This window comes from Molothrus aeneus, chromosome 5 (genome assembly GCF_037042795.1).
Source record: "Molothrus aeneus isolate 106 chromosome 5, BPBGC_Maene_1.0, whole genome shotgun sequence".
In the NCBI taxonomy this organism is placed as follows: Eukaryota; Metazoa; Chordata; class Aves; order Passeriformes; family Icteridae; genus Molothrus; species Molothrus aeneus.
Genome location: NC_089650.1, coordinates 34,469,937 through 34,542,025, shown reverse-complemented (window position 1 = coordinate 34,542,025; position 72,089 = coordinate 34,469,937). Strand labels below are relative to the sequence as shown.

Here is a 72,089-nt window from a genome sequence, read left to right as displayed (position 1 = left end):
CACTGTGTTTCATTCCAGTGGTTCCTCCTGAGTGATGCCTTATATCTTGTGGAATACCCTGATTTGATCCAATTCCAAGGAATAAATAATTTGCCATTCTTATGCATGGAGGTATTTTGAAAGAGGTTTTTGTTTTTCTTTTAAATGCAGTCCTGCTGTTCCAGCTCATGTTTTATTTTCCCTATCTACCCTTTAACTAATTACTGTGTTGCACAGCCTGGTGATGCTTGACAAGGAGCTGAAGGGAGCTGACTATCATAAAGGAAAAAGGGCTGACAACAGTATACAGTGAAAAATGGTAATGCATGAGGGTGAGAGACAGAAAAAAGCCATGAGCAAACTTAATCACCAAAGTCCAGCACACTGGGTCCTCTGCCCTCTCCTTTCTAACCCAAAGTGCGTGCACTTTGCTCAGTGACTTTTAAGAAAGCCTTGCAATACTGTGGAGGAACAAAACCTGTCCCTTAAAACAGAAGCATGCCTTAGGCTCCTGAGTAGAGCTCTTGGACTCTGAATCCCACCTGCGCAAGCAGGATCCCTCTGCAGGGCCATGGTGTCCCCTGCTATCCCACTAGGACACCACATGGGCCGTGGCCATCCATGCCCTTACAGCCCTCATGCTCCACTCAGGGTACAGCTGACTGGGACCCCTGCCTTGGGTTTCTACAGTGCTCTTCACCCCAGACCCTGGCACAGCATGGTGATGCTCAGCCCTTTGGGGTACTTGTCCCAAAAGGAATTAGAGAACCTTTTCACAGGGGTGAGATTCAGAGGCAGATGTAGGAAGACCTGCCCAGTACTTACAAGCTTTATCAGGACTTGTGCTGTCTGTGGTGATCTCCATCCCAAAGGAAGAGCCTGCCAGCTGATTATGTAAAGATGTGCAGAGAGGCTTATCCTCCCCTGCTGAGGTTTTTCATCTCTCAGCATTCATTTTGTCACCATCCCAAGACTTCCGAAGGAAAGCCCTGAGCTCCTGCCTTGGTCATTAATGGGAAAAGACAGACACTTCTGCAGAGAGATTTGTCTTACCTGAGGTTGGGATGGATCTGAGCTGAGCTGTTGGCAAAGCTCCTAGAGCCATGGTTTCCTTCGGCCTTTGCTCCCAACAACTGGCAGGGAGCTGGCAGCAGGACCACAGGCCACAGGGTAATTGGCCCCTGCCAAATGAGTTGGAAGAAAGTGAGAGATTTTGTGATGGAAATTTTTCTGCTTCCCAGCCATTCCCCAAAAAATTCAGGCTATCCATGTGGAAAGTTTTGTCTGTGAGCAATCAGTGAAGAAATATGTAATTGAGTATGTTTTGATCTGTTTTTATTTGCAGCTGTTGTCCTGAAATGCAGCTTTTTTTGAAAATTAATGGGAATACAGACCTATAAGTCTGATGTGGCCAGTGGGAGTGAAGAACTTAACTGTCTGAGCTTGCCTTTATGACTTGTAGCTGTAACTCCGATAAAGTATTGTGACTCCCTTTTTTCTATTTGTCTGCTTCTACCATCTCCCATTTCCATCTGTGGACTAACAGATTTCTGGAAGTGGGAGATGCTCATCCTAAACAGAAAAAGAGACATCCGAAAGAAAGTGGATTAATAATGAGAAGGGGAGGTTTATTTTTTAGAAGATGCTTGTGCTTGTCACAGTGGAATTAAGAAATCTTATTCCTCTCACTTGATATATGGCACATTCCTACTCCTCCACATCTGTCCGGATACATGCCTAAGCAGCACACTTTCAAAGTGTCCTTAAGAGTGGCTCATCTTTTTTTCATGAGCTACAGGATGATAAAGTCTCTGTAATAATCATTTATTGTTTCCAATTTCCATCTGTATCCGGGTGTAATGTTCACAGATTCAAAAAGCTGGAACAGGCAGGTATTGGCTAAGTAGCCCACCTGGCTCCACTTATCCCCCTTTCAAATTAGAGGCAATGTAACCCAAAACCTCTATCTTCTGCTTTTTAACATTTCACACAAACTCATTTGGGAAATTTATTGTGACTTTAAAAAGATCTGACTTTTTTATTTGGTGCGTCACACTGCAGGAACAGTACAGTACCTGTTAGCCAGATGGTACAGGAATAACATGCCAAAAGGTACCAGATTTCTTATTTAGAGTCTGCTGTGAAACATGCATATCAGATTCAGGTGATATTAATGAAAAAAAAAATGTTGGAAAAGTTACGAGCCATTATTCCATACAGAAATGGCATTTTTTCCCTTTTACAAGCACTCTTGAGTTAAATAAGCTTTGAACTTTCAGAACTTTCTGTTTGCGGGGGCTTGCTTATAACAGTCATGTAGCCAATATGACGACAGGTTTGGAACAGGCCCAGGTATTTTTAATCAGTGAGACCCTGCTGCAATGTATGAAACAGATTTGAACTGCTTTTGCCTTTACATGAACAAAATTTTCTCTAACTTAATATAAAATCAATGTAACCAACTGACCAAATTCCCAGAAAATTTACTGCTCCTCAGCAGGTTTGGCTGCATTATAATTTTAATTGTCAATCTTAATATGATCTCGCAAGGGTTTTATGAAAACCAATTTAATTTTAGAGATTGTAAATGGTGTGGTGGCTCTGTCAGCGTGAGCACTATCAAACTGTTTTACTATCAAACTGTTTTACTATCATATCAAAATTAATATTCAGTTTTCTTTCTTGTTGGTATTAAACCAGACCAGATGTTTGCTCTGAGTTTGTAAGCCCCTGGTAACAGTGACAAACAGGATGAAAGTCATAGGGGAAAACAAGGCCAGCGCCGGCACTTGGAGCCAGTTGGTTCCCACCCCACTTTGCTCCCTGCTGTGCTCGAATAAGCCATCCCTCCCACGGGGTTGTTTGCTTGCTCGTTCAGTTGTTTGTTTGTTTGGAGGGAACTGGGTTAGAGTAGCTCAACTTCAAATGAAAAACACGTCCTAATCTAGCGGGACCTGCACTGGAAATTATGCATCAGAGCATCCTGGCCCTTTTGGAGTCCAGATCTGCACTAAAGCCTGGCTGCCGGACCTGTGCTTCAGTTAGGAGTTTCCAGACTTACTGACAAAGTCATGCCAGCAGAACCCTAGCTGTTTCCAAGGATCTGCATGGAAACAGCTTGTTTTGGTCATCTTGTGTAGTTCTTTTGAGGAACGCTCTCTACTTTTCTACTTTCTTTAGACGTGCCATCAGATCCTTCTAGGCCCAGGCAGCACCAGGACTCACCATGCCCTCACCCACTCTGACCTTTCTCCCCTTCACATTCATGGTGGCAATCCCAAGTGACATGATTGGATGTATGGAGTCATGTCTTCTGATTGCAGGGTCACACAGCTCAGGCTGTAAGGAGGCTTCCTGCCATGGCCACAGGAGCGATAGGAAAAGATGACAAAGGTGCAGGGAAATTTGAAACCAGGAGCTTCCTCTTTAGGTAGATCTGCTCTAAGTGGTTTGATCCTCTCTCATGTCCTTCTCTCTCAAGTAATTCAGCACAACACTTCATGCACCAGTATGTGAATATCTCCAAACTACTGGCACTATTTTTTGCTCCCTTTTTCCTATGGAAGATCTTTGGCATTCAGACCCCCAGTTCAGTATCACCAACAGGGACCTGACTCCCTGTTGGTGAGACTGAGACCCTCAAAGCCTCCTTCCATTGGAACTTAAGCCCTTCATGGGCAGGTCTTCCTCACCACAGGGGCTGACCAATCACTCTCAGGTCCTTTCCTTCTCTCACAAGCTCCACACAAATCTTGCTTGTTGGTCTTCAGCAACATTCACCTCCTGAGTGAATTCACCACTGAGGAAGCAGCCTGTTGTAAGGTGAAGCACACATGTGAAAGACTATGAGATTTTTAGGGCTACCATAACACATATGGAATGAAATGAATGCGTAAACCTACCCAATACCTCACTTAATAAGAAAGTTGACTCTAGGTATGAAAAATAACTGAAAAACTTATAGCAGGAGGAAGTTTGCCGGACTCCCGATCTCAGCTACCAATAAAGTCTGTGTAGGATGTTCCCACTATGAAACATGGAAAATTGTAATGATTTTCCTGTTAATTTCATTAAGGACAAAAGCATATCTCTAACTCTGAATTTATGGTGTTTTGCAAGTTTAAGAAAGGCCACTTTAAGCATGACCAAAGGAAAACAAAAATGAAAAAGGGTGCTTTTCTAACTTAAAATAATATTGACATAACTTTCTTGAATTTTTGCATTATTTTGAGTAGGCTTTCAAAGCAGAACTGTCAAAATGTTATTAATGAGATGTAAAATGTCTTATATGCTAATTGTCTTCACATTTCATTGCAAATTTAAAAACAAGGAAAAAAAAGAAACCATTTTAACAGCATAAATTTTGCCTAAGTGCATTTTTATTTTTTCAGCAAAATGGGTCATTGGCATAACCTGTGAACATTTTTCAGTTTGCCATGGTTTGATGAAAATTAGACATATTACATCAAATTCATGTGATGAATATGCAAAATCATTTGAAACAGAAAAGAAAAAAACACATCTGAGCAGGCTTTTTGCAACAAGATTTAAACTATACTCAACTTCAGTCAGAAAACTTGGAGGGCAGCTTAATTTCTTTGAGCTATGAGACACAAGGGCAAAGCCCTCAGCACAAGTAAATTGCTATTGCTCCACCAAACACATTGAATCCATGCTAATAGCAAAGGAATCATGCTGATTGACATCAGATGAGGATTTGGCCTTGTTTTGTCTCCTGGGTAAATGAGATTTTTGGTGTTAAAGAGAACATTATTACTCCACAAATGACACAGCACTGTTGCTCTAAACACTAACTTGCTTTTGTAATCCGTTGATTCCCAAAGATTCCTTAGTCTAAATCAGGGTAAACAGAACAAAACAGTTTTCTGTTTTCTAAGGTTTTGATGTGGTGCTCTTTGGTGCTACTCTGAGCTTGCACAAGTTCACTGTATCTGCTTGAACACTGACTCCTGTTTGTGAATGTTATCTGGTCACCAGCCTGATACTCTTCAATTTTTGTTAGAAAAAATAGATATATTTTTTAGAAGCTTGGTGGTTTAGCAATTTAAGTGTTTATAGCTAGCAAGTACCATCCTCTGCAGAATTCTTCAGTTTCAGCATAGAATAACCAGGTGGTTTAAAATAACAACATGGTTTAAAAATTTGTGAAAACATGCTGTTATCTTATTAGTTCACTGTTGTTCTACAAATCTACATCATCTGCTACCACCTCACCTGCCTCCCCCAGAGTCCCTTAGTTCTGCTCTCTAACATTTACAAAATCTTACAGAAAAGTAAAAATGATAAATTATAAACTGACTGTGAAAGCTTATTTTCCATGTACTGTGCTAATCCATACTCCAGTGGGGTGGATATTTCTTGGCTGCAGGCAAATGCTAAACTTCAAAGTGTGGCTCAGGTGCTGAGCTGTGTCTTGTGCTTGACAGCAGGTGCTGACATGGAGGCCACTGTAACCCATATCCCAGTCATGTCTTGCACGCTTTTCAGGCATCTGGGCCTTCATAACTGTACAAATTCTTGCTAGAATTTGTCACGTGCTAGGCCATGTGTGACCCCCAAGCTCTGCAAAATGTGTAGCCACACATTGGCCAGAGCAATAAGACACATGTGACATACAAAATAAACGCTAAACATACTCCCTGGAGAGGCAACTGAAAGTAGTATACTGGGGCCACAATTTTTGTGTGTTCTGCAGATCTAATGCCTGAGAAAGCTGTCCCTAGCATGTGGACAAGCCTCAGGACAACCCATGAACCATAATTCAGGTAGTGGTTGCTACCTTGCTTTCTCCTATCACCAGTGTTTCAGAGTGCCCAACATTTTCCATACCAATATTACTTTGCTCCCTGGTGCATGATGAAGTCTCGGAAGAGGAATTGTAACTGAACTGCATTTTGCAGCCTTTAGTTATTATTAAAAACATTTTAGTTACTCCCTTCTTTGCAGCTTTCTTTTCCTTTCTGCCACCTATGAAATTAATTTAATCATAATGCCTGTGGCTTTGCTGATTCCATGTCACTCCTTCATGTGAACAAAACACTAAGTCCACAAGGTTCACAAGGGCTTTTTTGTGACTTTGCCTCCTCGCAGTTGGATCAGCTACTTCAGAATGCAGGCATTATCCTCTGTCTTATTTCCAGCACACTATGAAGTCACTGTAGCCCCATTAGCATTCATAACAGTAGGCCACCTGGGTATCTGACCCACAGAAACATTTTGACACAATCATTTTCTTTCCAGCATAAATTCTAGAGTTCTGCTTTTTCCTTGTAGACAGCCTATTGCAACAACCCTCATAACTAGTAGTCAAGTGATAGAAAATATTTTCTAGGGAGAAAGAGATCGAATAAAGAATGTTAAAGTAAATTGTCTCATTTCAGTTCTGCTAAGGTGGGGTAGAAGCCCATGGAGGGCTGCCAGATGTAACACAGGACAGAGAATATACATGGTCCCATCATCAAGTGGCAGTGGAAGCCCAAGCACAAGTCTAGAATACACAAAATGCATTGCTAAGTGAGTGAATCCCCCTTAATTTTCCTATCTTAATTCAATAAACAGATCCACTGAAATTCAGAACAGATAACTTCTATATTTATTTTTTTGTGGAAACTTTAACATGTTTGTGATATGATAGTCAGGATCTGCAATATGCAGTATATGAAGTTTGCTACCCTTTGAAATACTCCCTAAATATTCAGGCTGGTGTCTTACATTTCTTGAGGAAAATGGCAATATTAATTGCTGTTTTCATCTCTTTGTGCACATTTTTAGTTTCTGCCTACATAGTTCCAGGCTTTCTAATACATTTATATTCCAATATAACTCAAAGTGATAGCCATCAGACAACAGGCATAAATTTATATCCTGAATTTACAAGAACAGAAGGCTTTTACTACCTTTCTCACCTATCATTTCAAGCCTCAGGAATGGCTGCCATATGACCAGAAATACCTCAAGTGTCCCTCTTGGAAAATATAAAATCCACTCCACCTGCAAACAAAATTCTGCACACCAGTAAGAAGTTCATGGCAGTTGCTCCTTTTACATAGTATCATTGTGGTTATTGCAGTTAAAGCCACACATTATTAGAATTGACTTGTATTATTAACATCAACTTATGGTCACTACCATCCAAAGAAAATTAGTCTTTCAAGAATATTTGAAGCAGAGCCAATTTGAGCTTGAAAAAACTGCTCTTGAAGTCTTTTGTCCACAGCTTTTCTCATCTGTAGAACATCTCTTGTGTTAAAGCCACAGGCAATTCTTTTTCTCAGATGGTTTGTGTATTTCCTTGTGTATATATTTTAAAAATTATGTTTAAACAAGTTCATCAAAATGTACTCTAGAATGGCCTCTTTATTCTATTGCTACAAATCCTTTTTCCCCTGGCTGAAAGACTGAGGAGTGAGAATATGAGGAATATGAGAAAGGTAATAGCAGGAAGTTCCGTGTGTCACTGTAACAGTCCATGTGTAGAATGAGAGTAGAATCTTAAATCACAGGCAGAAGGTAATTCACCATAATTGTGCTACAGGGTATTAAGCATATCAGAGATAGTGCATCTGGATATTTTATACCTTGTCCACAGTACCCAAACCCATATCTGACAGACAATTTCCTGTATCTAATGTGATGAAACCCTTATACAATCTGGAATGTATAGAGCAGGAGACCATTTTGTAATCCAACCATTATAAAACAAGTCTTTGTTTCTTTCCTTCCTCTTTCAGCACAGTCTGTTGTGTTCAGTAGTCTGTAATTTCTCATCTGTGCTGACAAACATCCCAGTCTGCAATCAGTTGGCGTGAGGCTGCAGGGATCCTTCGCACTTCAATCAGGTTGGGTTGTAAACTTGTCACTCCTATTGCACTCCAGCTCATGTAATACACATTCTGGCTCCCTGAATTCCTCTCCCAGTTGCAATTAAGTATGTTTTAAAATCATGGAATAAAAAAAATCATAAAATCATTTAGGTTGGAAAATATCTTCAAGATCATTGAGTGCAGTGGTAAACCCATACTGCCAATCCACCACTAAGCATTGTCCTTGAGGCTACTCATCTTTTAAATATCTTAAGGGATGATGACTTAGCCGTTTCCGTGGAAAGATTCTTGTCGCTTGACAACCCTTTCCATGAATTTTTCCTAAAATCCAATCTAAATGGCCCCTGGCACAACCTGAGGCCATTCCCTCTTCTCCCAAACTATTTCAGTTTGTGTGTCACCTGCCCCTTTCAGCTGCTGTTGTTTTCATTCAGTTTTGTTTCTGATGTTCTGAGCCTTGTTTCCACATGATCCTTACTCTGCCCACTCTGTTTGACTGTGTATAAACATGTACAGAAGTGCAATAGCCAGGATACCAAGGTACCGTGCTTCCAACTCCATTCCTACAGCAATGGAAGAAGCAATTGTAATTCCCTTCCTACACTTCAATGCAGTGCTGGTACTTTGCTTTGGTATATGCATTTCTATTCCTGTTCACACCATTACTATATACCTTCTAGTAAACATCTGCTTCAGTCACTGGCTTTTCTTGAGGGTGTCCATTTTTATCCTGCTCCAAAGGATCTCAACAGTCTTTACAGCAGACAATCACCCAGGCAGGAAACAGAAGTAAATACTGGAGGTCCCAATGAACATGACACATTCATTTCCATGGCTCCACTTCCTAATATTTGTTACTCTTAGTACACTTCTAATCAATGATAGAGGTACTTAGCTTTGACAAAGCTATGTTATCAGTGGTTTTGACAGAAAACCATTGATGAAACCATTTTTTGGACAAAAATAAGTACATTCTAAAGATATTTTTTTAACAGAGACAGTAGAAAGTACATTCAAATCATTTCTCTTCCCCAACAAATCAACTCTACAAAAGATCCTCCCTGGTCTGAATTAACTGTAATAGTAAAGAACTTAATGTCAGGTTGAATAATGATAGACTCAATGTTTCAGAGAGTTGCTGCTACTTTAACTTATTAGCAGAATGAAATAGGGTTTAGGAAACATTTGTATTAAAGCAAGGTGGTATATTCAGCTGAAACTTTAGCAAGAAAATGCAATACAGCAGTGAAATAGTCAATATTCATATATTAGCCTGAGTTTAGCTGATCTGACAAATCTTTTAGATAACAAACAACATAAAAACACAGTTTGAAATAGTTTAGAAACACATTATATTCACTTAATAGCAGATATGAAACAGTATACTGACACTTTCAACCTTTTACTGCAACCCCTTTAAACGACTAATTAATCTTATGTTAGCAAGATCACAGACTTTCAGTGTAAAGGGCTGGTGCACTGAAATGCCTTGAAATTGTTTTATGAAGTTGTCTGAGAGTGCCCTTGTGTTTGTCCATAGTTTTTGTATTGTTGTTTTAACCAGTTTCTTCCATAGCCTTGAGTGTGCAAGTCCATTAGCACAGTTTACTCTAATTTTCATGAAAAAATAGGGTAGTCTTTTCCAGTCTTTCACAGGTTAATGCAGATTAAGAAACTGGAGTCTTTCTAATGACTTAGCTGAATTTGAGCTTCTCACAGATTAGAAGAGTATTATATGTCTCTTATCCCTCTTAATGCACAAGGACCTCGTGTGCCTCTTATTCCTCCCTGCCTTTTCTATGTCTCTGTTTCCTGTCCTTTAAAGAATTCTGGACTGCTCAAGCAAATGTTATAAAGTCTAGGAGTAAGTGGAGACTTGTATTTCTCTACAAAGAGGAAAAAAATTGTAAGTGGATTTGAGACAGAAAGGAAGAGGAATGAATTTCCCATTCCTCCCCAGTGTCCAAGTTCAAACACATAAAGGATTCAGCCTTATCAAGTGGTGAATGACATCACCCTTTTATCTCCCCAAGAAACCCAAGCAGGTTGAGCATTTTGCAAAACACACCAAGGGGTCAGCTTTCAGTTCAAAAAAGAAGTACTTGAAAAGAACAAAAAGGGATTTAATCCAAACCACTGCACCAAAAAAAGAGTCTTTCAGTGAAAGGATGCGAATATTGCTATTGACAGAGGTGGGGAGAAAATGTACCCGTTTACTTGATATTAAGAATAATCAAATTGCCATGGATAAAGCCAAAAGAGATCCAAGCCTCCCTTTGGTTCCTGAATGTAATCCTAATGTAACATTCCCCCATATCAGCACATCCCAGTTCCCTCCTGGAGGAAAAATGTCCGGGGAGATTCTCCAGCCTGAATCTTTGCAGGGTAGGTTTTGATTCTGGCCTGGAATGTTATTAGGTGTTTGCTCTCTAACTGACCTCCCCAAACAACCCAAAGTCAAACATCCCCTCAGCTGAGGAGGGCTGAATACAGTCTAAATGAGCTGAGTTTCTCCCATGCCAGAAAACCTTGGTCTAAGCAGTTAAGACAGGTCTTACAGCAGAGCCAAATAACTGGCTTTTAGTTCTGTGGTTTCAATCCTATTTCAAAACTTAAACTGATAACCCTCCATCTTAATTTAAAAATAAACCCTGCTGCCTCACTTAATCGTGTCTCCAAAAATACTTTGGCCAGATCCATAGTTTCCTGGTGTCCTATCCAGAGGGAAAGTCAGCTGTTTCACCTCCTCGGTTTCATTGTCCAGGCATGCCAGAGGCCATACAACTACCACAGCTGTCTCTTGGCGTACCCTTTAGCTACCAGCTACGCTCTGATGAGCCCCAGCTTCTCAGAGGCCTGGATAGCCAGACAGATTTGGGGCAGATTTGACACTGATTTAAAGACAGGTTGAATTGGCTTTCAACATGGCATTCAGGACACAAAGGTGGACTGGGGCCAAATTCTCCTCATGCTGAATAGAGTGCAGCAAATTCTTGGATCTTGATAATATTTAATTTTTTCTTTCTTTCAAGTTGACCTGTCCTGTTTTGCTTCATTCTTCTTCCATTTTTTAAAAATCATTTTTCTTTTTGTCTATCTGCCTCTGTCTTTCTCCTCCTTATTTTTTGTTTCCAATAACAGGCTTAATAATGTTCCCTTCATTGTTTCTGACATTGCTTTACTGACTCATATTTTGCCATAGATTATGACGGTTTTCTTTTTCTATTTGGGCAGCATTTCCCTGCAAATAAAATCCTCTCTGAGAAAAATACGTTACCGCCCTCCAAATCCCTTAAATGATGTAACAAATTCTTCTTTGGAGAAATTTTGGCCCAGGTATGATATCTTATCTGTTGCCATTAATTAGATGTTTGGTTTTGACATGAAAAACCACCAGCATGTTTTAAATAGACTTGGTTTTAAGGTGGAAGTTAGCTCCACTGGCAAAGGCAGGGACACATTGTCTTTCTTCCTCCTTCTTCCTACCACTCTTTTTTTATTCCATTTGAGACTATAATGATAAATGCTTTTTCTCCCTTTGATATTTTAAAGAACTAAGGCCTTGGACATGTGTCTTTCCTCTGTATGTTCTATTTTATTGGCTAACACTGAGATGAACATAACCTTGCATGAGATGGTTGTGAAAGACCAAAAACAACCTACCCCAACACCCCACAAAAGAAAACCCTTATGGTTTTATTGTTCTGTCAAGGATTTATTGTCAAATTCCATTTCAGCAATTCCAGACATCAGGATTAAAAAGTGTTTGTGGGCTTGGAAAAGTGTCCCATTGATATTTTGAGTCAACAGCTAACTATAAATGTTCTTTGATAAGAATACAGAGGGGACTTCATGAAGGAATGGTGCTGGGATCTTGTTTACAACATTGTGCAGACCAGATGAATCTTATCCTACCAGCCTAGAGAGTAGGCAGGGCTCATTTCCTGGCAGGCTGGATTATGACTGAGCAAAAATGTCAATGAATCAATGAATAATCAATGCACCTTCATGGAATATTATACTAATGCTCTTTCCTGACTGATCAGTGCTTCTAAAGTTCTCAACAAGTGGGGTGGGGTTCATTCACTTCAATTCCACCTATTTGCAATGAAAATCACTCTCCTTACCTCTTTGGACATTTATTTTAGAATGAGATGGCTCAAATCCTAGATGTGTTTTTTCTCTTTGTTGATTATAGGAAGAGTTCAAACTCATAGCTCAGATATGGCAGTGGGGGTGGACTTGATGATCTTTAAAGGTATTTCCCAATCCAAACAATTTCACAATTCTATGATACAAATTTCTACTCTGTTGTTTGGAAAATGGCCAGATGAATCTTATCCAGACAGATTTCTTTTTGTTCCATGCTTAGCATTTTGCTACTACCATTGAAAAAATGAGGGAGAAAACTTCAGGAAGCTACAGAACATCAGAAGAAAGTAAATTTTGCAACATCAAAGGCAATGGGCATGTTTTAGTGGCAAACCCACTTCACCAGCAAGCTGATAATATTCTGAATTACTTCATTGGCTCAATCCCATTTTAACAGTCATGGTAGCATATAATCATAGTGCTTTACTTTTATTCCTTAGAACTTTACATAATAGAGACAGATTGCATAAATAAACAGAGTAACTGTTCACCTTAGCTCTAGATAAAACTCCTGTGTCAAAGTTCCTTCCTGAAGACAAAATTTTGATGCTGATTTTAACATCAACAGTTTTAACTGTTTTAACAAAAAGTCTAATGTATCATACATCATTATTTTGATGCAAGCCAAGATTATTTTGAGGATTATATCCAATACCAGGCAGTAGACAACCAATACTTAGATGTATTAGAGCTTTGTTTTACACATCTGGATCCCCAGAGCAGCATACAGGACCAGACTGGTGTCTGAGCCAGTGCACATTTTCAGTCTCATCTCAATGCTCATTACAAATTCATGCCAGTATTACTCAAGTTTACTGCTGCCTGAAGTTGACTCCTCCTGGCAGTAAGGATGAGCTGTAATTTCTCCATCATGTCCATCCATTAGCCTCAAGACCCCTTTCTATGGGAGTCCCTCTTGTCCTTCATTCAAATAGGAGAACAGTCCTTCTAATGGGAAGGAGGAGGAAAAAGAGGAAGATGCAATTCTTTCTTCATGTTGCCCTTATATTCCCAATATTTTTCTTTAGTGATAATCCAGGACTCCAGCTGCCATGCCATGATCTGGGTGATTCAGGATCAGCTCCCAGGACTTCAGATCATGGATAAGTTATGCACAGAAAAAAACACTCAGGGGAGGAGGAGGAACTAGAAGCCACTTCTTTTTCCAGTTAGTACAGCTGGGTTATGGAGTCATGGTTCTTCTCTGGTCCAACAAAGTTTGACTTCTTCTGGCACAGCTTCTGAGGTTCAGCAGGGGAAGGACAAGTGCCAGAACTGTCTTGTAGCTAGATGACTTTCCTGGGAGACACATGTATTACTGAAAGCAGCATCACTGCTTGGCCTAATGGTCTGAATGCTAGGGAAGGATGGTAGATGAGACAGAAATTTCCTCTGGTTGAGTTTAAAAAAACCTCACTGCTGCAGATGAATTTTACCTGAACACAATTCTGCTGGAGTAAGACATAGACAAAGGTCTCTGTTCAAGGGAAGCTTTTAATGCATTTGTAAGCAAATTGCATTGCTTTGTCAAGATGGGAACAGTTAGGGTGTGCTTTGAGACAGTCGAGGGCACCCAAAGGGTCTTTAACAAGAGGAGCATGATACATGGTTATCTCTTAAGAGTAACTGTGTGAGGTGTTTAAAGTTGCTTTTATGAAGTTGGGGGTCCAACGGAGCTGGGTAAGTCAGCTAATCCCAACACACAGCAGGGAAGCCATCAGCCTGCTGTCTAAAACCTCAGTAGGTCCCTGTGGGCATCATTAGGCATCCTCATACCTTAAAAATCTTGTCCCTGATGCCATTTCTGTTAGAGGAAAACCTAGGCCAGCAGGTTCCCAGGGCTTGGGACCACATGGGGTTCTGCTGGGGTGGCAAGGCAGAGCCTGGCCCATCCCTCCATTTGGGTCAGGAGCAGGGCAGTGCAGGGCACCAGGGCAGCCCCAGCCCCTGGCATCATGCACTTCCTGGGGATGGGCTGAGGCCACACCAGGACACATGGGCAGGCCCAGCTTGGTGGGACTCCATGACCAGGCAGGGAGCTGGAGACCAGTCCTACTGTGACACTGGTGGGGCAGGGACCAACTGGCCCAGGATGCTGATGTGGTGTCCTTGCCATGGGCAATGCGCAGGGAAACTGAGGTGGCTGGGCAAGGATCATCAGGGCTGTCAGTACCTCAGGGCCCAAACACTCACATGCACTGGTCAGTCCAAAGGCAGGCAGGCTTTCTATGGCTGCTGCTGTGTTTGTCCACCCACTTGCCTTAGCTGCTCTGGGCAAAGCCTTACCTGCATGACTTCTGTCCATGCCTTGCCTCCACATGGGCTTGGATTTCACCATTGATGTTTATTTGCAAAACACATGCCACTAAATCGAGCTCATTTATGCAGCCTAAGCATCATTTGGGCCTGAGAGCAACCACTTCAGCTGCCAAGATACTGATTTAAACCTCCCTGAAAGGAAGCGTGGCTTTTCCTATTTGGTTCCAAGTTAGTTGCCCTTTTCCACAGGTAAAACCCTAACTCTCAATGAAAACACCCTACTCCACAAGCAGAGGTTCCCAGGGACCTGAGTTCCCTGGAGCAATCAGCCGTTGCATGATGGTTTGCAGCTGTTTATGGAGACTCTGCTGTGGGTGGTTTAACACTCACAAGGGCACACCACATGGTGAACTCACTCTCAACATGACATAATTGCTGTCTTTGGACAAAATAAACACCTCAGAAACACAAACAAAGATGTTTATTGCAAATAAAAAATCATATTCACATCATTAAGTCTTATGAAATATAAAGAGGTCATTTTGTAAGTTGTTAAGCATCCATGAGCACAAGAACTGCCATTTTCATCAGAACAGCTGCCTGGGACATGCATATATTTATCTGAATGTGGCCAGCCAAATTTCTAGCCCTCTTTCTAGAAAGATGTTGATTGGACTGGTGACATCATCCTGACATTTTCACAGTTTCATTTGCCCCCGATCTGGCAGTAGAGGGTCATAGAAAACACCAAACCAAGAATCTGGAAAACAAAGATATTTCTGGTATTACTTGGCAATTCTGGAAATCAACTGATACACAATGGGAATATTTTGTTAGCAAATGTCTTGGATTTACATGCAGGCTAAATCTGCCGTGCAGAAGATTTTTTCCAATGTGCCTCTTACAGAATAGAGACATTTAATGAAGTCAGTATATACCACAGGTAAGACCGCAGATATAGTGGAGAAGTTTCATTTGTTTAAAAGATGGTTTGCCTCTGTGCATGAGGACCCCTGTATCTCTGTGTGTTCAAAATGCAGTTGTTAGCTGTGATGGAGCAGCAATTACAGGGAAGTTCAAGAAATTGGACAAAAAATGAGCATTGTATTTTCTGATAAAGTTAGAGGAATGTTCACTGTGTGTTCAAAGGATTGTCTCCCTTTGAAATCTCTCTTCCACTGTCATTCTCTTCTATGTAACCGTATGTGTGAAGTGTATGTATACAAGTGTATATATATACATGTGTATACTGTATACAGGTATCTATAAACCTACCTCACTGTTTTGAGTTGCAAATGATCATGCAACAAATATTTTATATTTATCAGTAATGCACTTGGGATAGAAACAATAGTGAGTTCACTGAAGAAGCTGTTACATGAAATAGAAAATTCAATAGAGTCACCATCTGTATTGGGAATTACTGGGTACAATCCCATGACATGTGGCAGACAGCTGGTGAGCTCAGATCAGAAAGCTTCCTTCTGAATTGAAAGTTAACCAGTCTGTGAAGGTGTTCCACAAAAGTGGAAAGTGCCCAGCTGACACCTTTGAAGCCACAAACACTGACATACTTTATTTACTTAAGGAAAAGACAGAGAAGAGCATATGTAGCACAGAGGTACAGCTAAGACAAAGGGATGGCCTCACACCTGGAATAAACTGACAAGGCTTCCTTGACATACTATGCCCACATTTGCACTTGCACCCAAATGAAACTGGGCCCTTCTTATCTATATAACTTTCACTAGTAGGGTGAGCTGAAAGCAGTAACAGCTCAGGCAGAAAGCAGTAACAAGTGGCATGATGAGGCAGGCAGAGAGGAGAAGAGCACCTCTTTTTATCTGGGATTTCCTAGAGCAGAGAGGTGGTCAAGCAAGTGGCTTTTGATTTGCAATTGCTTGAGTTAATATGGAAAGGCTAAATGTTTATCAAGTGTAAATTGCTATCTGACAATTTTTGCTGAGTCTCATATTGTTTATTCATGTTGTTTTCTAATCCTTTTATGACTGGGAAAGGCAGCCAGCACAGAAAATGCCAGCTGGAGAACAGGAAAGAATGATGGCCAATGAACTAAAGGCAACAACCCACATAACTGCAATAACTAGAGCAAAGTGGCTTATAATTTGTTTAGGGATACAGATGCAATTTTACACTTCAATTATATTTTAAGACTATTTAATATCAGTGTATTTCACCTATTTTTCCCTCAAAGTAATATGTGTGAGAGACCTGAATGCCTACATATAGGTTCCTAAATACCAGAAAGCCTGTGCTGAGTAAGAAGTTGGTGGCCTGTACACCTCCAGTGCTGCAGCGGCATAATTCTTCCCCACTTATTACTATTTTCCTGGAAACACAGTTTTGAACTGGGGCTCTTGCCCACTCTTCTGTCATGAGGAGCAATCCTCTGCCAATGATGTTAAGAAGTATTTTTGAATAACAGACTGAAATTTCCACAGCAATCTTTGTCATTTCTGTTTTTCCCTCAAACATCCACTGGTGGAGAGCAAAGGTGGAGGAAAACCAAGGAGAAAGAGTGAAAAGAAAAAAAAATGACTGAAAAAATGACTGATGAAATCCCCTGTTTCTTTATCATTTTCTTCTATTCAAATCAAAATCAACTAGCTGACTGGATAGCCGTACTTCTTCCTCTCTTCAGAGAAAATCTTGCATGTTATTCTTCAGTGTATGGTGAGGAAATAAAAAGAAACAGTTCACATATTCTGTGGTTTTTTTACACAGGAATATATGGAGCATCACACGTGTGCACTCAGGCACATTCATGTATCATCTTGATGCTTAAAGTTTTAATGCCTCCAAATTATAATTTTGTACCGAAACTTCTTAATGATAAAAATATGTACTCTAGGGGCTAAGTTTTATTAGGAGATTACTTTTTCCTCAAGAGAAGATGAGAAAGAGGAGGAAAAATCTGTCTATTCTTCCTCATGTCTTCTGGTGCTCCTCATTCACCCACATCTCTGAACACAGGGCTCAGTGTCAAGACACAGCCCAGCTTCAGGACTGGCAATTTTTTTGAAGAAAATCTTCCATGTGATACCCTTATACAGGCAGCAGGGTGGTCTGATCTCACCTGAAGTCTGCAGCTCAGCAGCTACATATTTTAATGAAATATGTTTATATGAATAACAGTAAGGTTATAGCTAAGGTGAGAGGTGGTTTTCCCTAGTCTATTAATTGAGCAAGCCATGTGTTTTAATCCCATTCCCAATGTATTTCCAAGTGGAACATATTGCTTGTCAGCTACTAAGTATTTTAACAGTGTACACTGGTACCTCAACAACAGCCAGTCCAAAGGCGATCCCCATAACTATGACCAGATTGTCTTTAACTTGTTTCATAATCACTTCTCCACAGGACTGAAAAAGAAAACAAAATTATTAATTATAGGTAAGCAATATTATCCTATAGGATATAGGAATAATAGGAATATCTAGGAAAATATAGGAATATATAGGAATGCATCTTCTAAAATAACTCTCAAACTCTCTCTCTCTTTCTCTTTAGCTCTGGGCTAAAAAAAGGCTATTTGAATTTACTCTGGTTTGTTGCTAATGAACACAAATCACACAGCTATGTGTACTTTATGCTCTGTGAAAGTCTTTGCCTTCCCAAATATGAAGATTTAGTAGCTGACCATAACAAGCTACTATTTTAAAGGAAGACATACAGCTGTAGTGCCTAATGTTTGCCTTATTTTCAGTCAATAAGGAAAGAAGTGTTTGTTCTTACTTCCATTTGATAATCATTTGCTGCTAGGAAAGAGTCAATGCAGCCAGCCGTGACCAGGTCTGAGAGGAAGCTTGTTTCCCACCAATGTTTGGATTTGAAACTTCAAGGTTTATTATTAGACTTGGGATTAACTAAAAGTATTTGGTTATAAAACCTATCTTCAAAATTAATTTTGTCTAATGTTTGGTGGTCTTAGGCTAGGGCTGGAAGGGAGTAACCAGCATGACTTCATGAGGGTAAAGTCCTGCCTGTTGAACTTGACTCCTTCGATGATGGAGTAGCCCACCTAACTGGTCCTGGAAAGCCAATAGATGTAAACTTTTTGAACTTCAGCAAAGATTTTGGTGCTGTCTCTCACAGTGTCCTTCTGAACAAAATGTCCAGCATACAGCCATGTTATGCCATAGGTGAGCATCTGGCTCGTGGGTCAGGCACAAGGAGTTATGGTAAGTGAGGTAACATCAATCTGGAGCCTGGTTGGTAGTGGGATTCTGCAGGGCTCCATCCTCAGTCCAATCCTCTTAAACATGTTCCTTAACAACTTGAATGTAGGACTCAAAGGAATACTAAGGAAGTTTGCCAGCAACACTAAACTAGGAGGAGCTGTTGACTTCCTTGAGGGAAAAGAGGCCCTAGAGAGAGAGCAAAACAGAGAGATGGGGAATCACCAATCATATAAAGTTTAACAAGGTCAGGTGCCAGATTTTGCCACCCTGGTTATGTTGGGGTTTGACTTGGAAACAAGATTCTGGAGAGCAGCCCTGCAAAAAGGGACCTGGGGGTCCTGGTCCATAGCAAGTTGAATGTAAGTCAACAGTGCCCTGGCAGCCAGGAGAGCCAACCCTGTCCTGGGGTCCATCAGGCACAGCATCACAGCTGGGCAAGGGAGGGGATTGTCCTGCTCTGCTCTGCACTGGGGCAGCCTCACCTTGAGTGCTGGGGGCAGGTTTGGGCACCGTAATATATGAAAGCTGTAAAGCTGCTAGAGATTGTCCAAAGTAGGGCCATGTGAAGGGCCTTTAGGGGAAGCCGTATGAGGAGTGGCTGAGGACACTTGCTCTATTCAACCTGGAGAAAAGGAGACTAGCGGAGACCTCATTTGGTCTTCAGCACCCTCATAAGGGGAAGCAGAGGGGCAGGTACAGATCTCTCCACTTTCATGAACACTGAAAGGACCGAAGGAAATGTCATGAAGCTGAGTCAGGGGAGACTTAGCTTGGATATCAGGAAAAGATTCTTCACCCAGAGTGTGGCTGGGCATAGGAACAGGCTCCCAGGGCAGTGATCACAGCACCAAACCCTACAGAGTTCAAGAAGCATTTGGACAATGCTCTCATGAACATGATGTGATTCTTGGGGCTGTTGTGTGCAGGGCCAGGAATTGGACTCAGTGATCCTGATGGGTCCCTTCCGACTCAGCCTATTCTATGATTCTACAGCTGAAGTTCTGTGCAGAGCTACATTCCTTTTGAATATTTGCATATGTCTGTTCTTACAGTGACTACATCTTCTCTAGGCACTGACAATCTTCCTTCTGCAAACAGGAGGGAAAGCCAAGTACAGCTTAAATACATCCAAATTACATTACTGTTACAAGACTACAACTGTCTTCCCCCCCAGATATAGCTGTATTTTTTCACCATATATCCTCTCTCACAATAAACACATGGGTCTTCTCCTTCTAGTTCTTCTAAAAATCTCTCTGTTAAGCTGACTCATAACTGCACTGGATTTCAAATATTTTTCCCATATCAGAAGAGTTGGATGTCTCAACTAGCATCTCACATCACCATGAAATCTGTGTGTTCATATGAGCAATATCTTGCACCTGCAGTAATTTCACAGATGGCTTCTCATGTGTCCTTTGAGGGCTTGCCTGAGGCCAAAAAGACATTAAAGTGTGGCCAAAACACCCTCTTTCTATACATCTTATTTCCAGATTGGGTTCTGGTATCCTCTACTTAACCAGATTGTTTCATTGCTTTAAAATAGTATTTGCTTCTGTGGGACTACATGGGGAGGAAATTACTGCTCAGGCAGGACCTGATTAAGGAGCTGTACAATTAAAGAATTATACAACCAGAATGGACATTTGCTAAATTCTGCTTGGTGCTAGGTGCATACTGGCAAAATTTGCACCACCAGCGTTCTAAAATTTCAATTACTTTGTGCTATTCAATTATTTTTTGCATTTCTTTTTAAATATTTTTTGCATATCCATAGAGTCCAGATTTCCTTATAATGAGACAAACAAACTATGAAATTTGTTATTTGAGATCTCTACTGTCTACAAGATGGTACTCTTCTAATTGTACTTCCTTTTTTGCCTGTCACCAGATATTTTGCCTTATTACATTAATTAAGATTTTCAGAAGGCTGTAGTTGTAAGAAATCACTCTTTGAATATTCTGCCATGAATCTCACAATATGTAAGGTTTCTTTCTATCAGATCCTGCAGAATGAGTGTGGTTTTTTTTAATTAAAGAATTATAAAACCCCAAGGGTATTGCATTTAATGTGTTTGATTTTCAATATACCTTAGCATTTTGAAAGTCTCAAAGTCAACATGTCAACTAGCACAATGAGCCTGGATGGGAGCATAGCCTTCAGAGAGAGGAATGAGAGCCAAAGGGTAGCTGGTGTGCAGCTCTGACCCAGGGTCATACCCTGGCCCCAAAGTCAATAATTTTCATCAACAGCCCATTCAGATTGCTAAGAGCCTAAACTGGAGAGATCTCAAGAAGAGGAAGGAGCAGAGTTATGAGCAGTCATTTCTTAACAGATGGCATGGGAGTAATTCTGGCTAAGAAAGAGAAAGCAAAACTTTGCCTTTTCAGAAAGATACAGAACTCCTGACTAGGCCAGTCACCAGAGATAACCTTGGGTTAAAACTTGGCTCTTTGGAAAGAGGAGTGAACATTTTTCTCACTTTTTTATAAATGTATCTGCCTCCATGGTTGGTGCAGAGGTCTGATGATGATGGCTTCTCTACTTCACATTTACAGATGTCTTTTTGTTTGTCAAAATTTTGTCCCCAGTCTTTAGGTCCATCCTTCAATCCACAACATTGGTACTGCAAGAAAGGAGTAAATGTGGAGAAGAATTAAAAAATATGTGATTTTCAGTTTAAAGAGAGTAGTTGAGGGAGCTGATAGGAACAACAAAAAACAAATTTTATTTCACCTTTTTCAACATGGAAGTTGTCCCAAATTGATATGTCTCAAATACCCTTTACATTTCTACACCATGTATGTAAGTGCATACAGTTGTTTGGTTTTTTTTTTTAAGAAGAGATAGGAGAAAAAAGACCAGATTTTCAGTATAAGATGCTCAAAAAACATTAACATACTATAAAGCTAGTAATTATCAGTGCCACAATGGAACTAGAACACTGGGTATACTATTTTTTAAAAATCAAGCCTTCTTCCGTAGGTTGTACTTGCAGAAGGTAAGTTGCCAGCTCCAGTAACATCCATATTTCACCTCTTGAGAAGCCAGGCTGGAAATGTAAAATTCAGGCACTTAAAACTCTGAAATCTATAAAAATAACCTCTTTGAATGATGGTTATCTCTTTAAATTGAAAATGGACTGAGGAGACCAGGCTCCATTTGGGGTTTGTGAAACCTAAACCAGGTGCAGTTTCACTTCATGTTCCGCTGTATTCAAACCACTAAAGCTCAGAGGTGCAAACTTGGGTTTTAGGTCCTCCCTCTATTAAAAAGCAGCTGGAAATGTTCACATAATTTTGTATAAAAGCAAAGGCTGTGGGACATAATACAGCAGTCCTGTTACATTTAAAAATTAATGCAGTAATTAGGGGATTTTTCATTTTGCTCCTCTCTCCAGAGGGCTTATTATATCAGAAGAAATAAGCTGCCTCAGAAGCAGAGGACGAGGCTGGAGATGGAATGGGGAAGAAGTGGAAGTAACATAAGACACCTAAATATTGTTCCTTGTTTGGTTTTCTTTCATACAGCAGTCTTTAAAAACATAAAAATTAACTTTATATCAATCCATAAAAGCAATCACCCATTAGGGACTAAAGAGACAGAGCAGCAGGCATTCTGTCAATGCACAGACCCAGGTGCCTGTGGGAGGGGAGGGTGTGTGATGTCAATGTCGTCAATGAGATTCCAGGGTGTTCTCTGTGAGATACCCAGGGGCAAGCTCTGACTAAGCATCCACCATCTGGGGTCTTGCAGGATGGAGGCACCAGGAGAAGTGCAAACACAATAAATAATAAACTTCTCATCCTATTTTCTTCCTTCTTCTAACACAGTAAAGCGTAGCATTTAATGGCTTCATAGCAGTAGGGTCTTCCAAATTAAATACACTCCTGATGTTTTCCTAATCCCTGGGGTAAACTCTTCTTAAAAGTACTGAAAAGTTCTTATTTGGGATATGGTGAAAGATCAATGTTCCTTCAGAAGGGAAAGCTGTAAGAAAGGGCCATGCAGTGCTCTCCTAAAAGAGTTTACCTAACTGTCAGTCTTACTTGCATGTGGTGTGTCCTTGCTTCATTGCTCTTATAGGCAGCACTATGGCACAAAGAAATCATGAAGGAAGACCCTGTCCTATCAAGAGAACAGAAGTCCCTTCTGTGGTGTTTCAACTTGCCTTTAAGTCAGACCCTTTCCCACCCCAGGGAACGAAATTCAAATCTGCAGCAGAGTAGTCATAAAATGAAGTGGAGACAGATACCAAAGATGAGGCAGATAGCAACGACCCCATTGGTTTTTTACTGCTTAATTACCATTTTCTCCAGCTTCTGGAACTCTTCCTGATACTCTTTATATTCTCCTGTAGTACTTTGCAGTGCACTCACACCTTCGTTCAGAGTAAGGTTAAAGGCTGCTTCAACCTGCAAGTTAAAATATATCACTATTTTTTTTGAGAAGAAATAAAACTATATGAAGACATCAATGAAAATATAGAATAATACTGTACCTGAGGTTTGTACACTGCTCCTAAAACACCTGCTGCCACCTGAAGAATCAGTATCAGAAGCAGTGCAATAAAAAACTGGGGAAAAACAAAAGGGGTAGAAAACTGTATCACTTTTGACCACGGTGATATAATTTCTTTTAAGTTAGTATTTATCTTTCATATGCTTGAATAACCATGTGGGAAGAATGATTTTCCAGTCAGAGCTGCTCCAACTATTTCTTCTTTGATGATAAGAAAAACTGGTGCTCAAGACAGAGTACCAGTGATCAAAACAGCTGGTAATCAAAACAAGGCCCACACCAGAACAGTGTCATGGTAACAGTGTGTAGGTGAGAGTTGGGCAGGAGGACAGGGAGGACATTCTAGGTGAACCAGCAAAGAGAAGGCTGGGAATTTAGAAAATTAAGTAGAATAGGTAATGGGTGAAAGCTGATGGAGGGAACTTTGATGATGGCTGGATGGAAAAAAAGCTAGTGAGTAATATGCTCAAGTCTCTCTGGACCCTGTTTTCTTGCTGATGAGACCAACCATAATTTTTACCACAACAGAATTTAGAAGGGGCCCAAACTCAAGGTGAGCAAAGAAAACACAGGATTATAATCATGCTTTTGGTTAAATTAAAAGATGCCCATCCTCATTTGATGCTACTTGCAAAGACTCCATCCATCATATGTAGCTGTGGCCTTTGAAAAGCAGACAGATGTTTTTCCTTCCTACCAGCATCAGCATGCACCGGCTCTCCTTGACAGCACCGCAGCACCCGAGGAACCCGAGGATCATGATGATGGCACCTACAGCTATCAGGAGATTAACTCCTCCAAGCATGCTGCTGTCTATCCCCTGGAAAAAGAGAGGAAAAACAATCTTTCAGCTACAAGAAGGTCCTCCTAAAAGCATCTGTATTCCGCAAAACAAGATCATTATTTTGTAACTGATAAATATGCTGAGTAGCAACTATGGAGAAATTGTGACCCATAAATAAACAAAGCTCTAGTGCTCCCTTCACAAATGTTGTGGTGGAGAACTTTATAATATCTGGTTTTTCACAACCTTTGTTTCTGCACAAGATGAAAATCAACTTTAAGGAGTAATTGAATAAATATAGATCTTCTGTCTTTAAAGTGGCTTTTTAGTTGGTTTTCAGTCAATGAATCTTTGCTTTTTACTGGAAGTAGGAGACTTGATTACCTCAAAACCTCTCCTACATTAACCCAATGTTAAAGAAAAAAATCTCTGTTTGTCGTTAGGAAACCAGGAACATACTCTATGACTGTTCCTGAGAGAACACTTCTCAGAGTGATGCTGCATATATTTGAGAAATAGTTAGATGTATTTTCCAAGGCAGATTTTTTTCCTTTTTTTTTTTTTTCTCCCAGGCTTGATCTCTAATATTACCTTCAGACATGAGAACTTTATTTTAATGTGTGGGGCATTCAACTAAACAATTCATATACCTCAATATTATTAAATATCAAATTATTCAGTTCCCACAGGAGTGACTAAGGCCAAAGGCCTAAAGAGAGAAAAATGTTCAAAGAATATTTTCCAGTGATACTGGTGCCAAGATTAGCAAAAATGTCTGGAAGTTGTCACATTTATCTTCTGATGGAAATTGCAAAGGTATATAGACAAGTATAATTTGAAGGATATGTTGTTCTTTCCCTTTCCAAGTTGGACTGAACCTGCTGTTATTTATTCTTAGAAAGCTCTATTCATTTTACAGCCAAATCCTTATGGTCTGCTCAGTTATTACTGAGGCGAAACATACATTGGTTTTGAATGGGAACTTTGCATGCCTGCAGGTAAAATGTGAGAAAATCCTTTCAATTTTGGTCCCCACTCTTAATTCATAGGTTTTTGGAGAGTACTAAGTGTTGCTTCAGGAAAGCAACTTGACATACATTTAAATATTCTTTTCTGAATAGGAATTCTCTTAAAAACTAAGATTTGGTAGTGATTTTGGTTTTCCAAGCTCCATTGCATCATTTGAGCCATCATATCAGAGACTGTCGAGTGTCAAGTATGGCAGTTTTAGCTTTTAGTAAAATGTTGATTGAGGAGTGAAAGTTGTGATTCTTCCCCTTCCAGAGAAGTGGATGGCAGAGCTCTCCACCATGACCTGTTTACCCAATGACACGGTGTCATCTTGAACCAAATTCTCTTGCAGCCATGCTCTGCCAGACATGAGACATCTGGGACTGGCTAAGGGTAAAGTGCCATCAGCCAAATGGCAGGGAATGTACAAAGCTATCTTTTACCTTCACCATATTTTTATTTCCAGGTGGGAAAATACTGGTTTAAAAGTTGTTTTCTTAACTGACAGGCTGTGCTAGAGCAACAGGGGAGTTATCTGAAGAATTGCAATGTAATCTATACTAAAGGCTCAATCTGAAAGCTGAAAAAAAATATGCTTCTGTGTGACACCTGGTTGTTTTTCACTTCTCTGGCCAAGAAGTCTTTTTTAGAAATAGAAGAAATGCAAATTAAGCTTTCAAATTAATTTGCATTTCTATGTCCCAAATTTATTTGAAAGAATATACTGCTTAAACCTTAGAGTCAGTGCCAATAGTTCTCACTGGGCAAAAGGGTCCACAGGACCACGGGGTCTTTGAAACAACAGGACCAACCTCTGCTGCATGTCTGCAGGATTGAGAGCTGCTCCTCAAAACTGTATTTTCCCTTGCTTTGCAGAAAATAAAAGTCATAATATCTGAAGTAATTTAATAACCCATACAAAAAATCCATGAGGGCAACTCAGGGTCTTTTTTCTACCCTCCAGGAGGAGTTTTAGGACATTGTAATCCTAGATTCTTGGGCGTTTAAAGCTCTTTATATGTAAATATGAGGAGAAAAGGATAAGGTGTTTTTAAAGAGCTATTGAAAATTGAACAGAAAACTCCGTTTTCCCTTTCAAAGTTTCAGTTACTGGGGAAATGAGAATTGTGTTATTGAACATAGTGAGAAAGATAAAAATATTCCCCACAAACATAAAGAGTAACCCTAGGAATAGATATGACTATACTATTCTAATAGGGAAAAACATGGAAAAGAATATGAGCTGCATATCTCCACATTATTCTAACACCAAAATCATTAACAAAAGCATAATTATTTTTCACTAGAGGTGAGAGACACATTTTCAAACAGAAATCTGTGTGCATCTGCATGAAACTACATTAACAACATTGGCAGCTACTTCTCATAGTCACATATCTCTGCTTGCATCGACTGCTTTGTCTGACTACCTGCACCATGATGTTTCATCTTAACGTCATAAAATGCATTCTTCTTCACCCACACAAACCACCTCAACAAAAACATAGAAAATTTGTGGAAATGAATATGGGAAATTAAAGTATATGCAGTAGCTTCCACATTTCACATGGTGCTGGTATGACTGCATGCATTTACCTGCTGAGCACTGCTAACACGTATCCATATAGAGAATCCCAAAATAATGCAACCACACACCTGTGGGAGAAAATAAAGACATGTTAGAAAGGTCAGCAACTTTTTTACTAACATTGAGTATCCAAATTGCACCATATGCTGTCCAAACTTCTGAAATCACTTGTTTGGCAAAGCAAAAGAAACATGAATTGCTGGAGCAGAGAATATTGATTCATTTCCAGGAAAATTCGTAAGTGCAGTTAAATCTTCAGGTATGCACCAAATCCCTGATGTTTCCACCCCAGAGGACTAAGCATTTACATGATGATTTATACATGTGTTTGGGAAGCACACAGAAATTCTGTCAGATGAGAGAGAAATATAAATTGCTATTGTATCTATAAAGCATGTCTGTAAAGAATGTTGTTTCTTGAATAATGGAAACATGAGATTTGATAAGGGATGTTTGCCTATCTGCTGTTTCTAGCCTTATTCAGGACACATATCTGGAGACATTCTCTTTGGTAAACCTAACAGGAAAAGTTCTAAATAAATTCTTTTTGCTGTTTCAAATGCAGCAATATCTGGCCATCTCCGATCCTTAGAACAGGTCTCAGTATATGTTCCCATTATAATTTTACAGAAAACAGACAAGTACAACTTGAGCTTGTACATGTGAATGTTTGACCAGCATGACTTTCCTTAAGATGCTGGAGTCAGGGAAGATGAATCACAGGTCCAGACACATTCCTTCATTTCTGGTTGTGCTCCTATTTCATCGATCGTTGAGGTACTGTTCCCCTGTGTGCCAGTCACTCTATTCCTAACCTTGTTGATGAATACCACACAGAATTTCTCTTTATTAACTGTTGGACATAGGTAACCAAGAGGCTACTCAGGTGTGAGGATTGTGCCTACTGGGATGACTGGTAAGAGAGAGACCTCACTGAGGACCAGGGACTAGTCAGATTTATAATTATCTCCATGTGCCACTAATACTCAAGTCATAAATGGCCCTGAAATGTTGTTATGAATTTCCCTTGAAGACTGGGACTATTGAAATTAAAATAGTTTTTTTTACATGGTTTAGATATTTTTTCTTTAAAAAAACTTTCCCCACAGCAGTTTTCATATAATATTCAGTATCAAAGACATTAATGACCTCAGCAGATCATTGAATACGGAATAGGGCCAGCACTCAGACATGAGTACCACACATTTTCCTGCTCTAAGTAAAGCTCCTATAAGTACATTTTAAACATGAAAAATAAAGTTGTACAATAAATGACTGCTATAACATGTTATCAAATTGAACTAGAACTTCCCACTGAAACCTTTTGAATCCTGCTGAATTTGCCTAGAAACTGATGGTATAACATATGACTGTACATTTCAGTCTTGTTCAGCAGCACTGTGTGAGTGATGTGGCTATTCACTACATAACATGGGCTTACTAATGTGAAAGTTTCCACTGAAGCATCTATTGCTACAAATCCAAAGAGATTTTTTTTGTTACATAGGACCTCCCATTAAAATACAGCAGAGTAGTAGAAGCAAATTTAGCTAAATGTACAGGAACACATCAATCAAATGGGAATGCTACAATATTTTCTTAATGTAAAAATAGAAACACTGTTTATAAATCAAAACATTAGTAAGATGTGTACATATTTTACTTTTTAAAATAGAGTTGGTTTAGGTTGATAAAAAAATGCTCCATTTCAGTAAAATCTTAAGGGTTTGTTTCTAGTTATTTTCATAATATGCAAAGTGTACAAAAACACATAAAGAAAACTTTTGAAATAGCAAATAAAAATGGTCTGTTCCGAAAGAGTCCAAGTTGAACATGTCAAGTTTGTTGCAATACTCCATCTTAAAGTATTCTTAAAATAAAGTTTCAATTAAATAAACTTTCATTCCAGGAAATTTCATTTTTAATGAACTGCTAGTGTTTTCTGATGGAATAAAATTAGCTTCTTTAAAAATGTCTTCCCCCATTTTCCCAAAATTAGATGGCTATCTTATTTTTGCCACAATCCTTGATAAAGAATCAGTGATCTTATCTCAGTCTCATAAATTGAACAGCAAGAGTACTGTTGTCCCTCACATTTGGTTGGTCCTTCTCAAGCTTCAAATTTGGTCTGAGAAAGAAGTACAGCTCAGTTGGTTAAATCAATACTACCTCAGATGAGCCTGACATAGTGCTGAACCAACAGTATATTAAGACTCTGCAATTCTCATACACACAAATACCAAACTTGTGGGGAATTTCCTCCACTGGCACACCCTTGTCAAACAGTAAGTTCAAGTATATCAGGAGGAACTTTTACAACCACAGAAGGTTGCTTCTGTTAAAGAACATATTTGACTGGCATATTTCCTTGAGACACCTGAAATGACAATTCTAGGCAGGTCCTACAGAGAATGTGGCCTCTGGCTCAGCAAACCTGCTAAGCTTGTCTTGCTACTTCAGGGACTGAGATGTTCACATTAAGGTTCAGGGAAGGGGCCACTTTGTAGATGGGGCTGCAAGTCTGGTATTAACAGCTGATAAAAGATCTCTATCACCAACCACATTGCTTCAAACAAGCATCAGACGTCAGTATTCAGTGAAAAAAATAGCTAATCCTCCAATTTTGCATGACGTGGAGGAGCAGGAGTTGGCACAATGCGGACAACAGGTGAGACTGGATATCCTGCAAACTCCAAAGAAAGGAAAGAAGAAAAATCTGACATGTGTTAGGTTTAATGCACAAAACTGACAAGGATTAACTTAAGGACTGTTAGAAACTCCATCTAGTTTCTAACAGTCCATATAGGCACCCAGTTCCAAAGCACAGATCTTCAAAAATCAGTCTGCTGTTCTTCACCTAACTGGGAAGATGAAAAGCTCTATTTGTGTGCTGGAATCCAGCATGGGGCTCATGGGCATGTAGATACCCAGGGGACACGCATCGTGTAGTGAAGCCATCCATAGTCAATTTCCAGAGCTATCTTAGACTATTCCAGGGCTTACACACTTAGTGTGATGCTGCATGACCTGCTTAGAAAACGTCATCAGAAGCCTAGAAAGCTCATTCCTGAGTCTTTTAAGAGAGGACACTCCCTGAGAGATTGCAAAGGGTGTAAAATAAGAACACCAGGTAAATACACAACAGTCGTTCTTATCTATTTAGGTTAAAGTCACCTTCATTCTCCAGTATCAGTAATTTTCCACTTCTCAACTGTCTTAGTACTAGAGAGAGCAGCTGTGGGATGAGTGGCTGTTAAGTCATCTCTGTTCCCTCAACCTTACTGTTGCAGTTTAGTGATTTCCATGAATTAGAGACAGGAATGTGAACCAAAAAGTTCCGTTTCATTGTATTTCTGTCAGGCCATACTGTTCTTCCCTATCTTGATCATGCTAAACTAAACATTTGCCTAAAAATAATTAACTATAGCTGCATTCCTATCCTTCTCTGTTCCATCAAAGCAGGCATATGCACAGTGAATGCTCTCAGCATTTTCTTCCTTAGAATACAGTATGGGTTTTTCAACTTTGGTATGAAAATAGGAGGAAGTTTGTTTCACACATGTTTGTTTCATGACTCCCCCAGGATCCCACCCCTTTTTTCTCCCTAGGAAATCCATACTGTCACTGGAGGCATAGGACACCAGTCCAATGTTCATTCCAGAAGTATTTTGGAGCTTTCCTAATGCTAGTCTAAGACATTTGTCCATGTTTTAGCTCACAGTAAACACAGATAAATGTGAACAGGTGTGCTGGTTTTGGCTGGGGTAATTTTCTTCACAGTGGCTGGTATAGGGCTGTGTTTTGGATTTGTGATGAACACAGGGTTGATAATATAGAGAAGTTTTTGCTATTGCTGAGCAGGGCTTACATCAAGTTTTCTTCCTCCTTTCATACTGCTACTCTGGTGAGGAGACTGCAGGTGCATGGGAGGTTGGGAGGAGACACAGCCAGGATAGGTGACCCCAGCTGACCAAAAGGATGTTCCAGACCATTTGACATCATGCTCAGTAGATAAAGCTGGCAGAAAGAAGAAGGAAGGACATTTGGAGTGATGGCATTTGTGTTCACAAGTAAACACTTCACATAATGAGGACCTGCCCCCATGGAGGTAGCTGAACACCTGCCTGCCCATGTGAAGCAGGAAATTAACTATTTGTTTTGTTTTGTTTACATGAATGGCTTTTTCTTTCCCTATTAAACTGTCTATATGTCAACTCACGAATTTTCCAGCTTTTATGCCTTCAATTCTCTCCCCAATCCTGCTGGTGGGGGAGTGAGTGAGTGTCTGTGTGGTACTTGGTTGCTGGTGGGGGTCAAACCACAAAACCAGGAAAAAACTTCCTGAGGAACAGGAAGTCAAATTCAGAAACTTACAGATTCCTGTAAATACTGTTGCATAAAAACTTCAACACAAATGTCAAAAATCTTCAATCTGCCTTCATTAAACTGAAGGAAGGAACTGGGGGAGACAGTCCAAACCATCACAGCTCTGTCAGGAATTTCTTTGTGAGGTCCATAAGTAATCAAAGAATTTGGGCTAGCCACAAATTTTCCAAGGCTACTGTTTGTGGTCCCTTTTGAATGGTATCACCTTTTCACTTGAAAAAAATCCCTAGAGGCAAAGCCCATAATATGGATAGGATTTCTACTTCTGGTTTCAGTGAACCCCGGTGAACCTGACAAAGCTCTGTCAGGAAATCTGACAGTAAGGCTGAACCATGAGAGAAGTGTTCTTTAACTCAGAGCTTTCAAGACCTGAAATTCTTGCAACCCAGCTGAGATGTGGTAAGTAGACAAATGCGGTTTAAATAACACCCAGAAACCTGCCTGCTGTGCTGTGCTGTATCAGCCTTGGTACAGCTGTGGCAGTACTGCCAGCACATACATTCTTAGAAACATTTACTGCCCACCATCAGAAACTAATTATGCACTAAATGTAAAGCAAAGAACCACAAAGAAGGCTATGAAAACCATTTATCAATTAGGAGGCTAAAAATTCAAGTAAATTTCCCGTATTTTCTATTGCAACTGCATTTTCAGGATCTTGCATGCAAACAGAAATAAAAGAAAAACAACTGTGCAATGTTATTGCAGAGTCTGTTATCTTCTGACTGAGATGAGTGATGTCCCTCGACATGAGGGGCACAAGATGAACAGGGAGTAGCTTGTCTACTTTTAAATGCAGAGGGAAAGGTGTTTAGATGGAAAAAGACAAAGGGAAGGGCAAAAGTTAAATATATTCTCCTCTCCCTGATTTAGAATCATACTCTGGTTCCACTTATGCTCTATTTTCTTTACAATTTCTCTAACTGCAGCATTCAGATAATGGGGAACACATTTCCTACATCATTAATAACAGTTTAAACACAAACTTACCCAAAAGAAAAAGTTGAAGATGAACATGGAGTACTTCATGCATTTGCTTACACCCGCCATTTTCAACAAGCTGAGACAAAAACGAGTGCTGCAAAAGACGCTTTCCTAAGAGTTTGACCTCGATAAAAGTTGTTCTTGTGTCTTCAGAAAACCTCTCAAAGCATGTCAAATACACTGTGCTCTGCTCCTGAAAGCAAATGTTAAGACCAAGTCATCCACAATTGCTTAAATAGTTGCTTTATCACATGTAAATATTAACCAAGCATTAGGGAACACTACCAGTTGTTACCACCAAGTCTCCAGGTTCTTACTGCGTCTTGTGATTTGTACTTCTCTTTAATAATCCTATGACTTGTCCTACACCTCAAAAGTAAATAATGAAGCAGAAGTTAGTTTTGAGAGGTGAGCAGAAAAATTTTTACAGACCTGCTTTTAAGAGGAAGTTGAAATAATTGCATTTCTCAATCCTTCACGTTGCAGGGTTTACTCTTTCACTGACTAATGTTTACTGTCAGCATTCATTCTGTTGTGTTCACACTTCCACTTCAGATGTTCAACCAGCGTGAAAGGATGAGTCTGCTTTATCCCAAGAGAGGAGGGATAAGGAATCTGCCAACATTTTCTCCCTCTGAGTATCTGCTTCAGATCCTTTTCCTCTTCCCCAGCAAATCAGGACTTCAGGAACCTGAGCATTGTGGTGCACAAAAGTACCACTGTGCAGGTTTCCAGAAGCATTTTGAACCCCAGCACAGCAACCCTAGTTCTGGCACTAGGTGCAGGATCCCTCTCAGCAACAGGAGCTAGACTCATTCCAGAAAGCAAGGCAGAAAGCCTATTCCATTGAGTTTGGGCTTTGTCTTGTTTGTTTTCTTCTGTGTCCCTCCAACTAAGAATCCTGAGGCAAAAAAGAGGTATTTTTTTGCCTCAGGATTCTTAGTTGGAAGGACACAGACAAAAGCTGGGTTTTTTCCTATGAGCCTATTCTCTGAAGAAGCCCCATACAGCAGTGCTTGTAGAAATGAGGTCAGACACAGGTTTCTCTGAGTTTGTCATTAAAAAAAAAGAAGCCTTAATTTTGAGGGTGAACACAGTGTGAGAGAACACTGATCTGAACTGATTTATGAAGTTCACATGGCCCAAACCCAGTTTTCAGTCTTCAATGTCAATTCCTGTTTCTCAGTTCCGGTCTCTATATTTGAAAAATATGGGAAGTGTTAGTATATAACACACTTATAGATGGTGACAAAAAGATGTAAATTAGAATCTGGCTTTTGTAGGATCCACAAAAAAAACCCACCAGTACTCTACATTTAAAATAATTCCCTCCAGCTGCTCTCTTAACTAGCTTTCCCATTTTCAGTAGTGTATCTATACCTGCCTCTGACTTCCTGTGCTCCTTTCTGGGATAATAGTCTTTGTTATAACTCTAGGATATCAATTGTCTGACTACCTTATTTCAAATATTCACCCTAAATCTGAGAATACTCCTAAAAGTAATTGCGCTCATGAAATACAGATCTTGTAAGGATTGGGAGAAACAACTGTGTGGTATGGTTTCCATCTAACATGCTCCACAAAGAAGTAAATTGAGAAATGTGGGTGTCTTTATGGAGGAGTGCCATAGCCACAGATGAATCATGAGAAACATTTAAACAGTCATATTAAAATGTATGAAAAGGACCATGAAGGGTAGTAAGGGAATTACAGATGATACAGGATTTGAAAAGATAAGTCTGCAATCAGACCATACAATTGCAGAAAAGTAAGTTTATTATAGTGGAGTTTGGAAATTGCACAATGTACCGAAAATGACCCTGCTGTAAATGTTCACACAGAGTAGACACTGATTAGGGAAGGCTTGAGCCATAGCACTGCTGTCCATGAGATACTTAGCTCAGGCATTCAGTCAGAGATGGCTGAGGGAAAATGTGCTGAGGAAATAATAATATAGGAGGCAAGCATGAGCATTCACACTGGCTCTTCAAAACAGGACAGTGTGCAAGGACCTTTGACATGCCCAGAACTTCTGCTGTTTCCTTGGTTTTGGTCTTGGTGAGTTTTGGGGAGGTTTCTTGGCGCGGGTTGAGGTTTTTGGGATTTTTAGGGGGTTTTGGGTTTTTTTTAATAAGCTTATTGAACATAACCACAAGCAAGTTCTGGTAAGATCCCAGCTTACAACATGCTAAATTACAGCTGCTGAACAGAAACTCAGTATCCGACTTTGCTACAATTCCTACATGCTTCATATCTATATTTAATAGTAACTAAAGCAAAAATATGCAATCTAAATTTAGAAACAAACAAGCAGTTTCCAATAAGTGACAGATTTTCAGCTTAAATCTTCCATATGTTTGCCTAATTCTTATTTCCTGGCTACACAGTGGTTTTTATGCCTTGGAGAAGGGAAAGGCTGCAATTATGGAACAGATTACATTCTTAGTTGCACCTACAAGTACGAAGGTCATGCAGATAATTGCAGAGGTTTATAAATCACAGGAATGGCATGAGAAATTTTGCTGCTATTTATCTGCATATGAAATTGCTTCCACTACCCCTCCACTAACTGTTTAGATAATCAGCTATACCCTACCAATAACAAAGCCTAAGCCACAAACTACTCAAAAGCTTTTCTCAGCAAAGAATTTGTGAAAATCCATTTAGTTACTGCTCCTCTACAGATTAGTGCAGAACCTGAGTGCAGCACAGGGTGAGAGCCTCTGATGCAACACAGACAGCTCCCACCACAGCAGGGGAGCTCTGACAACATGCTCACACAAAATACTGGAGAGACATATTTTAGCCAAAAAAAGAATAAACCAGTATTTCTGTAATGAACCCAGAGTAAAGCATCCCCCCTTTAAAACATCCCAAGCAGCTAGAGTTGATTTTACAGTTTTTATCTTCCTTCACCTCTGAGCCTTCCTCACTCTGAGTCTTTTTCATCTTGTTTTACAACCTCTCTTTTCTCTTGTGAGGTGCCTCCACAAGCTCAGTCTGTGACCAAAGCCCCATATCAGATGATTCACTGCACAACTAGTCACACATTCAGGTTCAGACTTGAAAAATTGATTTGTCCTGGGTAACAGTGAAGTCCTTGAATGGTGGGGCGTGAATAGTGGAGAATAAAAAGGATTTTGCCCATTTCAGTGATAAATGCACAACAGAGAAGATGGGTAAGAACCATATTCAGAGTGGGGGCTGAAGCTTCAAAGGGATCAGTAGATCTCAGGATCAGCTGAATCAGTAGATTCTGCTTATATAAGATGTGCAGAGATGGATTTCAGGCTGTCACTGCATTTGTCTTTCAGCCAAAGGGATACTTGACCTCTTGCAAACTCTCTTGTTGCTCTGAGGTCTCAATACAAGTTTCTGCATTTCCTAATTAAACTTATTAAGTGCAAATTATAAGCGCTTTCTCATGCTTTCACAGTAAATTGTTTACCCATAATGCCAGGTGAAGCAAATGTTGAGTGGCATTAGCTCTGTCAGCATTTCTGCAGTCACCTAAATGGGGTGTGCTGCCTAACAAAGGCATGTTTGCAGTGCAAACAGTGGGACACACACCTTTAAAACAGTGCAAAATTTTAGTATCTGTTCTTGCCCTTGACTGTACTTGCAACACAATGTCTGACTCAGCTTGTACTTAGTTTACTACAACTCGAGTTACAACCTTAGCAATTACATCTTATTGCAATATTGTAAAAACCTGTAATAATTCAATTGTAAAACTGAAGAATATTATTATGTCTGATTCTTAGAAAAATACTACAGTTTCCTAACTGATCTTATTTTTGATATGTGGCCCTGCCATGACAGCTGAGTTTATACTCAAATCCCACAGTCAAACAACTACAAGACTCCCTGCCCTCATTTTAAACTATCCTTTGATTTAAGCCTTGAGTTGAAGGATGAGAGTGGAAAAAATGACAAAAATATACCCCAGAACTCCAAAGGCTGAATAAAAAGTAGAAGAAAGATGATAGTACTATTGCATTTAAGCATGCATCTTAATCCATTTTCATTATTTTGTGTAGCTGATTTGTAATTTATGAGTGCATAAACTTTTTGGAAACTTCCATACCTCACAGGGTTTAGATAGTAACAATTGAGCACAAGGCTGATACTGCAACTGATCACATGAAAAGATGTAGAAGTGCTTTCAACCAGTGTTAGACATGCATATGGGTGGCTGCATCAGCTGTCTAGTGTGCCTTCACAGCTTCTTCCAAGGAGTGGATATTGCTAAGGAGGGATTAATCTTATCCTAAAGTAGGCATAAAAACAGGACAGGTGAACTGTGCCCTTGAACTGCCTGTTTCTTGCCACTGACCAAAAAGTGAATCCATGAATCTGAAGACTTATGAGATGGATTCCACACTGGAGTTCTCTCAAGGGGACAGCATCTCTATTCCACAGCAGGCACTTTTTGCTCTTAAACTGCTCTAAAGGATGAGCACGTGTCTTTCAGTTATAGAACTTCGTTGTTCTGTTAAAGCGATGTCAAAAGTAGGGGAAAAAGACAACAGGAAATGAGGATCTGGTCTCAGCTATGTTGCGCTGTGGGCATGTGTGCAGAAGTTTTGCCATGAGATGGATATGCCCTGACCCAAAGATGCCATAGAAAGGGGTGTAGCCCAAAGCTGCAAGCCTGTTCTTTCAGAGGCACTGACTGATTACAGCTCAGCAGTTCTTTGACTCCAGCCCCACCCCTGTTACAGCTCAGAACAAGCTATAATCCACCCAGAAAGATATCTGTGTGACCTCTCTCTGCCAGATAATGCTGCTGCCTTCCTTCCTTCCTTTTTCCTCTACCACACCCTGAACTGTACAATGATAAGCAGAGTTGTGTCTCAGAACAGGATCTGAAGCCTCTCTGTTTCCTGTGGGCTACAAGAGTGAATGGGCTCCTGTTAGTGTGCCAAGAGTGAATGGGCTCTTGTTAGTGGGCCACTGGGAGCAGATTTCTTGCCTGTTAGGGCTTTTACTTTCATTTTTAAATAAAAGGTGCTTGTCACCATTAGCAATGTAAACATTTCTTTCATGATGACTATGATCATCTGCACTCCAGCCAAGAGATACACAAACTGTTTATATAAAAGATATAGCCCAAACTGAGTTGCTGAACAGCCCAGCTCACGAGAGGCAGGGGCCTGATCATCAATACAAACTTGGATTTCCAGAACATGTCCATGCACACAGGAGCAGGCAGATCCTATTGTCTGCCTTGTTAGCCTCAGCTCTGGGCTAGAAAATATATAGCTGGGTTATCCTGATGCTGTCCTCTCTTCAGAGGCTGAGAGAAAGTAATATCCCTCTTACCAAAAGAGGCCCTCAGAGGCCATGGGCATTTCTGTGGACCAGGTGAGTTTGTTGGCCCTAAGGGTGCTGGTCAGAGGTTTGTCATACCTTCCCTCTGACCACACTTTTCACATGAGCCATGTACAGCTTGTCCCCAGTGAGAGAGTTTAAATGGGGATAAGTCTTCACAAAAAGTTCCTATTCTGACAAAAGTTTCACCAGAAAATCCCCATCCAGCTCTGTGCTAAACTCCTACCCAGGCTCTCCATGGCCTGGTGCCAACACCACCCATATGTTCCTGTTTTAGCAAGGTCTGGTGTCTCAAACACTCTCACTTCCCCTAAAGTAACAACTTTTCCAGAAAACAAACCTCAAGCAGCTTGTGATCCACTCTGCCTCCCAAAGGGCACAGCCTTCTCTTCCCATACACCACTGGTTTTCTTCTGAGCCTTTCATCTGAAAACTCTCTGAAATACATATCTTTAAACTTTGAGTGATACTTGGCTATTATTAAAGTCCTTAAGTATGAATAAACTCACATACTTAATCCACATATTTCTCTTTACACCCTCTCTGCCTCTACAGATCTTCTTGTTTACTGCTGCTTTACATAATTTAGCTCATTTTTCTACTTGACCAACTAAGCTCTTCTTTTATGTCAGAGCTCTTTGTCAGGGATTTCCTCTTTCCTAGCACCTGTTCAGGATTCATTTAAACTGTATGTCTCCAAGTTTAAAATATTTTGGTGGTTTCAAATTTAATTTATCATGGATTAAATGATAATCAGTGTCAGTAAGGGTGTCACATCTAGCCTGTAGATACAGTATATTATTAGTAAGTTTATGATTAAGTCTAACTTTGTAAAAAAAAAAAGCTTGCTAAAGAACACATACTGAAAAGGTTTCCTGTAGGTTTGTACTATATAGGCAGGGCTCCATGTATGGGAGCTGTGACTTACATAAGGGGTGGTATTTTTGACCCCTGTACAGCAATCTGTACTTTATAACACAGACATTTTCATCTTGAAAATGTCTGTGTTATAAAGTACAGATTGCTGTGAAGAAAGATGCCTTAAAAATGCAGAGAACAGCCTGTGTCAATGAAGAATCAAAAGATTTCACATGCATTTTTAGAATATTGTCTTCTTTTTCAAGTAGGGGGGAGCTGATCAAGGAGGGTTTTTCTGGAGAAGACATGCATGTTTAATATTCAGTTCTAAACACCAGAAAACATTTCTAATTTTGTTTATGACTATGTAAATCAAAAAAAGTTTATAAGGCAAGTCACTGTGAGTGCAAATTTGAAATAATATATCTAACTGCTCTCCTGCCATATTTTTTCTGAGGAAAAAGAATAAACCTGTTAGAGAAATGTGACACTTTCTCTCTGTATTTTCCCTGCTGCCCTCCACCCATGGGTGGGAAGTATCCCAATGATTTGAGGCCCAGAGAGGTAGACAGTCATTCCGTGATCCAAAACCAGATACTTACCAGTTAGAAAATGAGAACCAGGTCATTCTGTGATTGCTTTATAGACACGAGTTATGCAACTATAATTATATTGTTCCCTATCAAGATGCATTCTTAATGCTTTATATGACAATTTTGCATAATACAGGCGAGCAGGCAATGTGGTCACTAGTTATGTTTAGAATTGGTACACAGGAAGTCCATAATATCTGCCATGAAATTTTGCTCAAAAAATGCAGATTTGATATTTATTTTGACAAGTGTATTTCTTCTATTTCAGGATAATGTGATACTCAATCCCCTCTTTCAGTGAGGCATACCTCTGTTTGGCAAAGTAAAAGCTAAACACATTTAAAAAAATTAAAAACAAATGTAAGTTAGTTTTAGCTTTCAACATTATTAATTTCTTAAGTTTCATTTGAGATAAAACATCCATGCTCTGAAAATTGAATGGGAGCTTCTTTATTTTTCTATAGTTACTGTAGACAAAGTGATGCTATCAAAATAACACAGCACAGCAAATGAGCTACAGGCTTCACAACCCCCTGGAACTTAAAGGTCCTCTGGGAGTATTCTACCAGATGTGTATGATCTTTTCACAGTCCAGAGAGGAGTTTCCATCAACCCTCATCTGCTCACTGACCTTCACAATCCCACTGACATTAAACTCTGCTTCCCTGCAGCACTTTGTGGGCACTGGGGTATTTTCTGCTTCAGATAGTTGTATTGCTTTTTCAGTTTATTCCCCTCACACACAAAACTCTCATTTCTACACCTGAGTGCTGTTTTTCACAAAACTTGAATATAAAAATTCTGTCATTTGCAAACTATAAGCATTTGTTGAAAAAACTCTTATTTCAATTTCCATTCATCTTTGTCCCACAAGTGCTATTCATTTATCCCCTGTATACATAAAAAGACTCTTTTCTTTCCAAATGTTTTTTCTGTAGCTGAAAGGACAGGAAGAGAACTGAAGAGTATTACTGAAAACTTTATAGTAACTACCAAATAGCAGAGTTAGAGACTTTACCTACTGGCAATGATCCAGAATTATAACTTGCACATGTGCAATTTACATTTGCACTAAAAACTAATTTCCTTCTGAAGCCATTGAAGAAAGATGCTGTAAAGAGCCTGTTCCTCCTCAGAAAAGCTAAGGAGCCCATGCTGAGGGACCATTGGCCTCCCAAGCCTGTAATCAGAGCTGAGAGTGGTGAACTTTCCTTTCAGAGGAATCTCAGAACCATCCAGTGCTAAGCTTCAAATGTTAAACACTACTGTAAGAATAGTTCCTCTTTTTTTCATCTTTCACAAATTATCTGGGATTACCTCCCTCTGATCAGACAAACACATGGAAGTGGGATAGTCCTGGCTGTTGCATAAAGATGAGTCTCTTCAGTGCTACAAGAGGTGTCCAAGACCTTCCTTTACTGAGATAGAAAGAAAAAAATATACATGCTGGAATAATCCTGGGGCTTTTGTAGCTGTAGAAGTTCTTAGAGACCAACTCAGGGTTTTGTAGGTTGTGATGTGCTTCCTCACTTGCTCTCCGACCCCCTTGACTCATTCTCTGACAAACACTACAATACCACAAGGGAGGAGCTTCAGGACAAGCCTTTTATTGATGCCATTCATGAAGGATTTCAAAGCTCTGCATAGAGTCAGTCTTAGAGCTGACTCAGAACATTTAAAATCCTCCTCTACAAGGACAGGCAAGACAATCTTTAGGGAACTACTCTGCCTCAGAGTATCTTTCCTGGGTGGATAGCTGGAATGGCAGAGACCTCTTTCAGTTAGAAAGCTGATGGAAAAGCTCAAGAGAAAATTCAGATAATATACTCCTTATTTTATGTTACCTGAATTACTATGAGAGCTACTTGCCCCTTTGAAGGTATTTGGCCAAAGCCAAATCTTGAGCAACCATGTTTATATTCATGTCATGAGCCAGAGGAATTTACAGAAAGTGTGAACTAAAATAAATGAAAATGATGAAACTCTAGTTTAAATTTAAAATAGAATCTTTTTCATAGGTAATATTTACAACAGAGGTGAGAATACCAAAAGGAAAGGGACAAAACTTCACAACTAAAAGTAGAACAGGATCATTTCATGTCATACCTCCTTGGAACACAGTTGCTGCAGTTAAGATAATAAAAGACACTCTTCCATTAAGCTGTGGGCTTCGCATCAGCTTAAGGCTAGGCTTTGTATCTTCTCTTTGCTAAACCATTAACTCCCTCAAAGTGAAGAATTTCTTCCTTTGTCGTGTCTATAGATGAGATTACCAAGCACACATACTTTATACACTTCATTAATCCTTGTGATGATTCATGCGCATGGGGGTCAGACTCTAATCCAAGTCAGACCTCTAAAAATACTTGACCTCCAGATGTCTGTGCTGACTGCTGTAGCTAAAAGCAGAGTTTGGACACATTTTCTTTCTTTTCATAGCACCATAGTACAGATTAATCATATTCAAACTACCCTTACAAAAGACATACTTAACAGTGTGTGCTAACGATACCTAAAAAAAAAGGCCTTTTACGCAACGATTTTGATTACACAGGGATTTTGATTTTGGTTTTAGTTCAAAACCTGGCATCAAAGATATTTTGCTTTTGAAAGAGTCTTTGGTTACTAAAAATGAGGCATAACCACAGTGTTACACACAATAAGCTTGTTGCTACAGATGTCAGCCATAGTGCAAGCATCCTCCAGGACACACACTGCTGGGTGCACAGGACTCTGCTCCACGGTGTCCGAGATCTCTAGAATGGGTGTCAGGGAAATAATACCACCAAACAAAAATGTTGCAAGAGATAACTATGATTTGAATCACTATTTAACTATGCTTGGATTTAGCTCCATTCTTGGGTTTTGAGTTGCACAGTTCTTCATAACTCAAATTTATTCACAGACCTGAAAGGCTTTTTCCCCTGTCCTTTCACCCAGTCACACAGAAATCAGATGTCTGTTTGCATTTGAGTACTGCTGTGTTGGTTGATTCAGTCTTACCCATGTGCTACTCCAAATTTTTTCTGTGACAGCCACCCAGAACACCCTGTCACGAGGACATTTCTTTTCCATACTTTTTAAATATGATCCCTTTCATTTAATCTTAAAAGTTAGTTTTCTAACCTGAAGGTGATCCAACCTAAGTATATAAAACAGGTGAGATGGTTATTGTTGGCAAGAATATATTTTTTTAGAGATAAATACTTTAGACTGACTTTAAAGGGGTATTTCAGATTATATGTCAAATTTAAGAAGGTAGTATTAAAGGAAATAGGTATTACACTAAAATTTTTCTATCTGTGCAAGAATTTGAATGCTGTGCATTACACAAATCATACCATAAACCAATGGCTGGCTTTACTCAGAGATAAGATGCATAGCTATATAGCAATAGCTATATATAAGAAATAGATATAAGATACATGGTTTATAGGTAAGCTATTTTCCACTCTGTTGGATTACTTAGAAAATATTTACTCATTCCAGGAAGTCTGTTAATCATATACATAAAGAATCATATTTTTACCTGGTATAAATGGGAATAACTTCACTGATTTTAAAGTTGGTCTTAGTAGCAGAAGAAACATACCACAGGCCATTAACTCCTGAAAATATTGAAAAGGAGATCATCAGATCAGAATAGATGTAGGAAGTTTAATATCTTCCACAACGATCTGTCTGACGTAGTTCCTCATAAAGCCTGTCAACGATGGCAAAAAAAATCTTGAAGGTCAAAAGCTCTTCTCTTAAACCATCTGCATTGCAGTTTCAATAGAAGTTGCTGTTAAATGTGGTGGATTCTACTTCACTTGAAGCACTTAAATTAAATCTGAATACCTTTCTGAAAAGATGTGCTTTAGATCAAAGAGAGGCATTGAGCCTGCAGCAAAAAATGAATGAGTAGGTTTCTATGGGCTGTATTACATTAAATTTCAGGATGGATGATCTTAATGCTCTCTCCTCACCTGAACATAAGAATCCAGTCTCATTTAGCTAGATTGTACTTCACTGCCACCACTACAATGATTTCATGAACTATAATAATATAATTTTTAATTTAAGAAATTGGCCTTTGAGCTCAGGGAGTACTCTTGTGTTCTCTTGTTAGTATAGATGTCATATTATATCCTCTTTTATTATCTTCCATTTTAGCTGTTTGTTTTCTTCACTTCCTCTGCTCCTGTTCTTATTCCCAGTAGGAACGTTCTTAATTCCATTCTAAAACTTGCACGTGGCCAGTTTACATTTAAACTCGCACATGGCCAGTTTACATTTACACTTGATTTCTGTCTTTTCTTACAACTATGTCTTTTAGCCTAAATAGTTATTTTCTTTCTTTAACAACTTTATGAACTGAAAAACTGCTTTGTCCAAAAGATGCCACGTTCTCCTAGTTTATCCTCACAAGGTGCCAAGCCTTACACTGTCACTCTGCATCACTTCCATTTGAGTTCATCTTTCCTGAATAAGGGAGCCCCACGAAGGATATAGAATTCCAGATGAGGTCTGGAAACCTGCAATAACCATCCCTCTTTCTACATGTAATTGCTCTCCTGACCATAGCTGTCTTTCTTGTCTGTATCACAGCAATAGTACATACTTACTCTGGTAAATAACATGTCCAAGGTCCCCCATCCTCAGATTTTACCAGATTAGTTTATGGTTTATTACACAAGGCTTTTTCTTATCATTGTCCAAGATAAATACTTGACATTATATTTTTCAGAAATTAATCCCATTCTAATCCTCAAGGCCTCAAACCATTCAGCTTTTTCTCTATATCTTGATTGTTCATGTCTTGATCATCTCTCAACCCTTTGTGTCACTATCATTTCCAATCGGGTTCTCCCATTCTCCACAATACAGAAAAAATATTAAAAAATAAAGCTCCCAAGTCTGCTCCTTTGCTGCTTCTGCTCTGTTCCTCTGTAAACTAATTTCCTTCAATGACAGCATCTTCCCTTTCAGCACTATCTGATTACATCTCTATTTTAAGCATCTCCTTACCCACCACAAAATACTTCTGTTGATCTCAATTTTCACTGGTTTAACAGATATTCCCCTGGCATCCCATCACATGCTTTATGGAGATGGGATAGAAAAGAGCTCTTGCATTTCTTCATTTATTCTGCAACTTATCTGAAAGAATGGCCTTGAGATTGCCTTGTGCAGCAGGTACCTGCAAATTCTGAATTTTCTGTGAAATATTTTATCTACCATATCTTCAAATACACATCTTTATTTCTGCACCAGTTGATTGTACAGTCTTGGTCATTTCTTGGATCTCTGTTATGCTTAATGCATGTAATCAGATATACATTCTGTGATCAGATACATCCTAAATTAATGAATAACATGAAATGTCTCCCCTAACTAGCTCTACTTATTCTATAGTTCTTTGGATTTCTTCCCCTAGTAATTTCCTAGTTACCATTGTCTCCTCTGAGTAGTCCCTTCTTTTAAAGACAAAAATAAATAATGTTTTTAAGAAAAAAAAAAAAAAAGAGCTATATAAAATTAGCATTTCACTACTTTTTATTTGTTCCTGCAATAACTCATTTTTGATTACTGGAATGTAACATCTGGCTGTGATCTCTCAGCATCAAACTAGACTTTCATAACCAACTATTGTGTTTCCAGGCAATGTGTCTCCCAAATTATGACAACATACCAATACAGACAAAATGTGTTTATGAGCCTTCAACTGCAGTGGAGGATGTGAGATCATTGGACCGAGTTCTTAACCACATTAGGCTTGTTTGGGCGTCACTGCAGATTTCATGAGAAAACTTAAAGGCAGTTAAAGAGCAATCCCAATGTACTCGGTGCACAGAAGAATCCTCCACATTTGCCAAATTGGTATAACTACTTTGGCTCCAGCTCTGGTTACAGAAAGTCTTTTGGGGCAAGGCCAAGCAATACCGACCTTGATTGCTGCACTCAAAGCAAGCTTTTGCAATCCCGACACTTCTCCAGACCAAATGCTTGGCTCCAGCATTGGGAATAAGGGAGAGAACAGGGCAAAGAGTCAATGACAGGGAAATACTGGGGAAATCAGGGGAAGGAAGAATATTATGGGCTACTTAGGGCGGGGGAAATCAAGAGAGATGGAGGCTGTACAAGGGCTGTGTTACAGCCCTTGTAACAGTAAACCATGAGCAGAGAACAGAGACAGACAAATTAAACACAGCTTTAGATACACATTCACACCCTCCGTTTGTGAATCATGTAACCGGAAGTGAAGTGAACGAAACCCTAATTTAAAACTGCACCCAGCCTTTCTCCTCCTTTATTCTGTTAATAAATAATTTTTGTAGATTACAATAACTGGTATGTGGCACTCATGTAGTGTTGGAGACTTTGCTCACATATACGTTACACATCATGTACTAACACACCTTAAGGGATGATAAGAACTTTTGTGTAAAGACATGTAACTGTTGGTGCCTGGCATATTACTAATTACTAAAATTACTAATATTGCTAATTACTAAATTACTAATATTACTAATTAAAATATGGTGTGTACTGTAATATACACAGTTGCTGAAGAAACAGGAAGGAAAAGGTACACTACAGCAAAAAAAATTCTTTTACTAAACTCTCATTTTCCGGGGTATGCTCAGATTCTTTACTAAGGTGAAATTGATACTGCATCTTTTAGCAAATTTTCGTAAGATAATATTGTTCCAGAAATTGTAAACTAAACATAACTTTTTAATAATGTTTTACACCTTTTCATTTGTTTCTTGGAGGGTTTTGTCTGTTGAATTAATCTTATTCTTTAGTGTGTAAATAGCATCATTTTACTTGTGTTTTTTCATTACTTCAGATTTTGGCCCTGAAAATGTCCTGGACTTGTGCTGTGTCAGAGCCCTGCTTAACTCCCAGTTCTGTAGGCAGAGCTTTGCTTGGAAAGGTTCATTTACACCTGGACAGTTTGGGCAGCCAGGTACAATAAACCCTACATCTTTCTCAGAACTGCACAGAGAATGCCCCTAACCACAAGGAAAAAAAAAAAAAAAAAAAAAAAGGCAAATAACTGAAATAACTGATATAGTAAGTATTTGTATTCAATTCATAAGCAAGGAAATAAACCTTACAGTTTAAGAATGCCCCAAAAGATTTGGTCAAGTAAATTATTTTCTGTTAAAATAAACTACACTGAGATGACAAAAAAAACCCCAAACAAAACCAAACCCCAAACAAAAAACAAACAAGCAAAAAACCTCAAAACAACAACAACAAAACCAACCAAGACCTCTCTGTATTTTGAGATCTTAATCAAGGTTTACTTAGCTTTTATTGTCTCCACTCTCACGAAAAAATTAATGTGCCCATATTAATTGGATGTGTTTAACAATACATGAAAGTAACCCCAAGCAGAACTGGAAAAAAAGGTCAGCTTTTTACTTAGCTAAACATCTGTGGTGAGAAGAATTTTACTGAAAACCTTAGCACTGCAAAAGCACACACACAAATAAGCTGTAATCTGTAAAAGTCACAACCATTCATAAAATGTAGTACACAAGGTTGCTAGAAAGAGCTAAGAGAAAGACCTATCTATTCCAAAGCAAATTTACAAAGTCAAAAATTAAAAAAGAGTGGTGGAAGGTAAGAGAAAGCAGAACAGAAAGCATAATTATTTTGTGAAGGACAAAAATGCAACAAAAGAAGGGAAATGAGAAGCAGCATTTTGCCAGGAAAGCTGTCATTTGAGCTTTTAGAAGCAGTTGCTCATAGAAATTGGCAGGGAAGGGATTTCCATGTCCATAACTCCAAGTCAGAGGCGAATGGTGTTTTAACCTTATATGTCTGAGAAAATATTTGTAAAGAGACTAGAAAGAGACACATCCAGGGCCAAAATGAGATGAAGAAAAACATATGAGAAAATATAAATCGGCTTCTTAGGAAAAAACAGAAAATAACTGAACTCCTCCTTCTCAGGCAGTGCTGTATCTTAAACCCAAATAGCAGGAACATAAATTGGTAGCTGTCACCTTTATCTTTGTTTAAATGCCAGCAGTAAATGCCTTACAAAATATATGTGTAAATATAGATTGTAGCTGAGGTTTTCTCAAAAGGTGAAAACATTACTTACTAATTGATAAGAAAAGAAATGCAGCAGAATGCCAATGGAAAACCTGGATGCTGTGAGATAACTGGCAGTATGGTGGGTGGATACAGCAGAAACTAAACAATGCCTTGTTTGTTTATGCAAAATATTTTCAAATATTCACAACCAACCCAGCTACGACAGGGACTAATTGTGCTGAGGTGGGGGCAGTCTTGGGAGGTATCTATTTAGTAGCCTTACTCCTTTCTGAATGTTATCCTTCAGTCTGAAAGTTTAAAAGAAAGTGGGGCAAAGGAAGCTCATTTTTTATGAGGAAGTAAAGTATCTGAGCATCTACAGGAGTCTGCAGCTATTTACAAACACTGTGAAAGTAGGTGGTTTCTTGTTTTCTTCTTTGAATGCCCTCTTGGTTGTCTTGCAAAAATGCTGGGTATCTAACCCCATTGGGATGGATGAACCTCCTTCCTCTACAGGAGTGGGGACAGCTAGCACCATAAGGTCTAGGTGAAAAAACCTTAGGGAAAAAACATTTTCTTATATATGTGAGCTATTCTCTTAATGCAAATGTTCAGACTAGGTTGCCTAAAAGCACTTCAGAGCATCACTCCCATAAAGCATAATTACTACTGCAAACAGGTTATTTCCGACTATTTCCTGATGTATGACTGTGATCAGATCATCTAACCTTGAGCAAAAGCCCAGGTCCTGCTGCCACAGACCGAAGAGCTGTGCGTGAGGCTGAGCCGCTTGTTCCCGGCTCGCAGTACTGCGAAGGGGCAGAAGATGGCAGAAGGAAGCCCTGAACTGGCATCCCACACCAGTCCAGGTGGGAAAGCCCTGCCGGGAGCGACTCAGCAGAGGACAAAACAGCCACGTCTGACCTCCTTGTGAGGATGGCTTTTCATCTTGGCATGTTTAGAGTGTTTTCTTTGTCTTTGTGTATTACCCTTCAGTAGCAGGTGAAAGGAACAGGAAAACCCGTGTTATCAATTAATGGCTTAAGGCCTGGAGAAATCGGTGGAATATTTGGGTTTTCTCATCACAGGACAAGCTGAAAACTGAGTAGGAACATAAAACACTTAATCCAGTAATAGACTGGGTGTGAATTTCTCTTTTCACCTGGTTATTTTGCTCTGCTTTTGTAGCAATTGCTGAGATCCAAATCTGGTCTTTTATGGCAACCTTTGGAGAGTCATGTTACAAAGGACATCAGTCCTCTGAAATCTCAAAAACAGATGAAACACCAGATTGGGATCTCTTGCATGGTGTATTTTATATGCTATAGCCAAGTACTTTGTTCAATAGATCTTCATGCACTCTGCTTGCAAAGGTTCATTGGCGAACTGGTCCAAACACAGCATCAGAGAGAGCACCAGCACAGGGCCGGTGCTAGTCCTGCTTGCCTTCATTCAGTGTTAGGCAACCTGTCAAAGGCAATGCTCCTGCCTTTAGAGTGAAAATTTACTGAAACCACAAAACCCTTTCATCCACAAGGAACTTTAAAGGGGAGTTACTGGATTTTGACAATGCTGCAAAGATGAAGACAGAAATATTATTTGATCCTTGAACATCAGCTGCTTTCTCTCCAGTCTTGTCACTTGATCAAATACTTTAAAATGAGAGTCAGCAGCTAAACTAATCTGTTCTGGAACAGATCCTACAGCGATGTCCAAGTGAGCAATGACCACAGATAAATCTCCAAAGGTAGCTGTAGGTCGCAGCACAGACCTATTTCAGAGTGGATTGACTAGGAAACTCTCTTTTACCTGCTTCTCTGCTCTTTTCTTTCTCCCCACTTCAATCTACCTGGAAAGCCCAGTACTCTGAATGACTCACTGCCATCACTGCTTTTCTGGCAAGCTCTTCTTTGCACCCTTTTTGCCCCACATATGGAGAGGACAAGGAGCGCGGGACTTTTACTGGCTGCCTCTTCCGGTGTGCTGCTGCCTGCAGCACCCCGAGGTGATGGCAAGTGCAGGCAGCCTCTGCCCTCAGGGCTCTTCATGGAGCTGCATCACTGCAAACAGACTCAAGCTCATAACAGCAGCAAGAATTGAAAACAGAAGTGCTCAAACTTAGCAGCACTTACACCACACCCCCTTACACAATGGGATTGGTGTTAACCTGACTGCACAGACTAAGACAAAGGCCACTGCTGGTTTCTAATTCATTTTGCTCAAGAAGGAGCAGCAAGCAGCTACTCATATTTTTAGAGGCACTAAACCTCTTTAATGTGTCTGTCCCCCCTCACAGGTCCAGGTGACCAAAACAGGAGCTACATTGCCTTGGTCCCCTCTCCAAGGCCAGCCTAAGTACAGCACCATGAAGCATCATCCCCTGGTGTGCCCACCCAGCATTCTGCCTGCTGACACTCTTGTCCTGGCTCTCACTGCCCTGATAAACTGTGGTACAAATTGCAGTTGTTTGGGTTGTTAAATAAGACCAGCTGTGTTAATTTTATCTCCACTCAAAACAAAGCAAAACAAACACACACAGAAAGGGTTTGACAAGGGGAAAGAGAAGAAGGAAATCAATAGGGAAATAAATAATAGGTTTTAAGCTTCTAAGAGGGTATTAATGCAGATTAAAGAGCAAACAAAAACTCTGAAGCAAGCTGACGGTGTCCTTTTAAGTGAACATGTGTGGGTTTATACATTCACATATGCCCTACAGGTGCACTTGCCAGCTATCCAACCAGACTGAATAAAAAGTATGCATGATTTTTCCTCCCCTACCTCAACCCACCAGTCATGTTTGCTATAAAAGAAGCTGAACAAGTTTGGTTTCTTCCTAATAAAAACTCTTAATAATTATTTCAGATATACAAAGACTTGCCTCTTTTCTTTTTCTCTTAAGCCAAAAAGATTGGTAAGATGTTCTGTTTGTCAGTCTTGGCACTCCAGCCATCACTTTGATTTTTAGGCATTGTCAATAATTTTTTTTGTGGGAAGAAATAACTACTCCTATCTCTTCAAATAGTTTCTGTGAGGTTTCTCAGAAAAAATCTCTGAGAATGTTGTTGAAACTCTTTGGTGGAGTTAAAACCTGGAGTCAATTTGCCATGTAACCACTGCACAGCCTGTTGTAGAATTGAGAAAAAGTTAAAAAATTTAGCAAATTATGCTTTTAGTAAGCAAATACTTGGTGATGCCCATGACTTTTCCAGCTGCCTAGACAACAGGAGAAGTTGGGGACGCAGAAAGATTTCTTTAAAGATCTTAGCTCTATTCCATTTGTAGGTGCCTGTCTCCTAAAAATTTACGTCTGCAAATCTCTCTCTCTTCCTCTATGTAATCCTCATTCTAACAGTTCACTCCCACATCTCTGACAATAATTAATGTCTAAAACTAAATCCATGGTAAATTTTTCGCAATTTTTTCACTGTTCTTAACCTCTACTTCCTCTAGCCCATGATCAGGGAAAATTTTAGATTCTCCTCCCTCTTTCAGTCACTGTATGAGCCATGTCAATCTGCCACCTCTAACATAATAGCTCACAGATTCATCCTTTCTTGCAGCAGCCAGCTAATGCAACATCGCATCTTTTTTGTCTTTTGTCTGTAATAATCTGGTCTCCAGCCATGTTCCAGCACTATTTCTGCCTTCATTTCAATCTAAAATAGCAGGATTAGAGCCCTGTTCCCAGCTCATGGCTTTGGCTGCATCACCACTTTCCTTGTGTCCTTGCAGTGGTTTCGCATTTTTGAACACAAGCAACTTACCTTTGCCTTTAAGATCCTTCACATTTAGCCTCACCCTACCTGTCAAATATATTGGCCTATCAAACTGTCAGCTTCTGCCTGTGATCTGGCAAAGATGATAGCCTTGATCACCACTTCTGCTTCTTCCTTAGTCCCCTCTATGCTTTCATCTGCCCATCCCCTGCAAAAGGAATAGTACTATGGAAAATACTTAATTTCACCTCCCATCAAGCTTCTTTATCTGGGGACAGACAAATAAACTCTGTGACTCCCTTCCTGCACTGGTCCAGCAAAGGCAAGGCTGGGATTTCAGCCTGCCTGCTAAATCTTGTTCAATTTGTACTTCTTGTATACTTTCATCTAACTCGCACTGAGCTCATCCACCACGACATGTTCAGAAGAGTTGTAGCTTTTGCTGCCTGCCTCTGACCTGCACATCACATGGGAGCCCTTGCTACTTTTAAAAGTGTTATCAGTGACTGTGAGGAATCTCTCTTTGGAATTGTTAATAAGGAATCCAAGTCATCTTATTTTTGTAAGGATAAGGGATCATGTCCATGAAAGGTATTAGGTGCCTAACCTAATGTTTAGATGCCTAACCTGTGGAAATCAGTAACAAATTTTATAGGAACTTCATAGAAACTAGGCAGTCTCCTCCCTCCAGCTCTGCAGATATGTCTTTGAGGCCTCAAGCCTCAAATGGCTGCAGCAGAGAGTGTGGGTGGTCAGCTCTGCCTACACTGAACTACAGTGCAAGGGGTTCCCTATAACTGCGCTTCTTCCCAGCAAGGGAAGCTCAGTTTCTGGGTCACTGCTGTGTTAGCCTCTGCTGATTCATCCATTTTGTCTGTCTCCATACATTGTCTTTGCCTTCTCATCTCTTCCCCTGCCAGTTAGTGAACACAAGCTCTAGATAATGGCAGTATCTTATAGCCATACCAGTATTCCTGCCTACACCACTGACATGCTGGCCAGATCTAGCTCATATTTTCACTCATAAGGTCTTCGTCCCTTGGCCTAGTTATGAGCTAGGAAAGAACAGTTTCATGCCCTCTGCATATGAGCTTTTTCATCATGGTTGCTCAGCTGCCACATCGAGACCTGCCTTTAAGGTAGTGACCTGGTCACAGACTCTAGCATTGCAACGATTAATTTTACTGAACAAAGGTGTTTATTCTCAGCTATCATTATTATTCTGCTTGCTTAGGTCTTGGGAACCTCTTTGGGCTATTGACTTGATGCACTTTGGGAGAGGTTATGGCATTGGACTGCTCAGGACTTTGAGACAGCTAAAATGGATATTAATGACTAGACTCATTGTTACATAATTGCATAATATCAGGAGGCTGTTACACTCAAGTAGTTTTGGCCACCTCCCCTTCTTTCACAGAAGCCAAAATCTTGTACCTGGACTGTGTTGCCTAACAAAACCGAGCTTTTTCTGGCCATTTTTCATTTGCTGCTTCTACTACTATGAATTCTTGGCAATGAACCTTAGTGTAACAAGAATTATGATATGGAGTTACATGACAGGCTTTGGAAGAGGATTTAACTTTATTAACTCTTAGCCACCAAAGTGGAATGGTGTTGTATTTGGACATTTTATTCTTTGGATGTTTCTAGAAATCCCACTGAAACACTGTTGACTAAAGTTCAGCCACTCATAAAACTTTATAGATGGTAAAATTTTTTGTTTTTTCCAGCTCTGAGGGAGATGTAGGTTATACTATTTTAGACATTACTAACTTTTGATGTTACTTAATGACCAACAAAAATCAGGTCCAAATTAAAACCCAGAGATTTAGTTTAGAGGTCAATTTTGCCAGTGGACAGCCTGGAAAATAAAATCTTGTCCCAAAGAAATAATATTAATTTATGTTTAATTTCATCCCCTTGAATGTGGAAAATGGACCAAAAGTGAAGTAGAAGGGAATCACAGGTTGTTCTCAATTCCTTATAGGAGGAGATGCTTTTTAGTCTAAAATAGTGAGTTGAATTCACTTACTTCACTTTCCATTTCATAGGGCCTTGTACCATGATTGCTCACTTTGAACACACACAAGTTTACTCTGGTCCCATTTTGGAAGAACTAAGTCCCTGAAAATCAAAATCTTTGAAATTGCTGAATTACAAATATTGTTCAAATAAATGTATAAACTGTGTTGTGCTGTTATGGAAAAAAGGTCTGTCCCATGCCTTGTGGGTTCTTTGGACAACCCTAACAAGGTTCTTCTGTCCAACAAAGGTTTTTTTCAGCAGAATGTTCTGATGAGGAAATTCTGACCTCAACAAAGGGATCCATCATAAGACAGTGAAATTAATCACTTTGACTTCTCTTGCATATACACTGTGTATATATGCCCATTTTTCTCCCTATCCATAGTTACATGTCAGTTTGTTTGCTCCTGTTTCCCGTACTCCTCTGGTATACTGGCTCCCATATCTATGCCGACCTGTCCCAGGACAGCGCTTTCACACTAACCTTCAGCCTGTGAACTGCCTCAGCAGACTTCAGCTTGTGCTTAAATGTAATGAATCAGGATATTCAAACACTGAAATGCTGGAAAATATTCAGACAGAAGTATCAGGTAATTTTCTTCAGGCTCCTGCTCCCTTAGCGCAAGTGTTTCAGGGTAGTTATTTTTAGGTGCTGTCTGCATATAAAACTGAAAAGTGTCAGTGATTTTCCATGCTAAATCATCTTCTTGGTCAGTGGGCTGCTTTCCTTTTTCAGGTTTCAGTGGTGACTAAGATCATAGAGAAATCTTCAGCTACTCTGAGGCCAAAAGATCTCAATTGGAATCTCTAATATTTAGAATGCTCTGTTGATGCTACACTTCCCATAGAAAGCTTTTTAAAGCTTTGCATAGTAAATGAGAGATTTACACATTGTCTGTAACTCACCCATTTCAAAGGATCTGCTTCTCAGTTCAAGAGCTGCATAAATACGTTTTTCTTTTTTTTGTAAGATTACTTTAGAACAAACACATTGTATTATGATTGGTAATTAAATCAATAAATCTCTGAAACAATTCACAGCTTTTTGATTTATTTCAATGGTCAGTGCAACATCTTGTGCTCACATTGAGCTCTTTGAAAATTATATATGGCTATGTTGACAAGTTAATTTTTTCCATTCCATCTCTTTCTCACTTCCTAATGAGACTGAAGACTGCATATAGCTCAACTATTTTTTCATAATGTACTTTCTGGAGTACTTAGCACTTATGTTTCATATCAGCTTTTATTTTAAGTAATGAATTAGCACTTCAACCCTGAAATCCCTCTGACAAGAACTTGAATGTACATGTATTTTCCCAAGTATCACAAATAACACATCCAAATATGCACACAATATCAATGTGTGCGTATCAAGGAGGGGAAGGAAGGTCTATAAAAACATTTGGATATTCATTTCAGGCAGGCATGCTGAAGTTTGGATGTTTGTTCAAAGTCAATCCAAATGTATCTGAAACTTTTGGCTTTGGAAATCAATCGGAAATCTTGCAAGGTCAAACTTTCTCATGAGATTACCTCTAATACCTCTTCAGCTTCAGTCAGGCCAGTAAAAATACCACAAAATGCTCTCTCGTCCCCTTTTTCTCCCAGCCGAAAATGGAAAAGATGAGGAATGTGAAAATTAAACAATTAATCAAATTTTTTCCAACCCTCAGGAAAAGGTTTGGTTCAGTTCAAGTTTGGTTTGGGTTTTTTTCTTTTTTTACAAGGTTTCAGGTTTGCTCTTGTTTTATGCAAACTTTTTCAGAGAACCCAAGTCTGTATGTGAATTGTATTAATTCTCATGGTCAGAACTGCTCCTGTCTATTTAAATGGGCTTAATAACTGCTCCATGGTCTTTCAGTTTCAGAGTACAGTGTTTACTAGGAGTTTCTATCCTTACATGCAACCTCATTCCCAGTTTTTTCCCACTTCCTGATATTATGGGGTACTTTTTTTCAACAGGTCTCCTGACACATAAGGAAAACACTGATCTATAAATCTATTTTAACTGTGCAGAGGCGTAGTCAAGCATATACATCACACACATTATACTGGGCTAATGTGGAATTTAATGTGATACAGACACAGTGTTCAGGGATGTTGTACATCAATGTACAATACATGTTTTTGACTCAGTGATGATTTCCTGAAACACTATCTTCTGCTGAGAAGGAGTTCCAGGAACACTTTTGCTTTGATCCTGATACTGCAAAGACCTTCTTCAGAACTGGTGAGTTCCTGAAGTTCTTTTTAGTTTCTAAAGCCTATATCTCACACAGATTAGGAGCAGTTTCAAATGATTCATCAAACAAAATGCCTTAGGATGACTGTGAGCTGTTACCTCAAAGTTACATGCAAACAAACCATAACTGTAAAAAATTACATAGCATAGCATAGCATAACATAACATAACATAACATAACATATATTATTAACATGCAAATATAATTTTCTCTTGTAACTGAGGAAGATTTTGAATAGCTGCTGGTTGTCACAGAATAATGGCAGCATCAAAGAAAATGCTTCCAGGTGGGAATTCTTCTTTGCCCCTCTTCATTCTTCTTTACACTCGTAAGTGAAATGTCAAGGAAGTTATTCCAAAATTAAGTTTTTGCCAAAATGTTCTGCAGTGAAAATAGAATAAACATGCCCTTTTTGACCACTTCACAAGAAAGGAAGTTAAAACCATGAAATGACACCAATTTTATTCTTGGATTGTTTGTTTTTCTCTGTAAAAAAGTTCATGATACAATAGATGAAAGGTCTGAAATAATAAGAAAAAATAATACAGTTGCAAGTATAAATTTGGATTTTATCTTTGTTTCAACAAGTGTGAGAATGCCAAATTTGCACTTCTGAAAGTATCCATGTTGCAATATGCAAAATATAGTTACTTTTCTTTTAGGTTTTAATGGAATTTGTTCATTTTCCCATGGGGACTGAAAATTAATTATAAAGAGAGTTGCATGTTTTCCAGTCCTCTTGCTTTGTTCTGAACACTACTGTTCACTTAGTCTGGAGTTTGATGGTTAAGTTCATTTTAAGTCCTCACACACTGTAAAGAAGAAAGAAATAAAATGGATTTATCCCAATAAGAAGCCTTCACTTTTCCAAGAAGTCTGTTGAATAGAAGGTGTTTCAGACACTCATGATGCAATTAAAATTACTCATTGTACTGAAGTCAATAGCTGGCATGAGGCAAGTAACTTTACAGGGATTAGTCCCCATTGCATTTCAATTCAGCTCCCAAATTTCAGCTGTACTGACTTATTCTTGGTTAGACAAAGGAATAAAGTTAAGGGGAAAAATGAAGGGATAATATTATTTCAGCAGTCTTGAGAGATGTCCATCAGTTGTTTTAAAAGCTACATAGATACATTTATTAAACATTTTCAAAGGCTTCAGTTTATTTCTTAATGCTGTTCTTACTTGTTGTCACCATTTTTCCTCTGTTCCCAAACTACCACTAACAGGCAATATTGAGTAAGGCTTCAGTTTAAGTCAGAAAGACCAATGAGAACTCATACCACACTAGGATTTGTGCTTGCCATGCAAACCAGTTTAAGTGTACTCCTTAATTTAATGGGGTGGACTGGAAATATTTTGTACTATGTTTATGCAAGTAAAACAATTACAGTTGGGACATCAGTTTGAACATTTTTCCCAGGATGATCTGTTGAATGTAATTGTTAGAATACTTCCCAGTTTTGACATAAGACAATTAATACTCTTACAAATAATGCAAAGAGGTTAGCACCGGGCAGAGACTTTTCCCAGGAGGAGTATAGACAAGGTTGCCCTGTTCTGAGAAAACATTTTTAGCAATCACAAAGTCTGCCATGGCACTTGTCCCTGAGTTTGCCATCTGTGACATTTTGTCTACTGTAGGCATCTACTGTCCATATGCAGGGCAGGGTGTCCACGTGCCTGCTCAGCATGCAGTGGTCAGTGTAGCCAAAGAGGAAACTTAAGTGAGTTGCCACAAAGAGAACTTGAACTGCATTCTCTACCAGCAAAGACCAAGATGCATCTGAATTGGACATGTCTGGAAGAGCAGTGACAGGTCCTTTACATGTCAGTTATTTGAAAAATTATCTAAGTATCTTTATTTATGCCCAAGAACACAAATTCAGTCATAGCAGGTTAAACCAGAACTGATGGAAGTGGAATTTCTTGCATATGAAAAGCAAATCTGATACTACTTTTATACTGAAAACTAAAGAGTATCTATATAGAGGAGAATTAAATTACGTAAGACAGCAAGAAGCTGAATTCCTCATGGGACTATATTTTTTACCCTGAAGACTGGCATAATGTCTCTGTTATATTGTGTTAAACAGCTATAAAATTCTTCTTCCAGTAGTTTGTGCATTCATTGGCCACAATAAATAGTTCTTTTTCTCTTTTTCTTATTTTTCTTTAAGGGAATTTAATAATTATGAGTGGTTCCAGATTTGTAGCACTGGAAAAGGAAGATTTCAGCTTTATGGAAGGTAAGCCAGTGGGTAGCAAAAATGCAAATATATTCATGATGCACTTCCACTTTTTCACTTCACAAGGAAAAATAGTTTCTGGGGCATTCTGTTTTTCACACTTCATGAAAAGCTTCTACTATGCTCTAAATACACCTTTCTGTGTATATAAGCATGTGACAGAGTAGAGGATGGAAATATTTACGTACCCTTTCCTTAGTGTTTCCTTTTCTTTCTTCAGCCAGAATGAGTGGTTGGACAGCAGAGGAGTGTCTCCCCAAACCAACAGCTCTCTCGCTATCTGGTATTTGGGGGGTTGCACCAAAATCAAAAGACTACAGGTAGAGAAACCATGGGAACTCAACATTGGTTCCCAGGTCAGATTGCAGGCAGCTTTTTTGCCACCAGGAGAGTCTGTCTGTTTTTCCCTGGAACTTCCCTTCCTGATTCTTCCTGGGAACCTGCACCACAAAGGTGAAAGGCAACTTTATGAGCCATGGCAATCTCAGCATCCACCAGCTCCAAGGGTACAGACAATGGCTCAAATGGATCAACTAACAGTCCTTATTTCATAGTCATCTGTCCTCAGACCAGCTGCACAGAAGGACAGGAGGGAGGGCTGAGGCTGAAGACAAAGGACAGGACAGCACAGCTGACAATCTTGTCTCTGCACACGCAGTACAACATGTATGGCAGCCTGTATCTTACACTGGGAACTGTACCAAACTGCACCAGGAAAACTGAAATTTATGTAATGGGAACAAAAAATACAACGAATTTAAGAGCTGGACTAGAACCAGCTACATATTTCGCTGGGTAATGTCAATGATAAATTACCAGATTCGGTAACTAGATTTTACAGAAGTATGAATCTTGTGCATGTCCAGAAGAGAAGATTTAAAGTGAAATGGGATACAGTGTGGTAGGAAAGAATTCCAAATGGCTGCCACTAGTAAAAACACAGTTTGAATCTGTTGTCTAAGCAGAAACATGCGATTTTCCAGGGTATAAATAGAGTTGGTGAATTTCTGTGTCAACAAAAGGGCAAAAATAGTTTAAGGTAAGTTAATAGAAAGGCCATAGTTCAGTGCCAATCATTTCAAGCCAGAGTCCTCTGACTGCATATCAAATGTATACAGACTGCTCTAGTTTCAAGCTAATTGGTTTGGGATTTTCCAGTGCTCTGTACTGCTTGATCGGGAACACATGAGACCATAGAAGTGTCAAAGGATATCGCTGGCAATACCCCAGTAGCAAATCTTTCCTCTTTTCTTGCATGGTCCATTTAATTGAACACTCATATCAGTGGCAGATTCATTGCAAAACACATTTTTCATTTTTATGCCCTTTTTATGAAAGCTGTAAAGTTATATGCTTAAAAGACTTTGGCTAAAAACCTATGTAAAAATGGATAACATTTACTTTTCCTCAGCTTGGGGTGGAGTAAGCAGTTCACATTTATGAATTTCCCTGAATGTGATGCATTTTTATTAACATTTCTACTTACAAGCTATTACCATATGTCTGATTTAAAATGCATTTTGAAAGATTAAATTCAAAATTCCTTCTATCTTTATGCATATGAGAAGATCCAACAATTCTTACAAGATGCATTAGGGAAGACTGAAAAAAAGCCTGCTGATGACTAGTTTTTTCTTGCTTTACCTCTTTATGCAACCTGAGGATATCTTAAATACATTACAGAGGCATTCTGCCCATCAATGGGTGTTTAGAATAATGGCATTATCCAAAGTGGTCCAAGCTGACAAAACAATCAGGGCCAAACCTGAGCCCCCATTTTTTATGGAAGGAAAATTCCTATTGACGTCAATGGGAGTTTTGCCTGACTACAGAATAAGGAAATTGGCCCCAAACGATATCTCCAAAGGGGGCTTTACGGCACAGCAGCTGTATCTCATGAGCCAAATCTCCAGGTTTCCATTATTCTTCTCCCAGCCATTAGTGAAATTACTAAGTGAGCCAAAGTAAGAATAATACCTCTGCTCTGGGAAGTGAGGCTAAAGCACGCACCACATATTCTGTATGTACACACACAGCTTACAGTCATGTTCTCAGAAAGTTACAGTAACAGGCCACCGTGCTTGCTACAGTAAAACCAAGGGAATTCACTGCAGGGGCACCAAAGAGATAGAGCACCATGAAAGTTAGCAATGAAAGGACCTATGGTTAGATTCAAAATTACTTAGGCCACTGAAAAGGATTTGGTTTGGGTTTTTTAAATTCAGTTCTTTTTATGCAGTGACTTCTTGATATAATAAGCAGGAATAGTTATCTGAAAGTACAGATCAAAAGTCCAGGACTCTCTCCTTCAGGAAATTGCCTATATCTCCCTCTTTTTGGGTCTCAGCTCTCTTTTTTTGCATTCACTTTGACAAAATGAACTAAGTTCACTTTCCTTTGCTTCCCCATAGCCAGGGTTTAAGGCACTCAAGTGGGAGATCTGAATCTTCATGTCTCTAAGATGAAGAGGGTCTGAACCCAGATTTCCTACACCTCAAAGCTGAAGGCTCACACCATTGCATTGCTATGTAGAGGAGGATGGGAAGGGTGACTTCATGCTCTAGCTCGATGATGAGGGTGGCACCCACAAAGTAATTCTGTGAGGAATGCCTTTGTTCATACATTTTGAGTAGATCCTGATTTCCAGATGAAGTGTCTCAGTGCTCTTTGGGTGAGGAGGTGGCAAGCTTATGCACAATATCTGGCCAAGGCTACTTAGTTTACAGAGGTAGTCTTCTCTCACATACTCCATTTCTGTCCCTTATCACCCCTGACCCATGTAGCAATGTGCCAAATGACCATCAGCAGCTGAACAAGAAGATTCAAACAGCAGTCCTTTCTCACCAGTACAAAGCCATGAAGCCTTGGTGAATTAGCCTATTTACATACTCTCTGTTTAATAAATTGTGCTCCACAAATGGAACATGCTAAGCCACCATGCCTGTTACATGAGATCTTATCCAATATCCCCCTGACAGAGATCCTATGATGCAACATGTGTTCTGGGCTATGCAACCAGCACACTGGTGTTTCAATGAGCAAAGTACTGAATGCAGTTTGTGGAGAATGCAGGCCACAGCTGAGCAACAAGATTGCTGAGTAATGATTTTTGGGGTTTTTCCTGATCTTGACATCTTCTGGCATCACCAGCTAGAATAACATTAAAATAAAAGTATTAAAGAAGTGGAAAGGCAAGAGATCTTTTCAAAGGTCATTGAAAATTCACCTTGAAAATGTGTATGCTTAAATGCCAGGATGTTCATTATGGATTAAAGCACGGCATTCCATTAATTTCAGCAGCTGAATGGGCTGTAGCCACAGTCATGCTGGCACTTTCCTGGTCAGGAAGTGGGACATAATGGCACAATCCAAAGAGCTAACACACATGTGCCACACAAACATGTTCAGCATTACTCTCAGGCCATCCTTGCAGAGCAGTCCAATAAGCCTGGCGTATAAGTCACTCTTCCTGGTTTTATGCCATGAATGAACTTGAGGATACACTCTGGATACACCCAGATCTCCAGAGTTCCTCTCTTCATAGGGTGAAAAAACCTTGCAGTTTTTCAAACTGTGATCTGATTTTCATATTCTATTCATGAATTATCAACTATGGCATAAGTTTAAAATAAGTTTCTAGCTGAAGTTAGGTATCTGCCAAAGAGAAAAAGCAATTAATACATAGAGTTATACTTTTAAAATTGATGCAAAAATTTCCCTGACATTGAAATGAACATCAGAAATGCTGTGATCAAACTGGTCTCCCAAAGACAAAGTAACAACACGTGTTTCACCTTCACCAGGCTTCTTTCACAACATGCTTCTTGCAGAAAAACAACTTTTGTCAGTTTTCTGGAGTCAATGAACCTATACTGCAGCAGGCCTGGGTGACAGCCAGAAAGTGATTGTCTTCAGAGGATTATGGGTAATGCCTTACTAATTAACTATAATGGTAACCTGGTAATGTTTAATAGTGCGTTAGGCATTGCTTTCCCCTCCGTCAGATGTTATCCGTTCAAGGAGAAAAATATTTGTAAGGTGATTTCACTTACGGTTTCAACATATTCTAAATGAACAATCTTTGTTCTCCCACAAATGGTATTGTGTTGGATAACACAACTGACAAGGTTTCATAAATCCTTTTCCAAGTTCAGCTTAATTGCAATTCAATATTCTTTTGTTTCTATTAACCCAGGTAAATAAATAGAGTGAAATGGCAATTTTGGACTGTGATCTATGGCACAGTCCCCAATGTACTGGCACACACTGAATTCTTGCAGATCACAAATCTGCAAGAAACATGTTTGTGTCTTCCAACAAAATGTCATCAAACCTCTAAAGGAATCCATATTTATACTTCACAGGGTGTGCTACAGCTTCACATTAGAAGCCGGCAGGAAGGCTCTAAAGCAGCAGGCTTGAAACAGGGAGAGGAAAGATTCCTCCTTCAAACCTTGCCCTTCCAAGTACTAGTATTATAACTTATTGAAACTAATGTATTGTATAACGAAAGCAATTCTCTTTTTTCCCCCAGTCTTCTCTCTTTTCACACAGTTCCTCTGTTACTTATTATAAGATGATCTTCTGTGCTTTTCCTCCACTACCTAAAGCCCCAGTTCTCTAATACAATGTATATTTTACAATTCACTTTATCCCTCTTTAGTAAAACTTCTTTCAATCCCTAACTTGCAAATGCTCACCATAAAATTTAACAGACTATGGTGAGGTCCTCTATTAAAGAATTTATAGAAAACCTCAGCTGTTGTACTATAAATAACTGCTTCAAATACACAAAGCAAAGATTGAGGCTAAGAGGTCACTTTTCATAGAAGTATATCTCTGTTGTCCTATATCAAACTGTTCTGAAATCTGTCCTGTTTAACATATTTATACAGGAACTGGATGAACAAGAAGGCAGCAGTATTTGCAGACCATATACAATGGACCAGAGTAGCCATAATCAAGATAAATGCAAAGAATTGCAGAAGAAACATCTAGGGCTAAGGGACAAAATAGAATTTGGAGTTTATTTGACAAGTGTAAAACAATGCATACAGGCAAAAAATAACTTATGGTTCATTTATTTATTAATCGCCACTATTAAGGAGCCCAGTTCTGTAGTAATGGTGAATAATTACCTCTAAAAATACTGTAATACACGCTAGTGGTCAAAAAGACAGCTAGGACTTTAGGAAATATCAGGAAAGAAAATAAGAATAAAATACATCAATATGATCCATGCTGCACATATGTGATGAGTACAATAATAGAAATAGAGAAAGTACAGAGGAATTAGACTGAAACAGTTTCCGTATGTGGGCAGATTAGGAGTAGTAAAACACTTTTAATCCTGGACAAGAATCCTGAAGCCTCGGAGGACAGTTTGATGGGGAAGGCCAGTAGGATACATTAATTCACTGGTCTAAATAAATGCATACAAGACATCATAATAAGAAATTATTCAGAGGGAAACCTCTGGCACATGGAGGCTGTAATCTGCTGACTACCAGAAGGTGGGAGAGCATAATAAAGAAAAATAATACTTGCCTTGGTCTTACATTATTCTTTAAGTATCTTGTCTCAGGCATCAGGCTCTGGTGGCACTAAGCTAGATGGTCTGGCCTCATGTGGTAGTTTATCTCTTTTTAGCATCTCCTTATGTGAGATTCACTTCATCTCCCTTTGGATAAGGATTTCTAAAGTGAAGAAACCTACACCTGAAGCTGTCACCAGAAGCTCCTATTATGTTGAGAATCGGGCATTTTTAGGACATGATTCATGCAAACTAGTTTAGACACTGTCATGGTTTAACCCCTGCCAGAAGCCAGCCCCACACCATCACTCCAAAGATCTCCTCCTTCTTCTTCCCCCCACTTTATTTCATATGGTCTGGAATATCCCTTTGGTTGACTGGTATCATGTGTCCTGGCTCTGTCTCCTCCCATCCTTACACACACCTCCAATCTCCTCACCTGTGCAGCAGTTCAAAAGGAGAAGGAAAAGCCCTTGGTTCTGTGTAAGCCCTGCTCAGCAATAGCAAAAATTTCTCTATATTATCAACCCTGTGCTCAGCATAAATCCAAAACACAGCCCCACACCAGCCACTGTGAAGAAAATTAACTCTACCCCAGCCAAAACCAGCATAGATACCTACCTCAGAATGAGATGAATCATACTTTATAAATGTTTGTTTCCCTCCATTGACTACAAAGTGATTATTTTTATTGTAGATGTTTATATTTAGTCAGATGAATCTCATCTTTTTTTTTCTCCACTGCTATTAGAATACTGTTTAGGAGTGCAGCAGAGCAGAAACAAGGCAAATTAAGCACTGTAGATGCCCATTCATGACAATTTCCCAAACACATTCTGAACTCTGATTTCCAGGAATTCAGGAGAAGTTAATGGGCTCCTATGGCAGTTCAATTCTTGTCATGGCTTACCCATGATAGACAGCTAAGTACCATGCAGTCACTCGCTCATGCCCTCACAGCAAGGTGGAGGGAGAATCAGAAGGGTAAAGGTGAGAAAATATGTGTTCAGATAAAGACAGTTTAATTATTTGAAAAACTGTAGGGAAAAATTGACAACTGAAAAAAAAAAGATATGACACAAAAGAAACATAATTGCATGCCACCAATCTAATGATGCCCAGCCAGCACCGTAGTAATGTCAGCCCTCAAGAAACTTCCACCCCCCCCAGCCTTTATTGCGGAGGGTGATGCCACATGGTCTGGAAAATCCCTTTTTCTCACCTGGGGTTGACTGTCCTGGCTGTGTCCCTTCCCAAATTCTTGTACATTCCCAGCCTACTCACAGGTGGGGCAGTCTAAGAAGCAGAAAAGGCCCTGACCCTGTGTAATCACTCAACAGTAACCAAAACATCCCGATAGTATCAACACCATTTTAATCAGAAATCCAAAACACAACCCCCCACCATCCTCTATGAATCAATTTAACTCTCTCCCAACCAAACCCAGTACTAATCAGAATACTGAAAACCTCCAATAGACAACCAGTAGGCACCATCTACATAATGCTCTAAAGAAATTTTGTAGCTAAATTTCTGATCAGGATATCTATGGCATAAGGAAGCCCTTCCTACAACTCCTCCAACAGCTATTGGGGAAAGGATGAGAGCAGTCCATTTTGGCAAAATCTGTCAGCTAGCACTGGTGGCAAGCTGTTTAGTGATCGTCTATCAGTCTATCTATCTATCCATCTATCTATCTATCTATCTATCTATCTATCTATCTATCTATCTATCTATTTATACTATACATATAATGCACAGAAGTGAGAAGGCATTCTTGCCACGGACAGGTTCAAGCAGGTACCTCCCAGGATTTGCTTTTCACATGTAACACTACCTGCACATAGGTTGTCAACATGTAAGCAAAGAGCTGTAAAAATATTTTATCGTGCACATTTAAATGCAAACAACCAAAACTTCCCAAGTGCTAAACAGTCCTCTGTTTTAAGCAAAACACTTCACTAAAACCATTGTTTTTCTGCTTAAAAATATGACAATAAGGTCAGGTATGTAGAATTTCCACCTTCAGTGGTGGTCCAAATTTCTCTTGTGCTTGAGTTTAAGGCAAAAAAGATGTGGTGCTGTTTATTCTGGTTTTGATTAAAAAATGAAAAATAAATATTTTTCATAGAGTCTGACAGGGCTTTTGGCCTTCCTGAATGGCATTGTATCTGGATTTCTCCACCCTTTCATTTGGGTGGGAGACCCAAATGGAACTCACTAGCACAACCTTTGGCATCTCCAAAGTTCTGGCAATCTGTTTGGATTAAATAGATCAACAGGGTGGAGATAGCTCTTAAAGCTTCAAACAGTTCTTGAAAGATAAAACGGCCCCAGCTATTTCTATGAACATGTAGGTTAAGATCAGAGTCACGTGAAGCATAAGTAAGACCTGGTTTGCCAATGTACAAAGGGGTCAGCAACTCCAAATTGGAGAGAGGTGGGGGAAAGATGGCCAGCTGAAGGCCCAGAACAAATGTTAAAAGGTTTAAAAGGATGAACTAAGAATGATAAGGAGAGTATTCTGGACTGTAGTGTTGGCTGCACCACTAGAGGCAGGCAGGCAAAGGCAGAAGAGGTGCGGCTGAGCCCCATAGACATGTATGATGTGACTCCAATGTTTATGGAAAGAGAACTTCAGCCAAATATTTGGAACCTGATGAGCATTCTCAGCTGCAAATAGCAGTTATTTCGACAGGCAAGGGGCTTTATACTAGGCTTTCTGGACTTTAGGGTTCTCTGTGCCCTGTCTTACTTCCTCATTCAGAAAACCTTCTTCCACCATTAACACTTTGTAAAAACTATGCCACAAACACTATCAATATGTGAAATTTAAAAATTTCCAGATGCATGGGGGTTGGAGTACTACAGAGAGCCTACTCTTTCCTCCATCTTTAACAGTATTCTTGCAGTAATCCTGCAAAAACCCCTATTTTCTGCGCAAATTGCAGTTTCAGGTTTTACATGCTACAAGGTAGCGATAATCCAAATCATCATGTATGCCAGCAAAATGCCAACTGAGGGTAAATGACATCTGAGTAAACTTGCTCCTGTAGCATTACCATTCATCTCAAATGCCTCTCAGTTTTTAACAAGCAGAATGAGGACTACAAGGCCATTCCAAATTTCTTCAAACCTTCATAAAAACTCTTTGTACAAACACTCACAATCTTTGTTCATCAGACAGCAAGTGTGGTCACATGATGTGTAAGTTTTGTACAGCTTTTTAAAAGCTACAGCATTCAGATATTTGAGTAGCTAACTATTTTAACAAAGGAGAAAAACACAGATGAATTTGAATTCTTGTATCGTAAATTATTAGCAAAATTTAAAAGAGAGGTCAGTGATATCTCTCTACATATAAATGCAAATATGTGAGAAAACATATTAATAGTAAAAAAGTGAGTAATTATGGGAGGGTAATTTTGTTTTTAAATGGCACATGGCTAAATATCATAGAGAATTTGGGATGTTCATGGGCACTATAGAATGAAGGAACTGACGTTGCTGGTATTGCTTACGCTTTCAATATCATCCAACATAAACATTTCCATTTTTATTTTAAAGTCTCTGGTGTTTTTTGTCCAGAATCCTGCTGATTTTATACACTCTCAGACTTAACTTTGTTCATCTCATTTGGTTAACTTATGATTTCAGTGCTGTCACATGTACAGAATTTTGTATTGGCTGCACATGTTTATATAAATTAATTTATATTTTAAACTGGCTGTATGAACTTGCATACCTCTAAATTATGTGAGAAATCCCAGCACATAAATAGCTGTCTGAGTACATGTGTCTAGAAGTCCCAGTAGGGCATGAAAAGTGGTTAACCTACCAATATAAAGGCACATACCAATTTTGTGTACTCAATATATTTGCACTAAGAGTTAGATTTTCCACTCTAACTGGTCTATATTTGGAGATGGTAGAGAAAAGGGTGGAAAAAATAAAAAAAGTTGATTTTAATTCCTTAACCCCAGGAGATCTGCATTTAGAAGTAGGTCCTTTTATTTTCCACTGCATGAAGAGCCTCAGTGTTATATTAATATACCTCAGTATTAGTCTGATCTACTGTTCACATAAGGTAAATGGCTTTTATCTATTTCAAGGGTGGAAACATGACCAATGCACAAAATGCTTCCATAATGCCATGATCTTTCTGCAGGCAGAGAACTCTATCACAACTGGAAAAGTTCTCCTGGTTACTCCAGCAATTTTGAAATCAGTTTGTACTATATAAGCAGGCAGAAGAATTTAGCCAAGCCTGTTCTAGATAAAGCATTGAATACCAGAGTGAGCTGAGGTTAGGTGTTGCTAGGAGAGATGGAGGGAAGGCATATCCTCAGCTGGCACAGGCCATTCCAAAAGCTACACTCATTTATATTATCAAAGGATATGATATTCAGTTCATTTAGAAATGGAAAACTGAATCAACTGAGTCCTTGTACAGAAAGTTCTGATCAGATTTATTAAAAATGTAATTCAGGGAATGTGTTCCCCAGCACTGAGTCATACTGCCAGGGAAGTATCAACAAGAAAATTAATGGATATAGCTCTTACTTTTAAGTGCATGCAAGACACATATGATATGCTGTGTCATGCAACAGGATAGATGCCTGGTTCCCATCACATATTCTGATGGAGGGTTTTACAATCCTCCATTACTGCACTGCAAGAGAGTTTATTTCCTGCAAGGGACAGGAAAAAGTGTTGCCTTCAGGCAAAGGCAAAAGAAATAAGCATTCAAAGGAGTTTCAGCCAAATACAGGGAATAGATTCTTTTCCTGAGGCCCCCCAGACCAATTTGGCAATTAGCTCAATGACTGATTTTTCTAAACTTTCTAAAAGACATTTTTATTACCAACACAAGTATTATTTTTCTTCCAATCTAGGCATTGCCATCAAAAACTTAAATCTGATGTCAATGACATTATTATTTATATGGTTATTTAGCATGTTGCGCCCTGGACAAAGCATTAACACAGTCTCCAGGCCTGGTTTTCACCCTCTGTGGAACAGGCTACCCTAAGAAATGGAGTATCTCTCTCAAAGTCTCTCCAAGCAGATGTTGTACAGACCCCCAGATTAGCTCCTCGGGAAGAGCTCAGTTCTGCTTCAGTCTCTGTCCCCACTGTGCTGGGGGGGCCTCTGAGTTCCTGGCTGCTGTTTCTCCAACCAGAAAATATGTGCACTGCTATTGATCTCTTTAGAATGGCCATGAAGCCAGTGAAGAAATTACAACCAGGGAATTACAGAAAATGTTAGCACAACCCAAAGTGAATAATTACTTTGTCACTTTTATTAGAATTTTAGGACCTGTATCAATATTTTCATTGGCTCTGTAACACTCCTTGGGTTAGATGACAGGTTTGCCTTGTTCTAGGAATGCCCCAGAGGACAGAATCACCATGGACCGGTGAAGTGCCCACTCAGGCGAGTCAGGAGCTGCATCCACCATACACACACAGTCCAGGCAGGTGTCTTCTGCTGGGTGAAGCTCTGCAGCCCCCAAGCAGGTTGGTGGTGGTGGCAGGGACAGCATTGCCACCCACCCGACCATCACTGGGGACAGTGAGGGAAGGCAGCAGGGCAGGACTCCACCCTGACAGCCCCACCAGGCTCTGCAGGGCCTGGGCTGGCCACAGGGCTGCTGGCAACATGGTCACAGTCAACCTTGGGTCCCAGGTGGTGGATCTGGGGTGCTGGCTGACCACTGAGGGACAGGAACATCTGGGTCACTGAGTCCCCTACGTGGCAGACATCTTGCATTCATTAAGCTCCTCTTAAAACTGTTAGCATCTTGCCTGTTGCACTAGCAGGACTGCTCCACAATCTTGCAATTTTGTGACTAAAAAGCTTCTTTTTCCTTCCCAGTTTGATTTGAACACACAGTGTATTTACCATGACATTTTCTTTCAGTCTTCTTCCTCTTTAGAATTTATTTTAAATTTTCTTCTAAGCAGAATCTCAACCCCCATCAATAAAACACCCTTCTTCTGTTTTGGGGCAGCTCACTTCCACAGCCATGCGTGAGGGCAGTTGCTCAGCAAGGATTGCCTTGCTTCCCCTCTCAGAAATAGCATGACCTATGGTCACGTGTCTTCTCCAATTTCTGCATTTCAGGGTGGTCTTGTGATCAGCCAGTGTTCCTGATTCTTCTCAGCCCTAAGTTAGCATTTCCACATCTTTCAATGTGTCTGTTGTCTTCAACTAATGAATCCCTGGTTCAAGTGTTTAAGAAACATTTGCACATTTTCCTTGTAATATACACCCATTTCTATCTATCATTGTAATTCTCAAAGTATTTCAATCCTTCTCATATGATAGTCTGATCATGCTGAATATTGGCAATACATCTTCCCTTTATAGCATCACGAAACCTCATGATCATCTTCCAGACTTTTGTACCACTTTCTACTGTGAAACTGCTAAATAAAATCTGTCCCCAAATGTGCTGCATTGTTCTCTTCTCAGCACTGCTGGTGGTCTTACAATTACCAATAGCATTTGCTCTCCAATTTGGAGATTAATATCCCCCAACACAACACCCAGCAAAATCATTTGTACATTAATGTTAAAGGGAACACTCGCAGCATATAAAACTGACCTTCAAGATCTGTTCATAAAATAATTTTCTTAATTTCTTCCCCAGATTGAATATCTAATGTCTTCTATGTATGTTCCTTTATCACATTATTTTTCAGCATTCTACATCTAAACATGTGTCATGCCTGCCTGGTGCATTTGCTTTCTTCTCTGAGTACTGTAAATCCTTCAACAGGTATTTCACAGCCTTCTGGATCTTCTATTACAATCCTTTTTTCTCTATAATACTTAAATTCATGTAATGTATCCACTGTTCATATTCCTTCACTTTGAGCTTTAGGTTCTTTATCTTAGTTCTTTCAGTCTTTACCTGTTTCAATTCTTTCTTTCTGATTTCATTCAATTCTCTGGCTAAATTACAATATTTTAGCTGTAGCTGCAGTTACTTGACTGTGACTCTACTCTTTAATAATTTCTCTTTGTTGTTAAATTTTCTACCCTTTTGTTGTATTTTTTCTACTCTTTACCTAATTTCACTGTTGCTGTGAAATAAAAAAAGAGTTTCCTTTGGAGATTATGCCGTTGTCTCCCAACATTTTCATCCATTTGTTTAAAACTTTCCTTATGAATTATCAATAGCTACAAACTATAAACTGGAACTACAACTACTACAACTATAAACTGGAACCCACAAACCATCTCAGTATCCCAGTTCTTTATATTATCATTGCTTTTTTCTGTCTCACTAGAAAAGATAGCAATGCTATTGCAGTTCCCTGGTTTGCTTCTCTTAAAATGCTACCTGTCTGGCCTAGTGCAAATACAGTATTGCTGTATTTTTCTCACAATAAAGACTTTTTGTCAGTTTGTCTCAACTTCTATGCATCCCAGAGCCTGAAAATCAATATGCCTTTCTGTCTTCTGGGCCTGTTCAGGAGAAAAGCCCATTGATTCTTCTCAGTGGGTAACAGCAATCACACCATCCATTTTCCACGAGGGTCTAAAGAGGGTTCTTCTACTTGTTTGAAACTTATTTCATCTCATCTATAACTCTCTTTCAAATCAGATATGTATTGTCTATTTTCTCCATTGAGTTCTAATCCACAGCCATCCTTCATACTCATATGTTATTTTCTTGCATCAGCGCTCTCTTCCTCTCTTCTGCCTTTTTGTTCCACCTTTCATGTTTTCTTTTCTGTAGCAGCTGTATTCTGTTACCCTAGATCTCTTCTGATATCCTCTTTCTCTTTCTGCTACTTGTTGTTGGAGGTTTCTTTGGATCTTCCTTTCCACCAAACTCTGTTTTCTACATCTTCATCATCAGAAGTTACCTGAACCTCCGCAATTTCTTGTGCCATATTCTCCTGTTCCATCATGTCCCATCCCTGATGCTGGACTCGACTTATGGTTGCTCTTCTAGTAGTCCCAAGTTCTCTTCAAGGAGTGTGAGTAACTTTTTGGCCAAAAGTACCTTCTGCCGTAAGTACTCTGGAAGATACTACTCATCCCACAAATTCTCCAGCTGGTAATCTTTGTCTCCTCTCTTACTTGAGGCACAAACATCTTTCATTCCCAACCCATAGCATTAGCAAAATATTAGGGCAAAATGCAGACCTCAACACTCAGTCTTTTCCTGTATCTTCTTCAATGTTTTTGCACATTTTCCATTATCTAGAAGAGCAAGGACATAGAGTGGTCCCTCTGCATAAATCAAAATCTCTAATTAATTTGGTCAAAATTTTCAAAAATAGGAATTTAAACTCCCAAGTCTGTATTTGGACAATGGCTTGAATTTCCTTAATGCATGGCTCTCCACATTTCCCAGTGACTGAACTGGAGCAAAATGGAGACTTCAGGCTTCACTTTAGGCACCTCAAAACAAATCTTGACCAAAGACTATGTGCCAAAATCCTTATAACTTAAAAGAATAAACATCCTCCATATAAAATGTGGAAGTGAAGAAGTGCCTGCAACAATGGACAGGTATAGACTTAGAAAGGATCTGTAGGAAAACACAGATCAAAAAAATGCAAAATTCACTTCTATAATATTACTGGGAAGCTCTGCATTTACAAGGACTGCAAATTAATTATACAGTCTAGCAGTAGTTGAAACTGCAGTTTACAGGGAAATGAAATATGATATGAACCTGATTATCACTGTATCCACATGATCCTTGACCAGACAACGGTAGCTATGATAAATTTACACAAATAGCATTATATTAGCAATACCTCATTATGATGTGAAGAAGGAGTGACATTTTCAGGAGAAAATTTACCAAATATTGGAACAGACACCTTCAGGAGTTCCCAAAGTGTAATTGGGAAGCAAACAGTGCCAAAAAGACCATAAACACCATGATACAGCGGTGAGATGTCTACATTATATAGAGAAAGCATCCTACTAGGAAAAGAGGATAATCCTTGCCACAGAGGTTTATAGACACTGTATTTTTAGCATGTCTGGAGTTCCCTAGAAACTTAGTGGAAATTTCCACCCAATAAGAAGGGCTACTAGTGCCTTTCCCCAAAGAAAACTTCAGAACGACTTGGTAATGAGTAAATGTGTTTAAAAAATTCATTCTTAGTATTATTTTCTTTCCCCTAGTAGAGCAAAGTTATAATTACTTGGTGAGAAATCAGAGCTGTGAATAGCTAGTTATTGTTGGCATCACACCCAAGCACCACCACATTTTTTCCCACCTACTGTGTAGCTGGCATGTCCCTGAAAATTAATGACCTACTCAGAAACAGATATTTGGATTTTATTTTGTGAAGGCTGGAATGGTCTTTACTGCTAATATTGAGGGATAAGCAGCTATACAGAACCAAGAGAACTCCAGGAAAGACTACATAAGTGTAACCATCAATCCTCTCCATCTTTCCTTCTCCCCAGCATAGTCAGTCATTGACTCCTCACTTCCAATGTGAGTTACTAAACTTCTGTATAAAGCTAATATTTTAGTAAAACTTAAAATCAAATTTCTGGTGAAAAGTGGTGAAAAAGAAGTCTAGAGGGCCTTTTTTTTTAGTTATGTTTGCTCACTTTTGCTTGTTTTTTCTTACTATATCCAGAATATTTTTTTTTTCACACACACAAATCCTGAGAGTAGAAAATGCTATTTAGCAAGGCATCAAAATCCTTTTTTCAGGCAGAGTTATGTTCAGGATCTTGTGCTGGTTATAGTATGATGCATTAATATTGCACAATGGTATTAACCTGTCCAACATTCTT

At 39.4% G+C, this 72,089-nt stretch overlaps 1 protein-coding gene across 1 annotated transcript; it reads right to left on the bottom strand.

Annotated features, from left to right (window-relative positions):
• Positions 1-14,940: 14,940 nt before the first annotated feature.
• TSPAN8 (tetraspanin 8) lies at positions 14,941-31,777 on the bottom strand. Its single transcript, XM_066550939.1, has 8 exons — positions 31,718-31,777; positions 26,350-26,409; positions 23,656-23,778; positions 22,939-23,013; positions 22,745-22,852; positions 20,920-21,063; positions 17,534-17,617; positions 14,941-14,994 (listed from the first exon to the last, which is right to left on the bottom strand). Exons 1-8 carry the CDS (start codon positions 31,775-31,777, stop codon positions 14,941-14,943), a joined length of 708 nt encoding a protein of 235 aa, XP_066407036.1.
• Between the last annotated feature and the right edge of the window lie 40,312 nt (positions 31,778-72,089).

What these genes read in the sequence shown, in the direction of transcription:
- TSPAN8 (XM_066550939.1), bottom strand. Translation starts at nt 31,777, where the DNA reads ATGGCGGGTGTAAGCAAATGCATGAAGTACTCCATGTTCATCTTCAAC. An exon ending in GAGCAGTGTACAAACCTCAG is followed by an intron (nt 22,853 to 22,938) that starts GTACAGTATTAT and finishes TTTAACTTGCAG; the next exon opens with GTTGAAGCAGCCTTTAACCT. An exon ending in GCAGATACATTTATAAAAAA is followed by an intron (nt 17,618 to 20,919) that starts GTGAGAAAAATG and finishes TTTCTTTTTCAG; the next exon opens with TCCTGTGGAGAAGTGATTAT.